At 40.1% G+C, this 72,089-nt stretch overlaps 2 protein-coding genes and 2 non-coding genes across 4 annotated transcripts in view; 3 read left to right on the top strand and 1 right to left on the bottom strand.

The window, feature by feature from the left end:
• Positions 1 to 16,068: 16,068 nt before the first annotated feature.
• On the bottom strand, positions 16,069 to 53,058 carry USP12 (ubiquitin specific peptidase 12). The gene is made up of 9 exons (XM_040543925.1): positions 52,748 to 53,058; positions 41,621 to 41,701; positions 35,205 to 35,418; positions 31,919 to 32,145; positions 26,987 to 27,063; positions 26,692 to 26,775; positions 22,954 to 23,151; positions 20,837 to 20,915; positions 16,069 to 18,744 (listed from the first exon to the last, which is right to left on the bottom strand). Exons 1-9 carry the CDS (start codon positions 52,793 to 52,795, stop codon positions 18,643 to 18,645), a joined length of 1,110 nt encoding a protein of 369 aa, XP_040399859.1. The 5' UTR covers positions 52,796 to 53,058; the 3' UTR covers positions 16,069 to 18,642.
• Positions 53,059 to 68,223: 15,165 nt separating this feature from the next.
• RPL21 (ribosomal protein L21) overlaps positions 68,224 to 72,089 on the top strand; it is a 4,784-nt gene continuing 918 nt past the window's right edge. The window contains exons 1-5 of the mRNA XM_040543923.1: positions 68,224 to 68,378; positions 69,438 to 69,516; positions 70,114 to 70,175; positions 71,114 to 71,226; positions 71,874 to 72,024. Coding sequence (XP_040399857.1) covers positions 69,450 to 69,516; positions 70,114 to 70,175; positions 71,114 to 71,226; positions 71,874 to 72,024 — 393 coding nt within the window. The 5' untranslated portion in view covers positions 68,224 to 68,378; positions 69,438 to 69,449. The remainder of the gene's footprint in view (positions 68,379 to 69,437; positions 69,517 to 70,113; positions 70,176 to 71,113; positions 71,227 to 71,873; positions 72,025 to 72,089) is intronic.
• LOC121064229 lies at positions 70,827 to 70,902 on the top strand. Its single transcript, XR_005816428.1, has one exon. It is a non-coding gene; the product is annotated as a small nucleolar RNA SNORD102 (small nucleolar RNA).
• LOC121064244 lies at positions 71,286 to 71,418 on the top strand. The gene has a single exon (XR_005816442.1). It is a non-coding gene; the product is annotated as a small nucleolar RNA SNORA27 (small nucleolar RNA).

Genomic DNA, 72,089 nt, shown 5'->3' with positions numbered 1-72,089 from the left:
GTGGGCACTCCCTGCCACAGCACCAGACCTCTCGTTCTTTAATTAATCTCTCTCATCATATACCTGAAATAAGGACATTCATGTGAAGTGGAAATAACTCACGGGAAGGTCCCATGAGTGCCCAAGGAGTTGCCATCCAGACTCCTGGCATCTGTCCCCACTTCCCTCTCTCCTCCCAGAGGAACAAAGTGCTCTGTGGTGGCACAGGAGAGCAGGGAAAAGGCTCTAGGACACGGACTGCAGGTCCTGCCCTCCCAGCAGGCGGCTGCATCACACAGGCCAGTAGGAAAGGCTGCAGGGAGCAGCTTTTAGCATTCCCGATACAAACTGATCTTCAGAGAGGCTCTGTCATGGGAGAACAGGGCTAGCAGCTGTGTTAAAGGCTATCCGTGTTACCAGTGCTCGCTTGGATCAGCCCAGAGACCTTTTCTTGCCATCGCTGTAGTATTTCCACCTTGAGCAACAGATTTATCCATCTCTATATTCTGGTAATTTGTAGAACATCAGTCAATTAACTGGAAGGTTGGTTAACCACAAGGACCTGAGACATGCTAGGCTGTCGTACCGCTGCCTGCAGAACTTCCCCCCACTTCCCCTGGTGCTTCCCAGCACCCGCTGATCCTCTGCAAGTGTTTGCCAGAGGAATGGGTTACATTTGTCAGAGTTAAAGTGGGGAAAAGTCAGCTCTGCTAACTGCAGCACACAGCCCTCAGCTGCTTGGAGAGCGACGAGGAGCCCCGGTCCCTGCCTCTGCTTTGCAGCACTGGCACCGTCTGTCTGTCTGTCTGTCCGTCCCTCGCTGGTGCTCCTCTGAGTACCTGTGGGACTGGCGTAACCCCATGGATGTTGGTCATGCCAGGAGGGATCCTCAAACACGGCCAGCGAGGATTTATGACTGGAAGTCCAAGTCACTGCTTACTCCAAACAAGCCAGCTGTGGAAGAGTGGCTGAATAATTCATATTAAATGGAAAGATATTCATGGATGCAAAATCCCTTCCGTGGGTTTATCATCAGCTCTAAAAATAAATAACTGCCTCCTGGGGTCTTTTTTTTCCTTTGATTATGGCTGTAATATTTTGGGATGTGCGTACCTACTTTTAGCCTCAGAGCAGGAGGTGCGAGGTAAGGGGCTAGAGGAGCACCTGAAGATGTGCAGGCCATGGCCAAGGTATTGCACGTGGTGCAGATGCTGACTGTTATTTCCACAACACTGTCCACAGCTCAGAGGTAATGTCATATTAATTTATTATAGAATATTTGCTTGTACCAAGGATGTTTCTCAGAGTTACGCACCAGGGGAGCACTGCAGGGCAGATTGGCCACAACCGCCCCTGTCGCTGGTACCAGGGTTAATGTTTTTGTATCGTACCAGGAACAAAAACACCCTGTGGTTAATGAGCCCTGCCCCACCTGTGACCATCCTCCCTGTGCCGAGCTCTAAGGGCCCCTAATGGAAGCTTCTCAGAAAAGACCCAGTGTAAATGCAATGAAGGGCAGTAAATAATCAGCAGAAATAAGTGCTGATGTGTGTTTTAATAGAGCTACTTGATGAGGAGTTTTTTAGAAAATTGTAGATACAAACTTGGATGGAAATAACATGGGATTCAGCCTACAAAAGCACAGTCCTCTCTGGACTGAGGAAAGTGCTGTAATAAAAACCTGAAATATTTGGAGAGTGTGGGAGGGCAGTGACACGAAGGAGACATCCCTGGGACTTGGGGCAAAGTTACTGATGCTTGGCAGGGAGCTGAGTTTTCTATCTTCAGCTCCCAGATACAGTTTTCATTCCCCAGCACCTCATTGAAAATGAAAACTACGGACACTTAAAGAAAAAATATAGTAGAAATGTTAATTTGGGGCTGCTCCCAGCCATGAAGCACAGAGAACCAGGATGCCCTTTGAGACTCCTGCGCCTTGCTCAAGTTTGCTTCAGAAGTCACTGGAGAAACACGGAGGAGTTACACACCTCCTGCCACCCTGACCGTACTTGCTGATCTGGATGCTGTTTGTACAGAAAATGAGCCCTGGCCCAGCTTGCCCAGATAAATCGTGGAGTTTCCTCCTTGGGGATGTTCACAAGCCGCCTGGACATGGTCCTGGGCAAGCTGCTCCAGTGGTCCTGCTTGTGCAGGGGGGTGCGCCAGGTGCCTCCAGAGGTCCCTTTCCAACCCCATCCATCCTGTGGTGCTGTGAAATGTCAGGGGAAGCCACTCACCCCTAGTTATAGGCTTGCAAAGCTGGGTAACATTGCACTTCTCCAGGGCAGGTCTGGCTGCAGCCCTGCAGGGAGCCACGGGCAGGGATGCTGAACAGCCACAGCCCTGCCAGAGCTCCCAGTTGTTCCCACTTGTGACCAAGGACAGCAATGCCAGCTGGCTGGGTTTCCATCATTTACAGTTTCCAAATCTATAACTTGGCACGTTGAGCTCTTCTGGCTTGGAGGACCTTTCCAGCATTTGTGCTTTTGTTCTCAGATGGAATGGAATGGAAATAAAACCTGAATATCAAAAGCTCCTACAAGCTGCTGACATCCATTTTGACCAGCGCAGCAACCACCAAAGCACAACAAAAGGCTGTTACGGCGAGTACCAACATCCGACATCTTCATCCTACCTACAAATTAGAAAGCACGGCGTGCCCGTCTCTGCTTGAATTAATACCAGGCAATTAGCACAGCCCTACAGTAACGCTGCGCAGGCACCAGCTGGAGTGATAAATTACAGCTCTGGAGCTGATTTCCCCAACAAGCCGCGGCGTGCACGCAGCACAGGCTGGGGCTGGAGGCTGTCCAGGCGAGGAAGCGCTGCTGCTGCTGCCATGGGCTGCGGGGAAATAACAAGTGCAATTTTCAGTAACTGTTTATAAAGGGGAGAGTGATATATTTTTGTGTTTCAGTGTAATTGGAATGAGCCCTCTTGACTTTGCCAGGGACTGTTCTTAGATGTGTAACAGCTTAAAATGAATGGGTTTTGCTGTAACTTTTCGGTGATTATAACCAAATGTCACTTTATTTACCCATCAAGGTGGATTTGTCAGGGGAAGAATATCATGCTTGGAATTATCGCTGCAGAGAGCTGTGCTAACAACTGTGCTTGGGTTTTTAGTACCCAATTAGTAGCGTGCTGGAACTGCACCTCCCCTCATTACTTGCTATCACAGACTCATTTCATTCTGAAAAGAATTAGCACAATGTTTATAAAGCCCTTCCTCCACTGAATACCAGTGCATCCGACTGGATCGAGGTTCGGGCCATGCCAGCCCACTCCTGTGTTCCTGCTGGGCAAGGCAAAACAATGAATTGGCAACACACTGCATGGAGCCAGGGACTGGGTGGAAATCACCACCACCACTGAAGGAGGAGAAAACTAAAGGAATTAGAAATAATATCAAATGGGTATCTTCACAAAATAAAAAATGTAGTTTTCATCGCTGCAATGGGGAATGGAACACCAGTTATGAGCTCAACAGTCATGAGTGCCTCCTTTATGCATGTCTAACATCCTCAATGTAGAAAGATTGCTATGATTGCCCTTACACAGCTTATAGGGCTCCAGCTCTCCTTGGCTCATCCTGCATAAGCAGATGATGATAACCTGGTTCACACCACAATTTAAGGATAAACAATTACTCACTGGGAGGTATAAACAGATGAGAGAGGTAAAATTTAAAATTAGAGATTGAGAGAACGATGATACTATTGCCAGCAGACACAGTACATCTGATGCCCCTGAATTTCTTGGCCTTACTTAGGGATCATTTTAAAGGTGAGTTTCAAGGATAATTTTTCTTTGGAAGAAGATAATGATGCATCCTGCTGATGCATTTGGTTTACAAATGACTAATTTTTAAGCAGAGCACTCACAGTATGCGTAAATGGAGATGAAGAAGAAGGTATCATGACTTTGTTTGGGAGATTAAGCTGACGTTGCTGTCCAAGCCAGAATGCAGATAGAGATGAGGGGAAAGGAAAGTCTTGGAGCTACAGCAAGTGAATTTGTGTAGCACAATAATAACAGTGTGGAGGAGAGGGGTTTGCAGGAGTGGCAGCATGCCCTCTGGCAGGCAATGCTGCTCAGGCCCTGCCTGCAGGGTCACCCCACGTTGCCCAGCCCAGCTTGTCTGTGAACCCGTGGCTACCAAAAGTGGGAATCGTGAGTCACAAACCAGAGGCTGGGGCTGGGTTTAGTCTTGAAGCTGTAAGAAGAGCATCCTGCGGCTGAGCCTGGGCAAGTAATTTCTAGCTTGAAAGCTGAGGGAACCAGCCCCAGACCAACACCAGAGGAGAGATAAGAAGAAGAGAGCAGGGTGGTGGGATGAGTTGGGGTTGTCAGGAGTCGAGGCTGAGGAAAAAAGAGGAGCAGAGAGTGGGACCATGTGGGTGAAAAGATCTGTCCTGAGAAGCAGATAGAGTTGGGAGGTGGGTCAGGTCATAAGAAACCAGAGACACACAATTGGGGCCAGAGTTGGGGAGAGTGAGGTGGGGCTGAGACGAGTCAGAGAGGGTAGGAAATGGCTGGTTAAGGCTGACCACTTGTCAGGTAACATGAGAGGTGTGGAGGCTGGAAAGGCAGCAAGAGAAGGGTACCGAGTTCAAATAAGTAGCCTAGTTAGAAACACTAGCAAGAAGCACCTTAAATGAAGTCATGTACCACTTAGAGGTGCCCCACAGCAGAAGCTGGATGAAAATTATAGCTATATGGTACATGAGAGGCCACAAGGAAAGTTAAGTGGGAGACATCCTCCTCCAGCCTGGGGAATCAGAGGGTTATTCCAAGGTCATTTATTTTCTTCAGAAAATCTCTGTGAAGTCCACTTGTGACATCATGTGGCTCACCTCTTTTCATGCCAGACTGTTCCAAAGATAACCATCATATATCTTGCTCTGTTAGCTCCAACGCCTGGTTCTTTTACACAGATCCAAAATTTCCAGTCCTTCTAGGGACTGATAAATGTTGGACACAAGAGAACACCTCTGCCTCTCCCTGTTGGCTTTTATTAAAGCCCAGAAAGCTACAAACAAACCCCAACGCATATTATCAAAGCCAAGTATGCAAAGGGTAGAAATGGTGTCTTAATCCAGCCCCCAATGCATACGCAGTAACATTCATACCCTTAGTCTGAAGCCACTGTAGCATGTGAGCGCCCTAAACAGCCACAGCGGCCTCAAGATAATGACATGGTCTTAAACCTTCATGACTACCCAACAAACAGCCTGGTGGACTAAGGGCTCCACCAGGTGGGATCTCCTGGCACTGAAGATTTCACGTAGCAAAGCTCTGCCGGAGTCCTAAAATCTGGGCACCCCACGAACCTGTCAGATGAGCTGGCAGGCAACTAAATGGACCGTGCTCTTAGCTCTGCAGCTGTTTCACCAGAAATTGGTGAATGACATTCCCACAAAGCATTTCAGCTTTCACAAACCATTGATTTCTGACCACGCTCTCTCCGCTGTAAAATTCCTTCCCGGTTGTAGCTCTGAGGACACAACTGCACAAATAAGGCAGGAGATGTCCCGCTGCAGATGCACCATGCTCCACTAGTGGTTTTTACCATGGCCACTGGGAGGTTGGCTGTCTCTGTTACACTAGGCTCTCATCAGAAGGAGAAAGATCAGATTTGAGAAGCCAAATATCAATATCAATTGGTTGGTAGGTGGCCCACTGCATGCTCAATGAGCTGGAGCTTCTTCAAAACTCCCTCCTGCAATCCCATTGTTTGCCCGTGCAAATGGCTAGATTTAATTTTTGACACTGAAAGAGAATGTCTCGACACAATTAGACCCTCTTCTCTCCAAGCAGCTTGTGTAGCTCTCCAGGCTGCTTTTAAAACCACATACCACTGACACAAACCTAACTAATTCTGCTCACAAAACAGCACTCTAAAACAAACAAAAAAATCCATAATGCGGAATTAGCCATCGGTGAAATTCCAGATGACAATCAACTACTTAGCACATATCCTACGTGGTGTGGCCCTGGCAGGACTGGTTTAACTGCAGTGTTTAAATTCTGCAGCAGAGTGCAATGTCCTCCCTCCCACAGACACCCAGAGCTGTACCCAAGCCCAAGTCCTAGTGTGATCACCTACACTGTCTGCTATGGGTGGCTTGGAAGCAACTGAAGGTAAAGCCCAGGGTGAACTTTCAATTGTCTTTGCTTGAAATTATGACCTTGGTAAACTGTAGTGTTTCAGTTTGTCTTGTTCTTGAATACTGTGGGGTGGCACTAACCTTTGTGTCACAGCCTGTATAAAATTGAGGACACATATTATGCTACAGACTTGGGGCAGAGCAGGGATACGAAGCTGGTGAGGGGCCTGGAGCACAAGTCCTATGGGGAGCAGCTGAGGGAACTGGGGTTGTTTGGTCTGGAGAAGAGGAGGCTCAGGGGAGACCTTATTGCTCTCTGCAACTGCCTGAAAGGAAGGTGTGGGGAGATGGGGGTCGGCCTCTTCTCGCATGTAACTAGTGATAGGACTAGAGGGAATGGCCTCAAGTTGTGCCAGGGGAGGTTCAGGTTGGAAATGAGGAGACATTTCTTCTCAGAAAGAGCAGTCGGGCACTGGGACGGGTTGCCCAGGGAGGTGGTGGAGTCACCGTCCCTGGGGGTGTTCAAGGAAAGGTTGGACGTGGTGCTTGGGGACATGGTTTAGTGGGTGACATTGCTGGTAGGGGGATGGTTGGACCAGATGATCTTGGAGGTCTTGTCCAACCTTAATGATTCTGTGATTCTACAGCGGCCAGTATTCCTCTTTGCTTACTAGTTCTAATCCATCAGAAACACTAGATTTCATTTTTAATCTTGGGGCTCTTTGAATAGAGCACAAGAAAGGCATTAGGAAAGGTCAATATTTACATCTGGCAACCAAAACAATTTATAGAACCAAACCAAACACCAAACCCTCCAGTCAGCCAGCCATTCTGTAGCTCAGAATTGCACTTTATTAAATCAACATCATCATAAATGTTTATTTCAATAATTTTTCAAAGATATATACAGTTTCACAGACTTATATGTATATATATATAAATTATTATCATTTGTAATCTAGTTTATTATATGGGGTTACATGTGTGTGTGTGTGGGGGGGGGGGGGGGGGGCTTTTCTTCTCTAACACCACGTACGTGTACCAAAACAAACAAACAAAAAAGGTCAACTGTATAGCAAAACACAATCAGCACAGTTCTCCAAGTACTATTAATTCAGTTCTGAAGATCTGAATTTCTATACGTAATGAACTAACCATTAGTGAGCTGTGAATGAACTAATCATGCCTATGTTTGGCTGCATTCTTCAACAAAGTTTTAGTTTGAAAAATTGTTCATTTGAATTTATAAAGGAATAAAAAATGTTTTCAAAAGACTATTTAAAGAAGATAGAACTTGTCTCCCACAGTTAGTATGTGAAAGCTCTTGCTGTTGATGTTGATATTTCTGTATGAATAGCATTAATCATCCATAAACACAAATCTGTGCTCACATAGGTTTGAATGCACTGTGTTATTATGGCACACTCGGAACATTTTTTAAGCTTTGACCATTGCTATTATTAGCTCCAGTGATTTTAAGATGACTGGGATTTAATTATGTGAAAACTTCTTTTCAGTTATATGTAACTGTGCATTTTCGTTGCAATCCATGACATGGATCCTCTACCATATGTGAAGCTATTGAAAAATTCTTTTAATAAATCGAGCCAAAATTGTCAAGTCTATGTAAAAAGTTACACTTTCAAATTTGAATGAGGCACCTACATTAAAATGACCTACAACCTTTCCAAAGACACTGAAAGTACGTAGCTCCTTTTCATATATTTTTCTTTTTTCTTCTATTTTTTTTACTGTTAATACAAAAAAAATATGTAGAAGACAAATAGAATTGTAATTCATAGTAACACAATTAGCTCGAGGCACTTGCATTTCAAAAGCTTTTGTTTTTAAATACATAGCCTGCTTGCCGGCATAAAAGTAACAGTCTGAAAACATCCATGCTTAGACACTGCAGAGTTTAAGCATTTCCATGTCTGCATTCAACTTACATTGGCACGAATGTGTCAAAATGTTTTTCAATTCCTTCTCACGCTTTAGGAGAAACATTCAGGAACTGACAAATTTGTAGTAAATAACCCTCAAGGTGGCCATTAGCAAGAGTCAGGATTTACATATAATTATCTAAACATCCACAACAGACCAATCTGCCAAATAAATGGAGTGCCAAATGTGAAAGCTGACTTCTAATCTCCAGATCTCCCGTCCTATAATTAAAAATGTAGCAGCAACAATGGGAAGCCAGCACTGATATAAGTAGACCTAGAACTTTATTCACCAAATTTAGTAATCTATGAGAAGTACTTCATTAAATTATTACTCACATAACTTCAAGCTAGTTTTAAATGAGAAAGAACTTCATCCTCAAAATTCATGCAGACCCTGTTTGCAGAATGAGAAAAATGCTTCATTGCTTCTCATTTCACCGGAAAATGTTATTTGCATTGAATCAGCTTCTCAAGGACAATGCACAGGGAGAGCTGTTGTTTTTTGAGGGTCCGTGTGCTTTTACGGAGCATTGGAAAGGTTTGAAATATTCAAGAGCACAAGCCTTCACTACTCCTTGCTTCTGCAGCTTTTACAGTATACTGTGTTCCATATCAACAAAGGTATTTAAAATCCATAACTCCTATTAAATGTAATGATTAATTGGATTTTTCTAGTCTCTCTGCATGTTGACCCCTGCAATCTTGGCCAGCCCTCGAGGGAACGAAACAGAAAATGCCGTGCTGCTCTTGGCACTTAAGTAAATAGCCACAAAATGTCAGAAAGTCTTTCCTATCCATGCATCGCCAGTGATGGAAATTGGAGTCAGATCATGATTTAATGAAATTATCTCCATGAGCAGATGCTAAATGCCCCTCAGTTAGAAACCACCAAATTGAGCGTGTCACAATAAGGATGACTCGAATATAAAAAACAACAAGGTTATACTTCAGTCCTAAAAGCTGCTGTACCTGTTGCAAACAAGCGGAAGAGCAAGCAACCAGTTTATGTAGCATTTTACCCAGTCTTACTGCTAACGTTGCGAGGATTTTTTTGAGATACAATTTTCATGTGCACTTCGTGTCTGGGCACAATGCCAAACGCAAGTTGTTGCAATGTTAGGCAGGAGTCCTCCACGGAAGATTTTTGACAGCTCTCTGAAACACACATATTTTCTTGAAGGGAAACACCGAAGCAGGACTGGATTATCCAGGACTCCACATTGGTGCTCTCAGTGACTTGAAAAAGGGAAACAAACCCCATTTTTAAAATGAGAAAAAAGGAAGACCTGGAGAACAACAGACGAGTCAGTCTCACCTATGTGACAGGCAAGATCATGGAGCAGATCCTCCTGGAAACTATGTTAAGGGACATGGAAAATAAGGAGGTGGTTGGTGACAGCCAACATGGCTTCGAAAGGCTCCAGGGAGACCTTATAGTGACCTTCCAGTACCTAAAGGGGCCTACAGAAAAGCTGGAGAGGGACTCTTGGTCAGGGGGTGTAATGACAGGACAAAGGGTAACAGCTTTAAACTAAAAGAGGGCAGATTTAGACTGGATATGAGGAAGAAATTCTTCACTCAGAAGGTGGTGAGACCCTGGCACAGGTTGCCCAGAGAAGCTGTGGATGCCCTATCCCTGGAGTTGTTCCAGGCCAGGTTAGAATGGGATGGTCTTTAAGATCCCTTCCAACCCAAATCATTCTATGAGTCTATGACACCAAGCATCCCCAGAAAGCCACATTTCTCATTTTTAAGGGCACGTGGCAGCTGTTTTTTCACATTATTCCCTTCCAGAGTATTTCCAATATTGAAGTTGACATTGCTGTAGTTAAAGACAAATATTTACATGCTGTAACTATTATCACAGGTATGTTCTTTAAGAAAGTTTTCCATTGAATGGCAAGCTGTGTCTTCTGATGTATTTGAATATATCTGATATACAGCACAAACATTAGAAGATGCCATTTTTGGACTTGGAGGTTCATAGTGCAGGCTGATAGGAGGCAGTGTGTTATACAATCAGCCTGCACAGCTTTTCTTTTCTTTTTTCTTTCCTTTTCTTCTTTTCTTTTCTTTTCTTTTCTTTTCTTTTCTTTTCTTTTCTTTTCTTTTCTTTTCTTTTCTTTTTTCTTTTCTTCTTTGCACACCCCCTCCCACTCCTCCCAGTCTAGCAGGATGCTCATTGTTTTCAGATTTCAAGTGTAGGACTTTTTTCGTCTCACTCTAATCCTTATTAATAAGCTTATAATATTCTAGTTAGTTTTACTTTTAAAAGTTACCACATTTAACCCAAAGCAGTGTTTTGCTGCTTTATATTCTTTAACAATTACTGTTACTCACTGAAGCACGAAATTATCATGCACTGTAATTTTTCTAAATGCTGAAGTTCTTTTTTAATATATATCTGGGGAAAGAAAAGATTGTCTTGCACACAATCCCATGATGTAAAAAGACTATAGACAGCTTTGAAACTGTAGTCATTTTTGTCTCAATTCTCCTCAGGCGAATTATGATTTTTTCTGTATGTAATATAAGGAAAGAGGCTAATTGGTGTTTCAATATACGTGTGGAAAACAGCTCATGGTCTTAGGCTGGGGTCCCTACCACTAATGCTTTGCAATTCAGAAAAAAACTTACCAGAATCTTACATCCAAAAACTGAGCGAATATCAAAATTGCGTCTTCAATGTGGTGTTCCTGTTGTCCAAAAAAAAGGGAATGCAGAGGAGCCACAGGCAGTCTCAAAGCCTTGTGTAGACCTAGCAAGTACAGAACTGCTGAATGCAGTTGTTCTCCCAGTATTCACTGTAGACTCTTGGTAGCTGCTCTGGAAATGTCATAGAATCATAGAATTGGGACCTTAAAGACCACCCAGTTCCAACCCCCTGCCATGGGCAGGGACACCTCCCACCAGACCAGGTTGCCCAAAGCCCCATCCAGCCTGGCCTTGAGCACCTCCAAGGATGGGGCATCCACAGCTTCTCTGGGCAACCTGTGCCAGGGCCTCACCACCCACATAGTCAAGATTTTCTTCCTAATATAGTCCAAACCTACTGTCTTTTTGTTTAAAGCCATTCCCCCTTGTCCTGTCACTGTAATCCCTGACAAAGAGTCCCTCTCCAGCTTTCCTGTAGGCCCCTTTAAGTACTGGAAGGCTGCTGTAAGGTGCTGCTCTCCCCAGAGCCTTCTCTTCTCCAAGCTGAACAACCCCAGCTCCCTCAGCCCCTCTTCACAGGAGAGGTGCTCCAGCCCTCTGATCATCCTCATGCACCTTCTCCAGACTCACTCTAACAATCCAGAAGCTGCCCCATGTTAGATAAGGGCCCTGCTGCTGACCAGAGCCAGGCCTATAAGAAATGTTGTTTGTGCCTATGTAAGAGCATATTTAAGAAAGGAAAAAAGAAAACAAAAAAACCCCACCTGCTGCTCAACAGCAGCTGGGAAAGAGAGAGGAGTGAGCACCAGTCCTGCAGCCCCCAAGGTGAGTGCAGCAGGAGGGCAGGAGGTGCTCCAGGCACGCAGCACAAGTTCCCCTGCGGCCTGTGGAGAGGCCCCTGGTGGAGCAGGCTGTCCCCCTGCAGCCCACGGGTCCCACATGGAGCAGATCTCCACGCTGCAGTCCGTGGAGGAGCCCCCGGTGGAGCAGGGGGATGTGGCCTGGAGGAGGCTGCGGCCCATGGAGAGCCCCCGCAGGAGCAGGCCCCGGGCCGGAGCTACAGCCCGTGGAGAGGAGCCCACGCAGGAGCAGGGGGTCTGGGGGGAGCTGCCGCCCGTGGGGGACCCGTGCTGGAGCAGTTTGCTCCTGGGGGATGGATGGACCCCGTGGTACGGAGCCGTGTGGGAGCAGTTCTTGAAGAGCTGCAGCCTGTGGGCAGCCACCGCAGGCTCAGTTCGGGAAGGACGGCATCCCGTGGGAGGGACCCCACGGGGAGCAGGGGCAGAGAGTGACCGTGAGGGAGCAGCGGAGACGAAGCATCAGGGACTGACCACAGGCCCCTTTCCCCATTACCCTGCGCCGCTCAGGGGGAGGAGGTGGAAGAGGTTGGATGGGGGGAAGGCGTTTTTAGTTTCTTTCCTTTGTTTCTCACTTCTCTAGCTTGTTAGTAATAGGCAATTAATCTTACTATCTCCCTACTCTGAGTCTCTTTTGCCCATCACGATAATTGTTGAAGGATCTCCCCATCCTTATCTCAACCCTTGAGCCCTTTTCATCGTATTTTCTCCCGCTTCCCCTCTGAGGAGGGGGAGTGAGAGAGTGGCTGAGGTAGAGCACAGCTGCCCACCCGAGTAAAACCACCACACTGTGTCACCAACAAAGATGTTAAATAGTGCCAGTCACAATACTGATCCCTGAAGAACACCACTCGTTCCTGATCTCCATCTGGACATTGAGCTGTTGACAGCAACAGTCTGAGTGTGGCTATCCAGCCAATTCCTTATCTACCATCCATCAAATCCATTTCTCTCCAATTAAGAGACAAGGATATCACGCAGGACAGTGTCAAATGCTTTGCACAAGTCCAGGTAGATCATATAATGGATGGAGATATCCCTTAGTAAATTTTTTGTCCTATTAGAATACATTGGGATTTCCAAATAGAGTAAGGTATCAAAGAAATCCTGATATCTAGCTCCTAATGGATCTGTCGCTCATTCTGATAGATCCCTGATGTAATATTGCCCTATCACCATACTGAACGCAAGCAATCTCAAAATAATCTGAAGGTATCTTCTGTAAAACAAATCTTTCAGTTTTCAGATGTATTTCATGTTCTGTAACACTGTTAAGGACTGCTTCCATAGTTTTTAAAAATAGGAAGAAAGGGGTACATCATGGTTGTTACATTTGTTCAATCCCATGACTTCAAAAAAGCATTTTTGCTATTGAAGAGGAGAACCTTCACCATAGATACACAGGGATTAGAAGACAAAAAACCTCCGTCTCTTCTCAATGCAAGAAAATCTTAAATATTGATCTAATCTCTGAAATGCTGTTCACTAATTTAGCAGGCATTGCCTACAGCTATGTATCTGCAGTCTTGCTTGACATGAAACATGCAGAGAGGACTGACATAACATTAGGATGATCAGTTTCTAGAAACACAAATAAACATGCACACATGGAAGTATGTAACTGGAGTTGAATGTCAATAGCACAACTCGTAACAGACAATTAAAGCAGCCTTTACAATACAGCAACATTTAGTGAGAGTTGAAATAACGTAATAATCACACTCAGCATCTGATACGTCAGCTTTATGACATGATGACATTCAGACTCTTAACAGCCAACGCTTGACAGCAGTGAGACTTTTAGGCATTCATGGATATTGAATCACTGAATAATATAGCATGCTAGTAAAGTACTTGGAGATCTTCAGATTTTTATTTTTTTTTCTAACTTAAAAACAGTAACAGAAAATACAAAATTGAAAAATACTCCTAGTGAAGAGCTGAAAATGCTTTCTGGATCACTGTTGTAAGATTATACTCCATTCAACTGACACATACACATAAATTGTTTTCTAGAAGAGCACTAAGTAACGTAGTCATATTAACAAATTTGTGTACAATTAAAAAAAATTGAATTTAGACTTAAATAAAAAAATTAACACACACATATAAGCATGACGCTTTAATAAGCAACAAAAGCCTGGAGTATGGCAGGGTGTTTTGGATACACCCTAAATTCTCCCAGCACCTGAGATCTTCATTAAATTTAATATTTTACCTTTTAGGAAATGTTGCTTTTCTATCTAATATTTTAGTAAATAATTGCAAAGTTACTTCTCCATTTTCTCTGTAAGATCTCCACTCTGCATTCTCTCTCTCCTGAATTACATAACCTGTGGAATGCAGATCAAGGACATGACTGACGATCCTTCTGTAATTAAAGCTCCCTAATGCTGCCAACACAAGCTCTATACAAAGAGCTAGGGAGGCAGTACCTCTGCCCTTTTCTGAACCCTTAAAATCTCTTGTGAAGGCAGCAATCACAAGCCGTTAGAGGGAAAGGAAGAATATAATTCATTTGAACCTTTGGGAAGAAACTGGAAGATATCCTTCAGTTCATTTCAAAGCTGGTGATATCTGCAAACAATCCTCCTTATGTATCCAAAACACACTTATACAAGCTCCCCCAAAAGGAACTCAATGACCATAATAGCAGATTTCTGAGTGTTAGCCTGAAAATTAATTCACTAAAAGAGAAAAAAGAAAAGAAAAAGGCAGACAATTTTTCAGATGTTTTTGAACATACGCCAAACAAAGTTTATTTCTGCCTCACCATAATTAAAATTGGAAACAACAGATTTCAGAGATCTCCGTAGTAAAAAGATGAAGCCAGTGTTTGTTTGCATGGTAGTTGACCTGCATAGTTCAGTTATAACAATTGATCAGCAATGCTGCTGCAAAATGAACAGCCCTTGAATACAGATGATGTAGAATATTAATTTTGGCAATAATTGAGTACTTGGAGGCTTGCATGTAAAGAGACAAAAGTATTATACACCTCACATTATACTGTGAGAGGTTAGAGGATTTTTGAAGCCTTACAAGACAGAAACCATAAAATGTGCACACTGTATTATCAAGAGGGAAAACAAAGACTGAATTTCTAAGACATACAATCTTGAGATCGACCCAGACAAACATGGGGGGAGGGAGTGAACAACTCAGACTATAAAGCTGCTCCATGACAGCAAACAAACCACATCTGGATTATTTAAACTTCTGGAAAAATAGTCACATAAACATTTGCAGTGTAACGCTGAAACCCACAGATTTAACCCGTAGTAAGATTTTTCTTGTACAGGAAATCGGAAATTTCTGTGCAAAAAGATAAGAAATAAAGCTAAATTCTGTTAAATGAAGATTGAACATTTCACATAACAAAATTTCTTTTTGAAAGTTGCAAGGGTAATCTTAATGATAAGTCTATACTGATCATCTTAAACCCACAGCTGAGAGACTGGACCAAATAGAACATAAAATTCTTCTCATTTTAATAAGGGAATTACAAAAGTAACCAGAGGCCTCAGAAAAGTAACGAAGTGATAGAAACTTTCATCTTTGTATGCACCAAGGAGGGCATATGCAACAGTGCTTGTGAAAATGCTGAGACAAAGACACGGGGAACAAGCCAGGATGTTCAGTCCAGCCTTAAGCTGCTGCTCCAGAAGGATGCAGATCTTTTGTAGGTCTTGTGTTAGATCTGCCAGTCCTATGCAGATGTCTCAGGGTATGGCAGTAGATCTGAAATGGCATCACATCTCTATGTGCTAACATCTGAATGTCACCTAAACCTGATTTATGATTAACTTCTTACAACAGAGTTCATTTTAATCATTCATACATTAACCTGAACACCTTAAAGTCACGATTTCTATACAGTGAAAGACCATGGATGTGGTGTGGTTGTCACAACTAGGAATATGGCAGGGTATGATCTGTTTGTAAAAAGTACATACATTCATTGCAAACAGCAGCGTATGCTCCAAGTGAAAAATTAACCTGATACCAAATCACACACAGATAATGAAAAGAGATTTTTAATGAAGTAATGCACCTTTTTCTTCTGATGCTAGACTCCAGTTCTTTGGTCAGTCTCTCTCTTATGCTAATACTGTAAGCACTCCTATTTTTCTTTCCGTTTCCCCTCCCACAAAGTGGCAATCGAAGAAATCAATTAGGTAACTTGAATGCATATTTTGTAGCAAGATAAAGATTTTTGGAGGAAATGGAAGTCAAGAAAGAATGGTATTTCAAAACACTCCCTCTTCTCTGCCTCAGAGATCAACAACCGACTTAAAAACTAGTTCTAGAGAAGTAAGTGCACCACCAAAAACATTACTGCCACCAAACCATTTTTTGTAACAACAGACATAGATATAAAATGCACCATATTTAAACACACTTCTCCCTCCATGGCTAAGGACAGTTAACTTAATACAGGAAGCTCCACATACTTTTTAAGTTTGAAAACACTGAAAAGCACAAAAGACAGAAGACTGACCATTGGGGCTCTGCAGAGGATGCAGTACTTACCTTTAGAGAACATACTTTATTTAATAGAAGTTTTTTGCTCCAATATACAAAATAGGGGACTGCAGTCCCAATTAACATTTACATAGTTACACAGCAAATCATTTCCACCATTTACAACAACTGACAACTTTCCCATACTCCCCTCTGTACTACAGCCACGAAATAATCCTGTAATGCTTTACATACCGATCAGTTATATTTTGTACTTCCCTGCCTCTTTTCTTTTCTTTTTTTTTTTTATGAAGTTGCAGTTTCTGATAATAGTTTAATTGAGAACTTCCGATTATTTCAGCTGCACTAAAAGTAAAATGAAATATATAATTTGGAATACTATCTCAAAAACCCTATACAAAATGAAAGTCAGCGCCTTATAAAAATATGTGGCAGGAGTAAAACCAGTGAATAAAATGAAAATGTTTTGAATTTTGTTAGGGTATAAAGTATTTAGCAACTAGTCTCAGATTTTGACTACACAAAAAAAAAAAAAAGAAAAAGAACGAAAAAATTGTCCATTAGCAAAAAGTAACATGACAGTTCTTTTACAATACTGTACCTTTAGTATGCAAAGGACTTCATCCTTCTAACATGCACCATTAACCAACCGGCTCACTCCTTAACCCTTTTCCCACTGAAAGCTGAAAAAAGGTGTTAAAATTACTTGAATCCCTTAAGAAAAATCCAATCATACTTTCTGCATCTCCCACAATATTTAAGCTTTACTTTACAATGCTGGTAGTTTAATCATGATACATAATTTTATACAAAAGAATTCTAGCCAAACCAGGGCTTTAGAAACTTTGCATTTTACAAAAGCAATTTGTTACAGCATGACAGTTGCTAAATAGCCCAATTTATTTAGTGACCCTGTTAAAGATTTGTTCAACTGAGCGAATAGGTGAAGTCATTTCCTGAGCTAAAAGATACAGGTAAGTAAATAGTCAGTTATAGCAGCAGACAGGAGACATTCTTTTCAAAAGTTGTAACAGTATCAATAAAATAACCTTAGAAAACTACAATAATGTAAAAATCACTAGCTGAAGAGGGGTGACAAGGACATCCAAGACCTGATTGCCATCATCTGGAATGCATATCCCCTGACTTTCCAGAAATTACATTCAGCTACTGTCAGACAAAGTACTGTTAAATGGAAGAATGTCAGATCACAGTAGTTCACATTTATTACAGATCAGGTGTTTTGTCAAGAGTTAGTTCTTAATGCTGTTTCATAAACCCAAAGCAAGGTAAAACAGTTGGTTTCAGTGAAAAACCCTACGCTTCATTCTACTTTTAAAGGAATGCAGTACCTTCAGTCTCACTAAAATTTAATCTTGTTTCTTTTTATTACTTAGAAAAATTTATACTTGAGACCTTGAGTGGTTTTTGAGACAGTCACCCATGTTATTGGTAACATAAGTGGATCTGTTTTTAAGAAAGGGTATGAAATTCTGAAAACAGTTTATTTTGATCCAAATAATTCTAATTTGCTTAGAGTACAAGCCATTAATAAATGATTAAAGAACTATAAAGACTGGTATACCACCACTGCACCAACATTTTCTTTTGATATGCATTCTTAAAAGTCTTCTGTGTAATATTTGTTCACTTTTTTCCCCCATTAATGGAAAGATGGTATTCTAGTTTAATTAAATAAAGTACCTCACTTAGATACCAGTTCTTCCAGAAGGAAATCTCTCTCCTATGTTACTAATTTTTTAAGACATTGTAGACAGTGTTTTTAGAATTTATGTTGGCTCTTCTTTAACATTTTAACATAGTTTTAATTCAAATTAATATATAAAATTCTCAATACTTGTTAGAATAAAGGACAGTCAGTACACAAGATCCTAAGTTACAATAATTTATAAATAAAAATAAACTATTACAAACCAAACCTTTCCCCATACGGAGATTAAAAGCCATAATCTTGACTGATTGTTCCCGATCATACATTATAAATAACGTAAGCTTCTTCAGAGAAGCAAAACATACTTGCCTCCCTGACACCAGTTTATATCTTCAGTTAAACTACTACCATCAAGAAGGCAATTGGGCCCAGATATATCTTCTTGCTTACATGTTAACCCTCCCAGCCTCATTCTTTCAAACTTAAGCACAGGAAACTAAGTTCACAAAGAGTCCTTTACTTTTTATATGTGAAGTCTGTATAAAATACAGATTTCTAATGCTCCTATTGCACCAATCTGGCAGTGCAGTTAGAACCTGATTCAAATTCCACTGAAGTCCATGTAAGGTTCTCCAGTGACCTTAATGGGCTTTGAATTAGGACCACAGAAACAGCATTACCTAATGGAAAGCTCCTGCAAGACTGGTTGGTATCTCTTTTTTGCTTACGGGATGCAGTGGAGACGTGTAGTCAGCATGATACCTGAGCAAATAAAATGGTAATGATATGAAGGTTTTAAAAATCCCAAACTCTTTGCTTAGTTGTGTGCAAACTGTGCTACCACCCCTGGAGCTTCCTGCTTTTCTTTTCTTCAGTGCTTGCTCCATTCCAAGATAGAGATGTGAGGCATAACAATCTCTCTTCGCTACAGTTCCCCCTCAATCCCGAGACTGATAGAAGAGGATGTAACCAGACTCAGAGTTCTTTGAGATGTCTGATGTCAACCCGTAGAATTCTTCAATAGCTTGTGCATCAATTTTCTGTATGTAAAAATCCAAAATTTTGAAGTATGAATACCTTGCATAACATATACATCACATTATGTTCCACTCTAAAATATGTTCTCAAATAAAAATATCTTTCACGTACTACATATAATAATGAAAGCCCAATAATTCTTAAATTTGTTATGTTTCCAGTCTGTCGTCAACTGCACAGATGGCAGTGGATACATATGTTTATGTATATATGTGCGTGCAATTTTAAGGATTAAGTGAACCTATGAGCGTAACCCAAGGTGCACTGTTTGTGCAAATTTCACACAGAAAAGCTTTAAAGATAACAATATCCCACTAAGATTTTAAATTCACAATGAAGAACATAATTTCTAACTCTAAGCAAACCTCATCATTTCTAACTCTAAGCAGTATAAGCCAGTCAACTGCAAATGAGAATAATGAGAAAGCAAAGAATGAAGGCTAACTTTTTCTTAATTTTTCATACAAATTTTGTCTGTGATCCTGCCAGCCTGGAAAGCCTCCCATAGCCAAGATTTCTGGGGAAAGACTTAAAGTGTCTGCCAAAACCAGACATTTTTGAAATGAGTAAAGTCTGTTTTTCTTGTCATCACTTTTTATACAAAAGAAATTGAAATTAAAAGCAAGCTCTCGTGCTATATTTTAAACCAAGGATAATTAGGCTACAAACAACAAAAGGTGGAAAGATGAACTTTCCTTCACTTAGGCAGACATTATTTAATCGCATTCCCACTATTTGAAATGAAACCTCTCTCAGGAAGGAACAAGTCATTCCAACTTGACTAACCATGGGCCTAAAAGGCAATGAGATGTTTTAGATGTGAGAACGAGAAGATTATTTCCTTCCTCTTTAGAAGAGCTAAGAGGAAAAAAATACATTACTGCCAGGTGTTACTGCTTTGGAATTGGAGAGATTGTCCCTGATGTTTGTGAAATGATATGAGATCTACCACAGTGGCCTCTCTTTTCCTTGGAGGAAAGTGAACTTTTGACCTATTGAGACATTTCAATTTACAGTGTATCTTGATAAAGCATAGAGGCAATCCTTTTACTTTCCCAGCAACCCTGCATATTTCCATGTCTGTCATTTCCTGTGTGAAAAACGATGCATAATGTGGCTTGGAGATAAGAATCCTTAATACCCTTGACTTGTCCTGCCAATTAACACAGTAAGTCCAATACCTGTCTCACTCATTTTACTTCTTTTTAATTATACAGTACTTGTATAATGTAAGAAAAAATGTAAACTATTCATTGTACTGGCTTAATTAAATCTAATAAAGGACGTGGACAGCACAATCATACTTCTGTTCATGCATAAGCATAAACAAGGGGAGAAAAAGGAAGATGACAGAACAAGCAAAAAACCTGTAACAGTACAAAATATAGACATGAGCAGTTTCTGCTTTTTTTCTCAATGAAGAATAAAAGATAACTGATGAAACAGTTGACAAAGTGAAAACTGGTGAAGGGATTTTTTTTGTTTGTTTGTTTGTTTGAATAACAAGAATTCCTGGAAGCATGGCTAATATTAGCAAGAATACCATAAGCAAAAGACTCCTGTTTCAGGGACTAACTTTTAAATTTTATGCTGAAACTTGGGAACCCCCAGTTTGTCTACTTTGACACTTGTTGCAGCTTTTTCTGAAACAATCCAGGACATTCTATAAAACAGATGACAAGACTGATCCATTCCAATAATTTATAACCTCTTAGAAAATATGCACAAATACATTCCTCCAAGAAATTATTTACTCTCAGAGAAGAACTGCAATAAAACCAATTTATCTGCACCTTTATTTGCCATATACTCTGGCCACAGGAACAGCTTACTAAACAAAGGTGAAAGACAATGGCCATAAACAAAGAAGCTTCTTTTCAGAATTATACAAAACGAAATGCAATTAAAATTATTGCACAGTCAAATTGTAAGCTGCAGCTCTGTGCTCACTGTTATTGATCATTTAGATTGGGATTGAATAACTCTTCTCGTTAGCGTATCAGTATTTTTACTTTAAGTAATCATGCACACAACAAGGGCTGCAAGTGCTCTGGTTGGTATGAGAAAAAAGTCCAGAGTATACACAAAGCTTACCTCAACAATATCATCATCAAAAAGCAACCAAAAATCATGACTTTTCACTATTGCAATATAATGTCCTCTGTTAGGGCCACTGTAAAATACAATCAAAAAAAAAAGAACACAAACTGTAACACATGTATGTACAAACGTATTTCATTAAAGTGTTTTTTTCTTGTAGAAAAGCAGTATTTAACGGTAATTGAAATGGGTACCAACACAATTTCTGTTTGGATGTTTCTTTTCCTCTTTTTCTTCCACTTAAATCATCTTCATAACAATGTCTCACTTATCTCTACTTAATGCTGTGCTAAAAAAAAAAAGGATTATATATAAACTGAGAAATAAGCAGCACAGGCATGAAAATATAAATGAAAGGAAATAAAAGAGAGACAGGGAAGTGAAATCAAGAAATTATTCTGATGCTTCATAAGGACAGGATAGATCCCACAGCAGTTCTGATCTTCATAAAGAAGAACATGTAGAGCTGCTGTTCATCTACAGGCTCAATCAGGAATCTCTTCATTTGCTTGACTGCAAACAAAAACTGAATTAAACTGACAATTTAGAAGTTTAAAGAATCCTTACAGCAAGGAAAGGTCTCCCGTTTAAACTAAAGCAGTTCTAATGCACAGCTCTTCAGTTTGTGGCAGACAAGAAATTTCTCCACAACCATGACAGGAATGAAACCTGTAAAAGTGTCTTACTAATTAATCAGATTTCAGGTAAGAAAATGATACACATTCCAAACTAGCTGAACCTTAAAACTGAAAGCAGACAACTACCTAAAGTAGTTCTGGAACTGCCTTAACCTGCTAATGACACTCATACAATTTTTGTGTTTGTATCAGGGACGGAAGGCTACCATCTATGAGGGATGTTTGCGTACCAAATTATACAACCCAAAGTAAAACACAACTAACCTGACATGGCTCTGAGAATGGGTAAGTTTCCAAGATTGAGCATATGTAGGGCTGTACTGTTAGAGTGATACTCCCTGCTACTCTGCACTCTGGGACCCAAAATTGGACATGGAATTCCAGACACCACTTGGTTAATGCAACAGAGAGACTGATAAACTGGTGCAAGGCCAGCAGCAGGCTACTCCATTTGTCAGAGAACTACAGCACCAGGTGGGGTAAGAGAGACAATCGTCACAAAGCGTGAAAAGGGAAATTCTGATGTGATATAAAGGGGAAAGAAAGTACAGTGAGAACGCTGATGGACTGAAACAAATTGCCCAAAGAGGCAGTAAAAATCCCCATTCCTAGTCATAAAACTGAACCGGGTACAGCCCTGAGCAACCTAATCAAATGTCAAAGTTAGCCCTGCTTTAACCTTTAGGTAGTTGACCTCACAGTGTAAATTATTCTATGATTCCAGATGTTAAATCATCATTTTCCACTTCGACGCTTTTATTTAGTCAACAAGCAGTTTGTACAGCAGCCCTAATTTAAAGACTTGAAACCATAAGAACATCTATGTAAAACAGCAAAATCAAGTTTTCTTCTATCTGGGGGCGTTTTAGGAAAGGCTGGATGTGGTGCTTAGGGACATGGTTTAGTGGGTGACATTGGTAGTAGGGGTATGGTTGAACCAGATGATCTTGGAGGTCTTTTCCAACCTTAATGATTCTATGATTCAAATACAAGTCTAACAGTCACATTCTGAAAGCAAGGAAATAATCAACAAAACTCACACCATATGAGTATATTTCAGAAAATGTTGATAAAGTCTGTGGGAAACACACAAAACCCTGAAGAAAACCCTTTATAAAGCAGCATCTGTTCTAAAATGCTTTCTCTCCTCCATTTTTTAAAATGATCCTATGATCCTTAAATGTTATTGCTTATATGACATGGGGTATTTTTTTTATTATATTTTTTTTTCCTTTTGACATAGTCTCATACAAATACTCCTATGAAACATACTGCTACCACTTTCCACAATGAGCTGTCATGGCAACAAGGCCATATATTACCAGGATTGGTAGCATTTCTTCACAATGCTTTCCTTGCTAAGAAACTTTTAAGAGATCTCTAAATGCTATTAGTTATGTGATACTGGGTGTTTTGTTTTTGTAAACGCAGTTAAGCTTACACAAAAATCGCTTACATAAAATATATTATTACCTTCCACAATGAACTACCACAGCAACAAGGTCATACATTCTGTCAGGATTGGTGGCATCTCCTGAGGTGTTAAATAAACGAAGCTCTAAAGGAAAAACTACTCTATAAGAGAGTTTTGTGTATCGATGCAGCTGATCCATGTATTTAAATCTCTTCAAATGGAGAGCTAGAATCATAGGTAGCTTTTTTACTTTCATCCTGAAAACAAACAAACAAAAAAAAAACAGTATTTCCAATACTGAGCCAAATCATTCAGCTGACATTGACAAACATGAAACGTATATACTGAAGTCTTTAAAAAAATTACATGCATTAAAAAGATGCTAAAATCGTCAGTCACCTAAATAATACAGAACTTGTCCTGTGTTGCTAAAGCAAAGGTGGTCTTAGCAATTGAGAGAATTGTAAATTTATTTAGAATAGTAGCTAAATGAAGACGCATGAACAACCCATATAATAATTTAGACATAAAGGCCTGTATTAGGTTTATGTGGCGAGGTTTTGGTAGTGGGAGGGATGCACAGGTGGCCTCTGTGAGGAGCCCAGGAGCTGCCCCACGTTAGATAGGAGCCAGCTCCAGCCAGCTCCAAAAGGAACCTGCTGCTGGTCACAGCTAAGCCAATAAGTGATGTTGTTTGCGCCTCTGGGTGAGCAGATGGAAGAAAGGGAAAAATCTGCTGTGCTACAGCAGCTGGGTGAGGGGTGAGAGCTGAGAGAGAAGCAGCCCTGCAGCCCCCAAGGTGAGTGCAGCAGGAGGGCAGGAGGTGCTCCAGGCACGCAGCACAAGTTCCCCTGCGGCCTGTGGAGAGGCCCCTGGTGGAGCAGGCTGTCCCCCTGCAGCCCACGGGTCCCACATGGAGCAGATCTCCACGCTGCAGTCCGTGGAGGAGCCCCCGGTGGAGCAGGGGGATGTGGCCTGGAGGAGGCTGTGGCCCATGGAGAGCCCCTGCAGGAGCAGGCCCCGGGCTGGAGCTGCAGCCCGTGGAGAGGAGCCCACGCAGGAGCAGGGGGTCTGGGGGGAGCTGCCGCCCGTGGGGGACCCGTGCTGGAGCAGTTTGCTCCTGGGGGATGGGCCCCGTGGTACGGAGCCGTGTGGGAGCAGTTCTTGAAGAGCTGCAGCCTGTGGGCAGCCACCGCAGGCTCAGTTCGGGAAGGACGGCATCCCGTGGGAGGGACCCCACGGGGAGCAGGGGCAGGGAGGGACCGTGAGGGAGCTGCGGAGACGAAGCGTCAGGGACTGACCGCAGCCCCCATTCCCTGTTCCCCTGCACCACTCAGGGGGAGGAGGTGGAAGAGAGTGGATGGGGGGGAAGGTGTTTTTAGTTTGCTTTTAGTTCTCACTGCTCTAGTCTGCCAGTGATAGGCAATAAATAATATTAATCTCCCTTACTATTTTGCCTGTGACAGTAATTGGTGAGTGATCTCCCTGTTCTTACTCAGTCCACGAAACTCTCCATTGTATTTTCTCTCCCTGTCCTTTTGAAAAGGGGGAATCAGAGACTGGCATGGTGGCACTTAGCTACCTACCAGTATCAAACCACCACACGGCCATGTAGCACAGAATTCAGTTTTAAGACATACTTCCCTAGAGCTTTCCTGAGTTCCCAAATGCAAATCCTACACCCCACTTGGTATACATTGGAGGTGTCGCAACAAAGTTGTTCCAGAGGTCCTGTGTCAGTTGAACTTCCCATTAAACTGGCCACGTCAAACAAGAATTTTAAAACAGGCAATACGACTTTGTCACATTTGTATTACTCCACATTTTCATATCAAGCCATTCATTTAACATTGCCAAGGGATCCAAACAGAACACTGTTATTCGGCTTACCTTATGCTGCCAAAATAAGATAATGCTATGCTGTAAGTGCAATGATTTTGCGTACATGTTGCAGCTTCACTTTACTGAAGTCAAAGTCGGGATGTGATAACCTAGTTTTACTGAGGACTCACTGGCCCCCTTCCCTAGTTTGAGGTATTGAGATCTCAATTCAGTGCTTACAAATCCTCATCAGGCAAACACAGCTGGCCTGGCAACAAACAGAAACTTCCACCCTCTGGGAGATAAATTTGCCCACAAAATAAAATAAATTTGCCACAAAAACAGCTACCAAGTTAGAGCGCAGTGCTTCTTGGCACAGCTTATTACCTTAGATTAGCACTGTGCAGAATCTGTCAGACTGCCTTTAGCCCTGAAAGGTTGCTCAAAAGTCTTAACAATACAGCCCAATGAAGGCTTCAGGTGTGTCTACTAAGACCGTATTTTCGGAATGTCAGTAAATATGTTTGTACAACATAATCCTTTTCCAAAAGATAAGGGACTGGGGACAAAATCCTTGAAAACACACCTGTTTCTTTTCTCATTAAACTCAGACTTGATAGTATCTGAAAAACCATGCTAGACTCAAGTTTTCTCTTTGGCCTGCAAGGGAACTAGGAAATGAAAAATGCTGGAGAAGGGGTGGAAGATGACAGGAGCAGCTATTTTTCTGGACAGTTACTTTTTAATATATTACTGAGATATGGATATAATTTCTGCTCCACTTATTTTTTTTCAAAATGGAAGTCCTCTTTTAAAAATGCAGTTGTGTTTGACAATAGGAGCTCTTTCACTGGCAAAAAAATCACTTTTTCTAGTTGAACAGACACTAACATGGATAAACTTTATGATATAGAGAAGGAAGAAAATTATGACTGCAGTGAAACTGACCTTAAGGGCCACATGAAGAGTAAAATATAAACAATAAAAGCTGTGTTTTGCCAATATATCAGTGCCTACAGTACAGGCTTATGTCAACACATCTTATTATTGGTCAGGGATCATGTAGCGTCCCACACAGAAAAAAAGCTAAGGCAACAGAAGACAACAGGACAGACCTTGCTTCACAACCCTCTCACACACATCAATTAGTAAGCTTATGCAATGTGTAAAAGCAAACTTGGCATATGAGATACGCCAAAAGCCATGTGTTCAATCTGCGGTAATCCAAATAACCAGAATCAGTGGTATAACCAGTAGAGCATGTCAGTGTTCCCATCCCTGCAACTCATCCATATAAGCAGACAAATACTTTCTTAGGTAATAAATACAGCACTGTACACAACATCAAAGTTTTTTCAAAGGTGTAAACAAGACTAAAAGAAATATTAGACAAGATATGTTTTTACACTAAATAAACTACAGGCTTCCATGGAACTTCAGATGCTTTTCAGGAGCACTGTCATGCAGATGTTTAGCACAACTAATCAAAATCTCAGTTAGCAAAAAGTGTTATTACAAGCATCATTCAGACTGAATCAGTAAAAACAAAGTGCTATCAAACTGTCTCTTACAGCAATCGTAAAAAATATTTAATTATTTAGAGAAAAACAAGTTTAAGAAGTCCCATAAAATCAGTAAATTTTCATTACTACCCAGAATTTTTAACTAATTATTAGTAGTTTATTTTAGCTTGTCTTTTTAACCTATCTTTGGTCTTAAGACCATTATTTTTGTCATTCTTAAAATAAATAATAGGCCTCCCAAAACACTTTACATGGATTCTTGTTACTCATGGAAGTAGCCTCGATGAATTCAAGCACGAGGAATGTAACCAAGTTACTCTTAAGTGGAAGAAGAGTGAGAACAATTAAGAGAGACAGAACTTTCTCCTCATGCCTCAAACACACAGAAAAGGAAATACAAGAGTATTTTCATGAAATACATATGTTTTTTTTCCTTCCCTGAATCTGATGTACCTTTTATGTGCTTCTTGCTTACTGCGACATTCTTCACAATAATATTTGTATTCACTGCACAGAGTTTCTGTATTGCTGAAACCCCTGAATAAAAAAAAAAAATATATAGATACTAGTTTCTTACCTGAAAAATATATATAAACATACATAAATAAACAACAGAAACATTATTTTATTACGTTTACATAAAGTAAAATTTGCTACATAAAATGACTACGAGCTTTTAGTTTTACTTTCTGCTTTCGTAGTTAAAAAAAGACAGACAAAATATGGAAGTTCAGATTTTCGCATCTACCTTAAACAATGAGTGATTGAAGTATTCTGTTCCACATCAACTGAAAGGTCTAAGAAGTCTTCATCTTTGCTGCTTATCTGCAGGAAGAAAAGACAGGCAGATTACAGTTAAAACCTGTTATGCTAATTTACCTCCTTTTCAGCATCATTTTCTATTGACAGAATGCATCACTGCCCTTGTAATAGTTTTCAAAAAATTGCTACAAGTGAAATGTCTTTGCACGTTAGAGATTTGCTAGATCTGTTTCTGATTTTGTTCAGAAAGAGGAAGAAGGAAATGTGTATGTGTCCATGGAAGTATACAGTGCCAGTGATTATGCTGTGATTTTAGCTCAACAATAATTCCAAGTTCCTTCTACACCTCACACTTTTCAAAAGAATATAATCACTGGGATTTTTCTCCTATATAATGCTCTCACCTCTTCTCTTCCCCTATGATTTCCTCTTATTGAAAGATATGTATTTGCCTATCCTAGCATTCCTAATAAAGAGCAGAAATGCTTTGAAGACTCCTTCCGTCTAGATTCATGAGCAACAGATGGCATATTTGTTGGTAAACAAGAGCTTGGGATTCAGTCTGATAGAGGCAGAACTGTGGATAACATCTACACTGCTGCACACACCATGGGAAACGAGCAAGAGGAGCTGGAAACCATGGTGCAATTAGAAAACTATGACCTATGACTATGACTATAATCACGGAAACGTGGTGGGATGAATCACACAAGAGGAACACTGGAATAAAGGTCTACAAGCTCTTCAGAAGAGACTCACAGCAAAGGAGGGGCAGGGGTGTTGCACTCTGTTAGGGAAGAGACTGATTGAAAATCAACCATGTTATTAAAATGTTTAGGAAATAGCAAACTGCAACCTTAACTTTTATCTGCTAGTGTTTGCCCTATGTATCTAGAGATACTTGGTATCACTGGTGAGAAGGTCTACTGCCTTTTATGGCTCCTACATACAAAAGCGAATGCTTTCAGAAAAGGTGCCCAGCTGCAATTTCTTGATTGAAAGCAGCTAGAGCTAAATATTTATCTTTAAAACCTACGAGATTTATGTTCCCTAAGAGAAATTTGAAGCTTTTCTCTGATTATCAAGAGATGAGAAGCACACAGTTCCTAAGGGCAGCAGACATGGAGAATAAAAAGAAAAATACATCTGGTCAAGACAATTATTTCTGAAAATTAATGTAATTGGGCAAATCAAAAGAAAAAAAAACATTTATGAAATTAAGTTAAAACTTTCTGTAAATATCTATGAGAGGACTGGAGAAAGATTTGTCCCACTATTCTGTAGATAATCTTTCCAAGAATAAGTATACATACACAAAAAATATGCCACTGTGCCAGTACATATGTCTACAATAACATTTAAATGCTTAAGTGTAATGTTTAGACTTCCAGAATATATGCAGAAAACTTCCAAGACACTTTTAGGGTGGGAAAAAAAAGCAACCAGCATCTTCAGCACATTGCTCATTTCCCATCTTCAGGGTTGTAATGCAGTTTAGGTGTATGCAGATCAACAGTTCTTCAAAAGATGTCATTGCAAGCCACTTTCAGAATTACCAATTTGAGTTTGGAACACTAAGAACTCTGGTGGAAATCATTGTAGCCTAGGAATTAAGAATGGCTCAGAAAAAAAAATCAGTTATAGAAAACACTCTGCTGCAGTCTTCAGCGAGGACAGCTAGAATTAAGGTGCCATGTGATCAGTGTTATTCAGACATGTAATTAAGATATTTCTTCCTCTCTTGGTCAAATCAAAGAAAATTCCATGAAAGAATGAAAATTTCATAGGTGGCTTTATCACAAGCAGAAGCTGTAAGGGCAGGGAGGCGAGTGAGGAAGAAAAAAGGGATGTATTATAGTTGGTTGAAAAGGAAATAGGTACTGAAATCAGGAGTTTGCAAAAGGAATTTTTCTATTCTTAGTGATAATATTGATATACTGTCTTCAAGAACGTCTCTCAGGTTAGCTGGTCATTGTGCACTTTGGATCATGAGGAACCGTTGTTTTATTGAAAGAATAACTAAATGGATTTTTTCTATCTAGGCTGATAACTTAGAATATGCTATTCTTTAAGATTTTTCATGCAGTTGTGTTTGAACAGTTAATTTATGTGTACAGTTTTACTGAAAAAAAAAATAATCTCACACTCTAACCATGGTCTCTTCTTCTCTACAGATTATATTTACCAATAAACATCACTAAATTCCTTAGACTAAAGTGATCAAATTTTCAAAACTATGTATTGCAATCATCTATAGAATGAAAGAAAACCAACCCCAGCAACACACATTGTCATCACTTGCAGAGTAAAGCCCAGATGTATTCAAAAAGCCTTGTGAGTGCTCCGAACACAATACATGTATCTGAACAATGATGTACTGGCGTGTTCCAACATTCTGATGAAAATGCATGGTACATTGTTCTCACATCATGGACATAATCTCCACTCAGACAGCACATCTGTAGTCTAATGGCCAACGCCACACAGAACACAAAACCCAGATGGCTAACACTCAGGGAATCTGTATTTCTTTCAGTTTGGTATCTTGCTAGCAACGTGAATCGGCTCGTGGACAAAAAAGCTTTTGCAGCTGTAAGCTCCCATGTGTGCTAAGACAGAAACTATTTTTAAATTAAGCTGAAACAAAGGGCACGATTTGTTGTGGGGGAGGGAAGGGAAAGTAGGACATAGTTAAGTCTTCAATGCAACTTCTGTAGAGAGACCACTGAGTTATTCCTTATTGCCTTCCCTCAGTCCAAAGTAGAAGAATTTTATATGTTGGTGAATCATACCAAAACAAGAGCAAGACCACCAGCTGAACTAGAAAACCCTTATCAGTATCAATCTGATGCTTTTGATCCAAGACCATTTCCCCCTTTGTCAATTACATTATTTTATGGTTCACTGATATTCTTTCCTGAAATTTTGAGGGAAACTCTGCAAAACCAATGAACTTTCAGAACATTTTTATCAATTAGCTACAATAAAATTGTAAAATTCACTTAATCATACTTCATATCTCTATCATGGAAGGGGGAATGCATCATGACAGGAAATCACGTTAAAAGAATATAAAGACAACTTACAATATGCTTTGTAACTTATTTAGTTTCTAGTGTAGCTTGACCCAAGACACAAATCTTTGTTAAAGAATCATATCTATGTTTCTTATATTCCACTGTCCATATTTAAACTGAGGATAAACCTTTAAATAGTACGTTAACTTTTTAGATCAAAGAAGGGCTAATGAGACAGTGTGTCCTGGAAAGAAGCTCTATAATCAGGACAATTAAAAATACAATAAAATCTTGCTATACTAGCTTTTAGGAACATCTTAGATGTTTATTCTCACTTGGAAAAAAGATTGTGTTTTATATTTAACAATGCATTAAATTCTACATTTAAATAATAATAAAAAAATCTAAGCTTATTGTCTTATCATTAATAAGCACTAAATCATCCCTTATTGCTGTGTAAGTATGCAAAGTAATGCAATGTAAAGCTTATGTCATCTGCTACATGAGTTATATTCAAGTATTCCTTACATTTTATTTTTCTAAACACAGAAGCACTCTAAATACCAGCAATTTCAATAAACATTAAAGCAATCATATATACTCACTATATTTGAAAATAAGACACTATTCACAGTACTATTACCTATTTAATAAGTGTAAATGTGTTTCTAAGTGCTGATTTTCAGGTCACCGTGTTTTAATCAGAAGCTGATATACTGAGTAGACAGAAGCTGATAAAATAGTTTCCTGATTGTTAGGGGATAGAATACAAAAGCCCTAGTATATAAAAAACAATGTGTATTAGAAAAAAATGGCCTGTGATAGATATTCTTCAAAATTCAACTAGTCAACGAGGCATAGCTGTGAACAGCCATGACATATCCTGTTCAGCAATAACTAACAGATAAATAGAACTGAACAATATCAGTAAAACTCAAAATTGTGATAGGTCTGATAACTAGTAAAATAATGCTGGTAAAGAACATATCAGTATTTTTTAATTGTGTTACGGACCATACCTAAATCAAAATCCTGACAGGTATTATTCACTATGCCACAGTGAGGAAACGTAATGACATTGGTCATTAGACTAAACTCATCTTTCAGGAAGAAAAAAAAACACGACACCATTTAAGAACTAAAAGAAAAGTGACTGACAGTTGCCATGAGGTAATAACTAGGGAGGAGAAATGTACCAGAAAAGAAAAGATTGTCTGTTGAAATCAGCACTTAAATTACTCAAAATATCATGATCTATTGAAGTCTGAAGTTGCATTACATATGACGTTAGTAAACTTTTTTTTTTTGACATCAAAAAGTGGTGGGATTTCTAGAAGACAGAAAAGAATACATGTGAAATATATAGATTTAATCTGACTAATTCCTCCTTTCCAATGTCATGTTGAAATATATGCATTACGTAGTTAAGGAAAATAGGTATGAAGAGCCACACAAAAAATACAGTCATTTAGCTTTTTACTATATCTAAGGCATAAACCATGACAAAATTACCGTAATTTTCAAATTGTGCAGCTTTTTCTCTTTCTCAAGAAGGTAAAATTCAATTACAAGTTTTTCTCTGAAATATATTCTTTCTCTTACTGTAGAACTACTCGCAAAGAAATTTTGGTATAGCTCACTCAAAGAGGGAGTTTATTTATCAGGGTCGAGTAGCAGCAAAATACCTTTGGACAGACATTTAAGAAACGATTACTTTTCCTGCATTTTATGTTCTTTGAGTATCCCGGTCTAATGTCTCAGTGCCAACTGGCATCCACAGTATGCTCATACAAATGTAAAATTTCTAAAGAAAGAAACTGATTTGTTAGTCTGTTGAGATAAATTCTTCATGTTTCAGAACTTTGTTTCACGATTCATTTATTAAGTAAATAAAGACTTACAGTTTCACATGTAAGACATCTGGTTTCGTTTGTTAATGTTCCCTGAAAGATTTCATGAACCCAGGTTGGGTCTGGTGGACTGTTATTTTCATTATCAATGTTGCCATTGGGTAGGCGACCATTTTGCTTCTCTTGTTTTCTTTCTTCTTGCAAGATATCCGCAATTGTATTTAATAGATAGTTTAAGAACTCATGTGCATCCTGCTGCATGTAGTTATCAAAAAGCTCTAAAAGATTAAAAATAATAATAATAAATTGGTTAGTGTTATACTATAAAAAAGATTTTAAAAACGCAAATTTCAAAATCAGTCTTTGTTTCGGGTCTTGAATCATTTCACAGTAAACACTAAAATCAGTACTTCACATATTAAGCCAAAAATGCAGCAGGGGATGGAGAGAAACTCAGTTTACATTCACATAAATATCTCAGCTGATCAGAGTTACCAAAAAAGTGAACCATTCTGCAAGAAAACTAGGGCACTATTCTGCTAACTAAACATTGGTGTACGTATAGTGCCACCTGAAATTTTATAGATTTTAACGGTTTGGATCTCCTACAGGGGCTAAGCTATTTTAGACAAGCTTAGGTCGATGTGTTGAATAATACAGGGCATCTCAAATGCCATTAGATGTTGATATTTTCACAAAGAACTCGGAACTTACGATAGGAAATATTTCATTGTTTATATGTTCTATCAAGGAAGAACATGTACAATAACTGTTCAAAACATTCCTTTACTGATTTTCACTTTTAGGGTTTTAAGTCCACCATTGCTCTGTCATAAGTGCTTTGTTGTCAGAAATAGCAATGAAAATAAGATTAAAATGTCAGTATCTCAAGTTCTTAAACAACATTGTTTTTTGCAGATCTCTTTAAGGCAGTATTTGTAGGAGCCATGTCACATTAGCCTGATTATCTAACCAAGGCAAGAACAAACAAGCTTTTTATTAGGACTCCAAGTAATAAACAGATCTATCTTTTAGGATCTGAAATATTGCTTCTAGAGATTGGTATATGTAGCAACTTTATTACTGGCAGACTTGTTGGACAGATAAAAACAGTCACTGTGTTTTGCAGTTCACCTTGGTTTGTGAACATTTCTAAGCATAACAATCATAGAATCAATTCAGTTGATGGGAAACAGTTTCACTGGCACATACTTGCAATGTATAGCAATGCTACAGATTAAACTCTCTTACAAGTCTATTATCCTGTTCACGTTCAGACTGGTACCACTGTGAAAACAATTTATTGTAGCCCCTTGAAATACCACATTGAGACATCCTCTCCTACAAATCCTCACTCATGGGACTAAGAAAACCTAAAGGGCATTGAACCACATTTATTAACAGTTACTTCTCTCTTTCTGACCAGGAGTTCTTCAAAGGAAATTTTCCTGTCAATTTAACAACCATGCTATATCATTGGCTAATATCATACCTGTTTGGTTTTTTTTTAGCACTCACATCAGTTAACTATAAATTGCAATTTGCTTTTGATAACACTAAGAGACTGGCCTTCACGAGAGGAATAGTTCTCAGGACTGGAAAGATGAATGAAAAATATCCTCAGTGATGAATAAGTTTTGAAATGAATACAGGGACTACATCAAAGCTTTACTGTTATTCACTATCATTCACATTGATGCCATCCAGGAGTAAACTTCAAACACACAAAAAAATCCTGAGTTATTAGGAAAGTAGGGAGAATACGATGCTGATCTGTATCACTTGGTTAAATAGTGCAATAGGGCAGCCAAGAATATGAATCAAGTAGCCTATTTAATGAACTCCTACACTATTTTTGAGAAGAAAAAGTTCTACTGTGAATCTAACCACCTACAAGATCTTTATTTAATCAAGTAAGTCAAGGCAGAACAACAGCTGCAAGTCTCTTGAGGTAAAACACTCCAGAGGTTCCTCACCATGTTACATCACAGATCTCTTGGGGATATCTGCCCAGCCAGTAAATTAACAAGAACAACATTGTTCATTTTATGATTAGAAGAAATTTAAGTAAACGTAACAGTATACCTTCAGCTGACTTCAAGCCAGTTGCTGCTTCACAGACAGTTAAGCTTTAAGGTCATTAATATATGTATGTTGGATCCAGGCTTAGTAAACAAAGATTGAATAGCAGCATTGTAGTGTAGAATACATGAAGTTTATGTTCTCAGTCATCTCCCTGGTACAGCTGGATACTGACTGGAACAGAGTTTTGATTGGTGTTGCATACTTACCTGATTCTTTCTTAATCCTACTCTTCTCTAAAGCTCAAATTTGTGTACCTTTACAATAAGCATGTAATAGTATATACAAAGTCCATGAAATCATTGGTCAACAATTTAGCCATTTAATTCTGTAGAAAAGGTGAGAGCTTCATCATTAAGGGACTCAAAAAGCCAACAAGATCTGAATTTTCACATTTTCTCTCTGAAGATCTTTCAATTCCTTCTCCTGTGTAGAATTTCAGTGTCATGACATAATTAAGCATTTAAAATAACATCTTCTATAAAGAACATAATGGTTCCCGTGTTTTGCTTTCTGCTTTACATTTGAACCATTCTTCTCATTTGTCATAGTCAGTCAACGTTTATTAACTAACTAATGAAATAATAATGAATAATTTCTGTAAATGCATAAAAACACTTAACTCAAGTACACTTACTGAAGAACTTAAGGATAGTTTTCTATTCTGCTTAGGTAAGACATTTCTTTCTTCAGGTAAGAAACAAGAAATGCTAAAAATCTCTGGCAATGTCTTAAAATTTGGGATGTCTATTACATCAAACAAATCAGATAAAAAACACTGATTTTAAAATGCACTAAGTCTTTAGAACGCAAGTCAAGCTAAGTATTGTATAAATGCTAACTGAATATAAAAAAATCACTGGATTTTAAGCTAGATTCTTGCAGGGATGTCTCAATGTCTGCTCCATACATCCGATTTGGCATTCAGTTCTACATTCAAAGAGTAATGATCTTTTAAACACAAAATAAAAGCTTTGCAGTGAATTTGGATTATAAAATTACAACTCTTAGGCAATATTAGCAAGCAAGTTCAGAAGCAGCCTCTGACAATACATTCACTTCTATACAAAGAGAAAGAGATGAGGATTCTCTCAAAACAGATCCAGGGTTACACCCTCATTCTAGGGTCACCTCGTCTTTACCCTACAGCACCAAGAACACTTTTCATCCCTAATAAATATGTAGGTATTCCACTATTTCAACTTCAGAACCAAATCATACTTGCTATTACACAAGAAAAAGAAAAAAAAGTTACCATTTTCTTTTCGTAATCTTGTTATAAATTTCTTGGGAGGTATAACTCCAACTTTTTTCTTCTGGGTGGCTATACTGTGGAAGAGATCAGCTAAGCATGTAAGGAGATTCTCTTTTTTTCTTGGTTGACTCTTATATGCTAAGACTTTGTCTCGAAATGGGCGACAGAAATAAAGTGCCTGAAGAACTGAATTGCAGTAGCATGTATTCCCAAACTATAAAAGAAGAGAGACATTTATTAGCTTGCATTGTATTACTACAGAGAGGTAAAATTAAATCCAAAGTATGAGAAAATTCATAAGCATGGCAAATTTTATGTAAGTCATTTCTTCTTGACTTTAAGATGTTAAAGCATATTTCTGTTGTGCAAAGGATTAACAAGGACACTAAGTAAACGCAAAAAAAATGTAAATTTGAACAATGCTATATCATTTTGTCCTACCTGTAAATTTAATTAGTTAATAATATTTTGCATTAACTTGGGTCAAAACGTGCAACAAATACCACCAATTTCACAGCTCCCAAAACATGGCCAAGTAAAAGTATCTATCTATTGCATCTATCCATCTAGCCACAACAGCGAGGAAAAGGCACAGCATGACCTTGTACTGTGAAGAAACTCAGCTGTAAATTAAGAGAGCTGTTCAGACACTTCAGAAATTGGATTCTCCAAATCTTATTATTTGTGATCAATGTCAGAAATAACTGCTTTAACCTGTTTCTGTATTTTCAATTCTCATTTTAAGGTGACAGGATTGGCATTCCAGTTTTCTTCGAACACTGAAACACGGCTTGTTAAGGATCTGAAGCTATGTCACAGGTGGTAAGTTTCAAATGGAGATTAGAAGGAAAAGGACACACAATTTGGACCTGGGCAGTCTGAAAGAGGCAGGCCACTGAATTGAAGTGGGGTAAGCAGAGTCAGCTCGAAGAGCATCCATAACTCCCTTTGTGCCAAGATGCTCTCTACGTTCCTCTTCCCTAAATTCCTTCCAGCTCATAGGCACTGCTTCCTTTGAGTCTTCCACTCACTGACACTGTCGCCAGCTCACCCAAACATGACAAACCTCCCCGTCACCTCTGTGAAGGCATCATGAATTGTCAGTGGTGAAAGCTGCTCTCATTTTATGCTGCCCTCCTGCAGCGAAGCCCATTATCTAACACTGAAAGTGTCAGAAAATTCTTTATAAAGCCCTCAGCAAGCAATCCAACCTTTCAGCTGCAGTCACTCAACCTGCAAATTGAAGCACATACCTACTAGGCACAGCCTGTAAAATGTGAAAATAACGTTTTTATGCTTTATATAAAAATATTAGCATATACGGGTACCAAATTATATTGCGATGGGGAGACTGTTACACAGCAAACACAGTCCATTTAGAGGTATTAAGAGCAGCTTCTATCAACAGAGAAAAAGCACTAAAAGCTTTTACATCTTAGGAGTAATGGGGAAGTAACTGTTTTCTGCCCTCTACCAATTGAGACAATGACAAACAAGAGCACTATGCAATTTAATCAGAAAGCTGGCACGGAAATTGTTTTTTGTTTCGTTTTGCTTTTAAAATAATGAAATATGGCTTCCTAAATACCCAAGATTCACTCAAAGAATGAGAAGTGTATTTTTTTTAAAAAGACATGAAGAAGTCTTAAGATCTCCATATTAAAAAGTGAGCAAAATAACACCCATTAATTTTACTTTTTAAACCAGGGAGAATATATTAGCTATACTAGCTTCTCTGAGGCCCAAATCTGCACTCAAACAGGTTAATGAATTTAAGAGGAAAAGAGGGCTTTTTTCCTTATAGGAAACAGATGAAATCATGCCTTAGTTTATGTCAAATCATTTAATATTATAAGCTAGCTATTTATGACTTTATAATTAGAAATAACAATATACAGAAGTTTTAAATGTTCCAGTTAAAAGTTCCAGTTAAATCAAATGGAAGAAGTGTTAAAAACCTCTACACCAGATGTCAAAAGATGAAAAGGTAATAAATTAGAAATTTCATAACATTCCCATTTTAAGAAGGAATGCTTTGATTACAAATTAATTACAATGACAAGCATGCAGTGAGAGGCAACCAAAATATGAAGCAACAGAGAACACTGAACAAAATTCCGGAGATTAAATGCAATATGAATGTATGTTAACCTACACGTCTATGGATTGGAACTAAAAGCAGGCAGATCAATTTCATACGGTTTTCTCCAGCTGAATTCAGAAAGACAGCAGGCAATAGAAGATAGTTTGAAAACAACAATTTTATTAGATCATGTTTATTTTTTATGTAAAGAATCAATCTCCATAGCTTCAAAACCTGATATATATCTTTTTTAAATACAAGCTTCCAATAGGGAAATGGGGAAAAGGCGGGGAGGTTTCTCTACTAAGTAAATAGGAAACTTTGTTAAGCAAACAAATGCTGTTCTTACCATCACTATTACCTTACTTCCCATCTTCAACTCCAACACAAAAACACACCTCTAACTTCAAAAACAGCCAAGACCTTTCTGCAGTCCTCTCATCCTCCCATCACTGGCTGAACAATGTCAGTCTGGGCCTTTTCAACCCCTAGATTACACATCACTTTCTAATTCTCCTCCTTCCATACTCAGCTCTCCTGCTAACCTGGTCAACTGACACCTCCCTTCCCTCCTCACTTTCCAGCTAACAAAAGCCAGTTGCCTCAGATGCACAATACTTGTACAGAGCAATGCTTGCACAGCTTTTTACAATGAGAAGTTTGTAACCGTAAGCTGTATGCCTTGTAGTGATACTGTAAGCACTCCAGCACCACTCTGAAATAGGAAAATGCACAGCACTGAACACCCATCCAGCTATTCAAAACAAGACGGGTATTTCGCTTGGTTTATTCAAAATAGAGCTGTAGGAAAACAAATGCCTTTGTAGCTTGCATCAGAGTAACAGTAGGAAAATGTAAGAAAATACAACGATGGTATTTCTTATCTTAAACTTTCAGCTTGTACCGGACATTGAAACTCCTCCGTCTGTCTCTTCAGGGAAACTTAACAGAGGCTACATACAGGGGAGTTAACTGAGATTTTCAACTGGCTTATAACTTGCCTCCTTGTTTCTGTGACGACCATCTTAAGATGTACATACTTAAGAAAGGCTACTTTCACAGCCTATCTCAATCTCACTTCATGGTCCTGTTCTCCTTTCCTTTGACAGCTGCACAATCTTTGCTGTTACCCCTTCGGCTTACTCAGCTGACAAAGGAGCAACATGCTGGCTGCACTGGGACAAGTGCTGTCCACAGGTCAAGGGAGGTGATCTTTCCCTTTATTCAGCAGCAGTGAATCCACACCTGGAGTGCTGTGCCTAGTTCTGGGTCCCCCAGTACAGGAGAGACACAGAGTTACTGGAGACAGTCCAACATAGGGCCATGAAGATGGAGAAGGGGCTGGAGCATCTCTGCTGTGAGCAGAGGCTGGGAGAGCTGGGGCTGCTCAGCCTGGAGAAGAGGAGGCTCAGGGGGATCTCATCCATGTCCCTAAATCCCTGACAGGAGGGTACAGAGAGGATGGAGGCTCCCTCTGAGCCCCAGGCAGCACTTCTGTGCTGGGCGGGTGACGGAGCGCTGGCACAGGCTGCCCAAAGAGGCTGTGGGGTCTCCTCCTTGGGGATCTCCAAACGCCGCCTGGACGTGCTCCTGGGTCATAGTGTTCCTGCTTAAACAGGGAGTTGGACCAGGTGACCTCCAGAGGTCCCTTCCAACCTCAACCCTTCTGTGATTTTATGGAAGCTGAAATGTTTCAGCAGTATGACAAAGGTTGGACAGAGTTGGAGAAAGGAATGAGACAGGACTGCAAATCAGCAGTTTGCCTGATGAAGCCTGGCATTATCCTAAAAAAAAAAAAAAAAAAAAAAGGAAGAAAAAAAACCAGCAACATGAGCTAGATTTGCATATGGAATGGTGAGACTACAGCTTTGGTAAATACCATAATACATATACCGCATTAACGTTTAGCTGATATATTTGAGCCATGTCTACACAGGCAATCTATACTTGCTGAATCTCGTACGTAAAATCCCGCATCAGGCAAGAAAGCTTTCTCTGACCTGCTATTAAGTGTCATCCCTATAAGTTCAGTCTCTCCAGATCACATTAGGAATGCTAACTTTATTTTTCTTTGTACTTAGCATTTGGCTCTACACAAAGTGAGAAGGAATCGGCAGCAAGTCTGAAATGCACTATGGTTTGACCCCAATAGGGCAATCAGATTTAACTGAATAAAGTGCTCATGTCAGGCATTTTTAGAGGAGTTGCTACCTCTGACAGATAGTTCACAAAGATCTTCAGTTTAGTGGATGCAAATGGCAGTACTTCATGCTACTAACATTTTGATCTTACCACATATCTAAAATATTTCCTGCTGATTTAGTGAATGGTATTGTTCTTTCAGCTGTAGGCTGAATTTTCCATGTAGAGCTTTCACTTACAGAATCAAACACCCCATCAACCACCTGGTCTTCCACATGTTTAAAGTGGAAATATGTTAGCACCATATACTTACCCAGTTTAACATCTGAATTTAGATGGTTAGAGAACTGAAATTTCTAATATGTGATCTGCAGGTTGATCTCACATTAGTTTATTGACTACTTGGGTCATTTTAAGAGGAGTTAATATAGACACATAACCAAAGTGGAAGACAAAGGCTTAAGCTAAGCCATTGTTCCCCTCCAAAAAAAATAGACTAATACTTTTACACTTTATTTTAAGACATGGCCAAGACAGCATAAGCCCTTTGCATACTACCATAGATCATGGGACAAACTTTTAGAAGTGCTGTACTCCTGAGAGAAAGGGTGGGTGGTATCTAAGATATCTGTTTAAGATTACTAAGAGGACATCGCAAGATTTCAATTATTTCTTTTTTACCTCTTTTACTCTCTCTAGATGCATTTCTACAGTAAAAACAGGGCATACATTCCAATCTGAAAAGGGACAGTGAGGCAGCATTCATATCAACCAGTACTGTAGGTATAAATTAAGGTTAAAGAGATTTTGTATATAGAAAACAGTGCAACAATGTTCAATCCATTGTGTAATATGAGAAGAGAGACATAATAAATCCTCCCTGGACTGAGATAAGAAATTAGAAAAACAGACTTGAGAAAAGGAACAGCTTTGGAGGAAAGTCTAAGCTCAGCTATAGAACTAACAGAATCATAAAACAGTTCAGGTTGGAAGGGACCTCTGGAGGTAACCTGGTCCAATCCCCTGCTCAAGCAGGGACACCCGCCCAGCACAGAAGTGCTGCCTGGGGCTCAGAGGGAGCCTCCTGGGTGCCCGGCTGTGCCCATGGCCTCCTGTCCTGGCACTGGGCACCGCTGAGCAGAGCCTGGCTCCGTCCTCTCTGCACCCTCCCTTCAGGGATTTAGGGACACGGATGAGATCCCCCTGAGCCTCCTCTTCTCCAGGCTGAGCAAAATCTTATGAGGAACAGTGTACCCCCTACAATAAGTATTAACAGCTAAACTCCTCTGTTTCATCTTTTCATAAAAAATAAAAATAAAACGCAATGCATCATTTTGAAGAAAATTCAACTTCCACAGGAAAGGAATAAATTACTAATTTAAGTCATGGCAGTTAAGCTGCATCTAAGGCAGCTTATCAGTAAGAACACTTAATGACTGCCCAGTGGATGCTGGGATTTTAGACTCCTAAACCATGTCAGTGCTAAGAACCTAGAGGTAGAGACACGTGCTGTAGTAGCAGGACAGCACTACAAGTAATTAGTTTCACTACAAAAAGGAAGATGCTAGCTCATGTAAAATCCACCTGGTTTTAGTACGTACTTTCCAAAACCCCCAAAATAAAACCATTAATAATTTACTTCAGACAGAACCATGCAACTTCTAACAAGATATACTTTTCATGGGTAACACCAGAAATTAAATTTTAAATTATTCCTGAAAACTAATAAATGAATTGAACAATTCAGTGTGTTTTTCCACACTTGCTTTCCCCTTTGGGCTCAGTATTTTTTTTAACATCTCAATAAAAATAGCAGATGTGAAAGCTTGATACCTTCAACAGCTTCACAGATTTTTTCTTTTACTGTATTTATTCTCTTAGATTGGCAAATTACCAACTATGTGCTATATACTCTAAACAGATTTTTTAATACTTCTACATTGTAATTGCAAGTGGTTTAAAAATTACCTTACAATAAGTAAAATGAAATAAAATATTAAGTAACTAGCCCAATTTCAACTATTATTTCAGTAACACATTTCAACAAATACAATAATTAAAATACGTTTCAGTGTGTATATTCAATGGCTGTATCTTTCAGTGTTTTAATTATTGACTCAGTCACAGTCTTGCAATTTAACAAATCCAGTCACAGCATTTCAAAGCAATCGAGTTATGAACTGAAACTTACATTAACCAAACCAAAATAGTGTTCATTAACTGGAAATTGTTCCGGACCAATCTCTTTCTCCAAAGCTGAGGCATTGGCGCCCTAGAAAAATCAAAAGCAGAAAAACATTAGTGTTGCAACTATGTACACAGGGAGTTCATCGGGTTGAGAAAAAAAATCTAGCGAGTTTTTTTCGCAAGGATAAATGACTAGGATCTGAAAATTGTAAAATGAACAACTACAGCCATGAGTGGCAGCTCATACACATCAGAGACATCAAAAACACAGTCACAATTATGAGTCTGACCACAGCACACATCTGGGGAAAAGAGCCATTGTTCAAGCTATGTTCTGTATCGTGCACAGACATTAGTTATGCATTTCACATTATATTTCAATCCTGATTCTCACATATGCATACTAGACAATTAGCTGAAAGGTTTTTATCCCTAGGCAATCACTGATTTACTTCAATTTACCTGTGTGCACACACATGAGATTACTGGTCACAGCTGTAGACCTTGCTACACCAAACCTGCATCTTCAGATGACAGATTGTAAAACTTAGATTTTACTGAATTTACATATGCTGAAGCAATCCCTCTAATCAGGAGAGAGGAAGACAAAAATAAATCAGAGACTAAATACAGAGAATGAATGAAACACCTTCCTGCTTGTACCCCAGAGGGGTAGAAGAAATGGAGTTTGTGATCCAGCTCAACAATCATACATGGCAAATTAAGAAAACATGTTTAATTAGTCTGTTTCCTAATCCAAATACAAGCTTATAGGCAGGATAACAGTACTCATGCATGCAGGAAAATCAGTCCTTTGAGTTCTCTGTTGATTTGTACTCTCAGGATGTATATATTGGCCACAAAATCATTTCACTCTGATCTTAAAAGCAGACAGGTCACCCAGCAAGAAGCTGTGCCACAATATAATATTCACATGCTTATGATAAAGAACCTAACACCCTTTCACCACCAGAAATTTATTTCTACATAATCCAAAACGCCCTAGATAATGTGTTTCCAAATACACTCTGTTCAAAAACATCTCAAAGTAAGTTACATCATTTTTGTGTATTTTTATGGAGTTACACTGTTGGTGTGCTATATTTATTTGTTTCAGAGTGTAGCTTCTCTAATAACAATCACTTTAATATAATATTACAAAGTAGATGATAAAAGGCCAAATGGTTCTCCCCTCAACAAGCATAATTCTCATACTCAAGCAATGTATCTCACACAAAGTTAAGAAATGCAGATGTTCATAGGAAGCAAACAGACTGGACGATTCCACTTAAAATGAAAAATATAAAATGTTTAAATTGCTTTGTTAAATACTTTGACTTTTGTAAAATTAAAAGACAGCACAGTACAGCTAGCTTTGGTGTGCATTAGAAATGCTGCAGACTTTGCCCAACAAATCTGTTGGTTTTGATCCTAAAAGAGAAGTCAGAGAAAGTAACTGTGGTTACTCTGTGGTTCCAGCTGATGGCTGTAGACTAAACTGGTGCAATAAACAGTGGATTTCAAAGGAAGGAGATTTTTAATTTTATTTATTTATTTATTTAGAGATAGAAAAACCTCTGCTCTGGAAAATTCAGAGAATAAATAACTTACTTTCTAGAGGTCTCACTCTGAATGCTTTTAGTGAAAAGCAAATATATCTAACCCTTTGTTGCATAAAACATTGACATATATATACACCCTCTATTAAACTAACACATAAGCATGGATATTCCAGTCTAAAGTGAAGCCTAAGTGAATCTAAAATAGCACATACTATAAAGTAAGGAATCTTAAAAACAGATGCAACTCCTTCCCAACTAGTTCTTTTTGTTTGTTTGTTTTTACACAAAATATGTAGCAAATGGCCCTGGACATAACAACAATAAAACTGAATCAAAATCACAAACTGCATTAAAAATAGAAGTTAGGATTTCACAACTGTTCTCAAATGGTGATGTTGATGATACGGAAAAGTTGTATAAACCTTCATCTAAGATTAAAGTGCTTCATGGCTTCTGAATATTTGGTGTTACAGTATTATTGAAATACACCCACGAGTTCTGGCAAGGTGGATATTATTTACAAATAAATAGGAAAAAAAAGGGAAGGCCTTTTTATCCTATTGTTAAAATCTCTATTTCATTAAAAATAAATTCAAGGCGTTTACGAAATTCTTTCTCTTTTCAAAGCTAGGGTGGAGTAGCTACTTGATTCTATCTTTGGAAGGGAGAATATTACGATATAAACTTTGATGTTTCTGTTTCATACAGACCTGACCACTGTATTTAGATTTCTAGCACAATAAAGATCCTGACTCGTCAGTAAGTAAAACGTGCTAAGATAGGCCTATACTAACAGTACAGTTTTCTGATTATTCAAGGCTGTTTCATTCGAGGCTTAGACGTTCACATAGCTTCAGAGCATGACATTACTTTTGTTTGAATGCGGTTGATTATGAATGTTTTATCAGTACAAACCAGCATGGATGTTTGATACCAATATAAAAACCCACAAGCTACTCAGACTTCCTTCTACACCCCTCTTTTTGTCTGTCGTAAGATGTCGTAAGATGTCATTCCTCCCCACACAGTAAGTGTGCTGGCTGCAGACGGGGAGGACATAGCATGCAGCAGCATGAAAGAGCGTGCTGAAATGCATACTCACATCTGGCACGTAAGAGCTATTTTAAAACCTAACTATCCCTCACTCTGAGAGGTTTCCCATTTAACGTTACAGTACACATTATCAGTCCCTGCTGATAATATATCAAATACAGATCACAGAATGGCTTGGGTTGGAAGGGACCCTAAAGCCCACCCAGCTCCAAACCCTGCCATGGGCAGGGACACCTCCCACTGGACCAGGTTGCCCAAAGCCCCATGCAGCCTGGCCTTGAGCACCTCCAGGGATGGGGCATCCACAGCTTCTTTGGGAATGTAGCGGAGAAGCACTGTGACACCACCAAATATTATGGTGTCGCATGATCTTTTAGACAAAAGGTCAGCAGTGGTTTAAAGCAGAAGTGGAGTCATATGTTTTTACATCAGCCATGAGAGATTTACTGGATCTAGACTTGGGAGATTTCAGTCTATGATGTATGACGCAGAGTATAAAAGTTTTTCCTCTGCCACCTAACTGGGATATGGGAAGATCCCAAAATGATTCTCTACTTTTCGGGGCTCACTGAACAACCCATACAACTAGTGCTAGAAGAGTGTAGTATCTTTAATTAAGCACAATTAATTCTCCTGATTTTCACGTTTTACAGATACAGGTTCTCTAAAAGTTCTAAAATGGACAAAAAAAAAATCCATGACATTGAGCATTTCAACAAGAAAGAAAAAAAAATCTAAAGTGCAGATATGAGTTCCCTTTCTTTTCCTCTTTGTTAAAAAAAAACCAAACAAAAAAACACTTGCTAAAGCAATAATATTGCTAACTATTTCCACTTTTATCATTGCCTTCCCTCACTGCCCCAGAGGTCACACTTCTGTGGTACCACAAGTAGTGGGTCTCAGAAGTACTAATTCTAACAGCTAACATATGGATAAGCTTACAGCAGCAGATCTGTAAAGCACATCAGTGGGTGTTTATGATCTGACATACACACAATTTGAGTTTCAGATGTTTTTTGCCAGATTGGTTTTAGACTGGCTCTGTGACTGAACACTCAGCTGTGGCTTAACTACGCTGCTTGATTTAGTTTCCACCAAAAGGAATTTAATTTGTGCACAGTAAGATGACTTCAAGATGTAAACCAAAGTATGGTAAAGTTCAGATGCCTGGAGGAATCAGTTCAGAAGTGCACACTGAAACACCAATGTGAAGGCACTCAGCACTTGCCTAAAGAAAAAAGAAAAAAAAAGCTACCCTGCATTGAAGTACTGTCTACAAACATGTCAGTGAGCAGGCAAACATTACCAGTTTTCATGTGTCCTACCTTGTTGTTATCACCCAGCCTAGTAGACAACTCTTCTCTTACAAAGATTGACTCACAACCAGCCTAATGTGCTTTGAAGATTATACTGGTGTTAGCCTTACGGGAGGGAGGGGGGATGCCCTTTCCAGACTAAACATCAGTTGATAACATGGTGGGTCATCTTCTCAGTAGTTTGCTGTAATAGTTTTATTCTGTAACTTTACTGAGTTGTAAGTTTCCTGAGTAAAACCAATGATTGAACTTTTAAACGAAACTTCTTATCTCAAAACTTACATTTGTTGTCAAAGTTCTGAAGATGTCTTTCTCCCTTCATTCATGCTCTATGCTAGATCATTCCCTGCAATGCTCTCCACCTTCCCCAAGAGGCAAGGAACAACAAAGAAAAAAGGTGACTGACATAACTAACCACATTACACAGGTGTATATATAAGCCGAAATTTTCCAGCACGACTTAGCTATAGGTAAGTGAAAGAGAAGAAAAACACAAACCAGAACTTTATTCTTCCTAGTGACTGAAAGGCATTACAAGTAAGAAATTCAGTAACCAGGAATAACAACGTTTTCCTCAACAAGAATATAACATACAAGTATAAAATTAATTTACTTACAATTTGTAAAAATAAATTTCAGTATATAAACACTCATTCGACAGTGCTTTCATTTCCCCCCCCATATATTAGAAGATGTTTCCTTGTCTGTGCCACTATTGCAGGTGTACAGAATTTCCCAGCCTAAACTAATTAATGCATGGCGACTGATGGAATCTTCTATGGAAGAAGAAATACAAAATGCTACTCTTCAAGTCATATTTTACTAGCATATGTAAACTCACACTTTTCCATGTATTTATATAAGTTAGGACAAAAAGCAAAATGGAAACACATTTCTTACAATATTGTTTCTGGCCCAGGAAGAAGTGAAATATGCTGAGTGGGCTTCAGTAATGCTTGTTGTTAATTTATTTGCAGAAGAACATGCTCTAGCAATACACGACTTGATAATCTAATCTGGATAGCTTCAGTTCGTGCTTTTAAAATACTTACAGTTTTGGTTTTTTCCTTGCCTAATTGATTCGAGACATAGTCCTACGTACTCTAATCATACTCAATAGTATTAACTCAATAGTCTAATTGAGCCCATGGTAAAACTTCCCTGCACAGGCAAGGAAGATGATTGCACAGCACAAAATTACCTTCACTTCCCATTCGTTACGTCTACCACACCTGTCTTTTTGAGCCTCACTGAGCACACGCAACACATTTTCCTTCACAGCAGGCAGACAGACAGACAGACAGTCATACTTCCTTCTGTTTTGAACACTTAAGTCAAACCTAAGTTACTCCCATATATGAAGCTGAGACTCAAAGAATTAGGGCTCTGGGCTCGGCTCTTTCATGGAATGAATCTTCACAAAGATGCAATTCTTCCCAGGTTGCTGCCACATTTAAATATGGATTTTGACTGTTACCCTCAAAGCAGAAGGAAAGCATATCACAACAAATTAAACACTGCCAACGCAGTATGCCGTATTTATCTTGTATAATTCCAGAAAATTCCCGAGATAATGCTGTTTATGATATCTGGTGATTTTGCTTCAGGTTCCTCTGATCAGATGGATTTTTGCTAGTATCAATACAACACCTCTTATGACACTTACTAAGCAGGATCCTGAAAGGCCAACACTATTACCTTCATAGACTTCTAGTTAAAGGTTGAATTATACTAATGGACAAGACAGGAAGTCCGTGAGATGTATTTAAAAGAGGATCTGATGGTGCCCTTAGAAACCTTTCACCGCCTAAATAACCAGGTAATTAAAAGCATTATCCCCATGTTAAAGCAAAACAAAACAAAAAACAACCAACCAGAAAACAAACAAACAAAAAACCCCTAATCACCCAAAAGAGGGGAAAAAATACAGTAACACATTTGCTCAAATGAACTGCACACTACAGTGTGTTTCAAACACTCTTTTAATCCACAAAAAATCCTGTTTAATAAAAAAATTGTTGCTTTCATAATTTCCTATTTTCATGTACTTATTAAAAATCTTGAGTTTACAAAAAATGGTAAAAAAAAAAAAATAATGTTTTCCAGTTCTGGAATATTTATGTTAATACACCACTTCAACGTATTTATGCTAATACATCATTTATGTTAATAACTCATTCTGGTTATACACTACAAAAGTTATCTAGGGTTGTTTTTTTGTTGTTTTGTTTTTTAAAGATCAGATAGATTTTATTTGAAGTATGTCCTTTGTTAAAAGCATTTTTATTTATGAAACTTCCTAAACTAGGAAAACAAAAGTTACTCCAATACAGGCCTTTCATCTTCCTCGTTCCTTCAACAAATTTGAAAGAGAAAAACAAAGAATGTCAATTCATGGGCAGTAAGCCTTTTACAACATTTTAACAGAATCATTCCTACAAGGCTTAATGCAAATTAAGACATTCATTAAGTCTTAATTGTTGTTTTGCTAGTTTAAAAAGTAACAAAGACTACTTAAAAGACCAATCTGAATAATCAAGCTTTATGTAGTAATGGGATCAGTTGGTCCCACTGACACAGATAAAAATTCTCCCTGTTGGACAGACGAGAGTCCAAGTTTGTATTTTATCGTTTCTGCATGCTTAGAATGTGCAAAATGAATGTATGTTTGCATACAAGTAAAAAGACAAAGAAACATTTATATAATTGAAATTATCCAACTACGTAATACGCAAACTAAGTAATCCTCTGTGCTGGGACAAATACTGCTTTATAACTACACAACTTCAGTACTTTTTTCTTCATGTCTCGTATTTGACATTTGTTTTCTATGTATTTAGAGTCAAATTTGTCTAAATTAATTGGCGTATTAAGCAGTGCCATAAACCCAGTATTTTAAAGAGCAGATGTGTAGACTTCTCTTTTATTGCTGTACAATAATGTTACATCTGCAAGAATGATGATGACAAATGCCACAACCACAGCTTGACTCTTAGTGTCATATTCATCATGAAAAGCTCTCCCAATTAGAAATCCAACCGATGAGTGAACCTCCCTGCAGCAGTTTAAGCTCTTAACCTAACTGTCTAACACACACTTCTCCAAAACTGAACGTGCCCTGCAACAAAACCCGTGCCTGAGCGCTCCAGCCCGCCGATGAGGCGGGTCCAGGCCACAGTGCCAGAGAGCAGCGGAGCGGCTGGGAGGCAGCACATGTTCTTCATGTTGTTTCTTGCCAGCCCTGCTACATAAGCAGGTCAAACAGCCAGATAAGGAACGCCACGGCGCTGCTAATTCCTCTGTGCTACTTTACTTTAGCCCTCTCACCTTCTGCTTTCCTTCCTATCACCTCCTCTCTTTGAAGCTTCCTTCCTTGCTGCTACTTGCTTCTTCCAGCATGAGTGCCCCTCACGCTTTTCTGTGGAATCTGTTAAACTGATTATCAATTACCATTGAAGTATTATATATTATAATTTGTGCTTCAGCGGAGATGGTGCAGACCGAAGGAACAGGAGTGAGTACGGGACAGCCATTTCTAGCTGCCTGCAAACTGTGGCAAACATCAATTTACATTAAGTAAGGATTTCACAATCAGGCTTGAAAAACCTATTGTAAACAAATAGCTTCTTGAGCAGTAATGAAGCCTGTGTATGTACACCTACCTCAGAGTTAACTATAAGCTGCAATTAAGTGTTTTATAAAGCCTCTGAACCATGACATCTGAGGTAAGGCTGCACCACGGCCTTCCCTCAGCAGGGCGCTGACAGGGGCTGTTCCCCTAAGCAGCCTTTCCCCACATGCGTGTACGAACTCAAATATCTCTGAGACATCTTCTCCCTTGTCAAATGGGACTGAAACGGGCAACAGGTGGGATAAGAAGGCAGGCAGGAAAAGGACAACAGCCAGGCATTCAGTGAGATCCCACAAGTCTTACTACTTTCAAAAACGAACCTAAAAACAAAAATTTGGACTGTAAGACATGTGCATACTCCTCATGCAGAACACACTATGACATTATAAAAGCCAGATTTACTACAAAGTATGTGTTTGATGTCAGTTTGGGGGTCTGAATTAATTGAAGACATTCAATGGCCAAGCACACTGACCCTGTATATAAAATGTTAAACTAGCAGACAGAGAAGGATCGTTTAGACAAATACCTGAAACATTAAGCAAAATATTTTCATGTCTAGCACTACAGTTTACAGATTAGCATAGTTTGTAAATTTCATTAAGCTTTTTCAGGTCATGCTAACATAATCAACCAGTTTCTAGAAGAAACACCGAAAAACAAGTACTGCTACTCTCCTAACTTTCTTCTCTATGTCTGAGACCGCCAGCGTTTAAACTACAAAGGTAACTTCTGTCCTCTCCTTACTTCAGCCACTAGAAGGCTTGATACCTTTCACCCCATGGTAAGTGCCTGCTGGACTCTAGACAGCAAAAGCAGAAGTCAGAAGGACTAGATTGAACCTTTACTTTATGGTGAGGATAGCTCGGGGCACATCTTGCTGCAGTTAACATGGGTTATTTTACCACTTCCCAGAAATGCATTAAAAACCCGGTATCATTCAGTCAGGTAAGACTTTGATTGAAGTTCAATGTGGGGATGAGGGTAAAAGGCCAGCTTCTACTTCTACTGCAGAGACATCAAAAACAACAACAAAGCCCACCTTATAACCTCATCCATTTTGCAACAAAAACAGTGACTAAACCACTCAAGAGCAAAGGTGTTTTTCAGTGCTCTTCCACAATCTCCAGCCATGTAATTAAGACTTATTACAACACGAGAGTTGTGATACAGAGAGAAGTCCAAAGACCCAAAAGGGGTAGAACAGTAGAAAACAGTACTACGGGAAGAGCTCTGGCATAATTGATATGAACACTGGAGTATAGATAACAAACTAATGAAGAAAAAAAAGTCCCCTTTGTAGACAGAATGTGCTCCTGCAAGATCATCTCTGGAGGCACTGTGGCTAACAGAGTAAAAATCCTGGACATTATCACTCTTCACTGTATCCACACAACCTGCCAGTGCTGGAAAACCTGGTTTATTACTTTCCAGTGTTCAGAGCTTGAACAACAAGGATAAAGTGCATTAAATATTAGTGAGTGAGCAGAAGTTAAACTAATTTGGATACAAAAAAAAAAGAAGCCATAAAACGTGGGACTGAGATGGAAGAGCTTCTTCAACATTGCTCCAGACTGCAGGTGTACGTATGTGTTAGGCTTGTGTAAGCACCAACTGTCTCTTGGCAAAAATTACCTGTTACTGGTTTTGTACTATCCAAATACAAGACGGGAAGCAACAACCTGAGAATTCTTTTAAGAGGCATGGGCAAAAGGTAGGGAAACCTTGTGAGAATTTTCATAAAGCTGCTGAGAGCATATCAGATGGTGGGTTGACACTAAGAAGAATTGCCAGGGGAAAAAAAAAATTATTACTCAGCATTTATATTCCTTTTTGGTTTTGAAAAATTAATGCTTAAGCACGATTACTATATGACTGAAAATTAAAGGAGTCATTCCGGACAACTCCAAAGTAAATATCAACTGCTTCTTCCCACTATCTTTACTGAAATATTTATAAGCACAATCCTATATAAATTAGTGCCAAACTTTTACATCCTATTCTAGCTATCCCGAGTCTCACAGTACTATTAAAGCTTAAGCATCAGAAAGGCATAGGAAAAATCTTATGCCCAGAGTTTATCCACCTCTGTGCACATGATTACGACAGGACACAGAATATCTAATTGACATCAGAACTTCAGCTTCACGGGTACAGACACTTTAGTTAATCCTAAAATTCTTAGTTGAAAGACTTGTTTAGGTATTGACCTGCATGCCAGTGAGATGTCATTTCTAATAACCACGGATACAGAATAACCCGCAACTAGCTGCTAGGCCGATCCAGACCTACAACTTTCACACTGTGATAAGCAGAGAAGTGGCATCCCATACTGGACCTAAATCAGGGGACCAGCACTGAGCCTATGCTGACACAACAGCCAGTGGTCAACCGTAGGTAAAAATGAGTTAGCTACAACTGCAGTACAACCAGATTGTCCTAGCTCAAGGATCACTTTGGCTCCTCAACAGTCTTAACCTGCTTCACGTAAACGTAACTGCTTCAGAGAATGAAAACTCCTGGTCCTACATTTGGTCCTAAGAAGATCTTGGTGGACAGCTCATGAGCTCAGGAAGTCTGGCCCTCCGAGTCCAAATGAAAAGAAGTGATCTCCCATGTCGCAAAGAACATTACTCCATCTGATCAGCAACCACCTGAGCAACCCCACCCCACAGGCTTATGGCCACTCATTCCAAATTCTCAGAGGCCAACTCCGAATTGCCTGTTGGAGATATTAAAGACTCTTTGCCGTAAGATGTATGAAAATCATAAATCAGTTTCCAGTTATGCATGCATCAGCATTTCCCACTGCTTGACATTACGATACATTATAATCCCAATTCAGCAAATTAACAAATGGGATGACAGAGTGCGTTTTTCCCCTTAGCCATCTCTTCCCCTGTGGAAACAGATTTGGGAACAAGGATTTTGATTTGTCCATGGAAGAGCTAGAAAAGAGCACGGTGCATGATAAACCCTTACGTGCCAACACATCTCTCCCATGACTTGTAGTGACTTCTACTGACTCAGGGATGTTTCCTTCCCTAAATTCAGCATTCCCTCATCGGTCAACCTACTGAGCTCCCCACCCCTCATTACAAAGAAACTCCAGGAGAGCCTCACCACCTCTGCGTGGCTGCTTCTATCAAAAGAGCTATGAAGAAGCAAGCCTGCTATCGGGACCCAGACCAATGCCCCAGTGACACCTAACGTGTGGGATGCCGCCACTCCTCCAGGTACCCAGCGCAGCACCCGCCTGCCAACAGCCTCTCTCGGCCCCATAGCATTATCAAAGTGCTCTGAGAGATGGGGACCGCCACCGAGGGGACCAGCAGAAGGAGGGCACCCTCAGCACTCCCGCCTGTCACAAAGCCACCCGAGGCAGCGTCCTGAGACTCCCCCATCCCAGCTTTCGCTTGCTGTGGGGGGACAAGCTGCTCCCCAAAAGCAGCCCAACCCCAAACCCAGCCCCAATCCCAACCCCAACCCCAGCCCCAATCCCAATCCCAATCCCAATCCTAGCCCCAGCCCCAGCCCCAATCCCAATCCCAGTTCTCCCCCCGGCTCACCATGGTACAGATGGAGGCGATCTTGGAGACTGTCATTAGGATTTCCATCCGCCCAGCGCCATCTTCCGCCCAATCACAGCGCCGAGCCGAGCCGGGCCGGGCCGGGCCGGGCAAAGGGAAGAAGAGGAGGAGGAGGAAGAGGAGGAGGAGGAGGATGAAGGCTGCGGGGGGCGGGCAGCCCGCGCCCCCCCCGCCAGCCGCGGGGACGCGCGGGGACGCGCACGGCCCCAACGGCCCCAACGGCCCCAACGGCGGCCGAGGGCGCGCGGCTCCCGGCGGGCGCCGCACACGCACGCGCGCACGCTCGCTCGCGCGGCCCCGCCCCGCCCCGCCGGCTCGCCGGCCACGCCCCCCGCCTTGGCCACGCCCCCTCCCGGGAGCTGCCGGGCACGCATGCGCAGAGGGGAGAAAAAGGCGGCGTGGAGCCCAGCGCCTCACCCGGGGCCGTCGCCCGCCAAGATGGCGGCGGTGGGCTTGGGGTGGGTGTGAGGGCTCTTGGCGGCTGCTCGCAGCGCTCCAGGCGCTACATTTCTTGGTGTTTCAACCCGTTTTTTATTTTATTTTTTTGTCTGTGCCCATAGGTTTCAATTCTACGGGTTGCTGGGTGCAATTCTACGGGTTGCTCTGCTGTATGGGGAGGTTTCTGTGGAGCTATGTCGCCTTTCCACCCACTGGGTTTGGTTTTCTTTTTTTTTTTTTTTTTTTTTTTTTTTTTTTTTTTTTTTTTTTTTTTTTTTTTTTTTTTTTTTTTTTTTTTTTTTTTTTTTTTTTTTTTTTTTTTTTTTTTTTTTTTTTTTTTGTTTGTTTTTTGGGTTTTGTGTGTTTTTTTTTGGTTTTTGGTGGTCAAGTCTACAGCCACATTCTGCATCAGTGAGGCTCCGTTTCATTTTATCAGCTGAATTGGCTCTTATTTGCTGAGGAACAGGCTCGGCATGGGGAGGAAACAGGGAGGAAGAGAACTGAGGGGAGTGAGGACGAGCGAGCAGCTTCTTTAGTGCGGGTGCTGACCTGCTTCCACAGAAAGAAGCAGTTACCTTGCAGCCTGGGGAGGTGGGGAGAATGGAATTAGGCATAAATTCCAGCTAAGCAGCAAAAGCAAATTAAAAGTTGAGCTAAGAAAACTCATCTCTCCTATCAACTGTATCACTCTAATGCCAGGGTAACTTTGGAGTGACTTCTGGCTTCCAAGCAGCAGTTGTTTGCCAGAGCCATTACTAAAGGGTCCCTCATGGGAAGAGGGATGTGGAGGGTCAAGCACATAGGACAGATATTTGAAATCTTCTCTTTCCTTTTTCTTAATCAGCCTCTAGAGTAACAGCTCTTTGCTTTCACCGAATCTGGGATTTCACCATCCCAGCCTCAGACATCTCCAAAATCAAGTTGACCTGTAGAACAGACATTTATATCAACTGCTTAAGGTGTTTGCTTGGGAACGAGATGAATCATCTTCTACATGTGCCTGTTTGTCTGAGGACTACAATGGAAATCTGGATGACTAGTCCAAGATGTTCATATCTGCATTAAGGAGGCCTAAAATTAGCTATGTCTCACCCTGTCTTTTTTCACATATGGGAAACATATAGCAGATTGGGATGCATTATTATTAATGATAAATGCCTAGTAGGGCCTAGATCATTAAGACATCACTGAAAAAAAAAAAAGATAATTTAAATTTATAGCTATTAAAATATATCTGTGATTCCATGGTCTTCAGAAGTAAACATTTTGTAGCAACTAAATTAATGGAAATAAAGATTAAGTTTTCCTTCATGTGAAACATAAATATGTCTTTCAAAAGGCTTATATCTGAGCTATTTATCGCAACCTGAGGTATCCTCAAGCATTTCTTTTATATAATAGACATGGTCCAGAAGTGTGTATTTCATAAGTACAGTATTTGAGAAAATGAATACCTCTTGGATGACTACATTCAGAAACTGTTGCCACAGAAACAATGGGGGAGGACAGCATCAAGGGAATGAGAAATAGAAACAAAAGAAGTGGATTGGCCACCCATGAGCAAAAAGACCAAGAGAGGATATTTGATCAGCTAGACACATCAAGCCATCAGATATCCAGCAATTCATATATTGAAATACGAAGCTGCAAGATCCATATGTAATAAGACTTTTTACAGTATTAGGCATGCTACAAGAGATTATCCTGTGTAACCCGGAGAGGACAAAGTGTTCAAAAAATGACACAAGGACTGTATGACAGGATGCTGTCTCCCCAAAGCAAAAGTGCAAAATACGATTGCACTATTGCAGAATTCTACAAGTTTATCCGGGAGATAATTCAGTTTGCAACCAATTAAGTGGCATTGAGTGGAACTGTACAGGCCATAGAGAACTGAATACAGAAACACTTTCATTGCCCATTAAAATGTGAGGAAATGATTGGACGTTAACGCTTAGTTGTCACAATTGGAATTTAAAGTTAAATATTCCATTATTTTGACTGGTTTAGGTAGGATAGACCTAGGATTGTGTGTGTGCGCGCATACTTGAGGAGAAAGAGCTTTGAGAAGAGCTACAGAGTTGCTGTCGTGCATGTAGATCAGGATGGTAACTAACCCTGTCTGAGAGAAGGTATCAGCCATATCTTGTATCCTTGGGGAGAGACAAGATCCACCTGACAAAGTAAGACAAGGGCATCTTTGCCAACCGGCCAGCCAGCCTGGACAGGAGAACTTTCAGCTGGGGACAACAGGGGAGGGAGGCTATGATGCACAGGGAAGAGAAGGAACAGGGGTCACGGGTGGTAAGAAAATGGTGCGGCATGGTGGGAATAAGAGAGACCTCAGGGATGATGAAACAGGGTGTGAGAGGCCACCCATCTCAGGGGTATGTGTACAAACGCCTACAGCCTGGGAAACCAGAGCTCTGCAGGGGTGATGTGGTGGGAGTGTGGTACAAATTACCTCATTAGGCAAATTACGCCTTCTTTAAAGGATTTGAGGAAGTCTCTGATCACAGACCCTGGGTTTTTGGGGGATTTCAGCCTACCTGACATCTGCTACAAGCACAACACATCACAGTGCAAGCACTCATGATTTCTGAAGGGCGTCAGGGATGATTTATTGATAGTGGATGGGCCAACCACAGGTGGATCTGCCACTTTAGCAAGGAAGAACCAGGGGATGTGGCAATCAGTGGCTTGGTGATAAAAGCCTTGGCCAGGAGTGGTGTTCATGATCCTGAGGAAGGAGAGCAACAGATTGCAGACCCTGCGCTTTAGGAGAACAGACTTCAGGTTATTCAGGAAACTGGAAGGTGGCATCCACTGAGCAGCAGCTCTGAAGGGTGAAATTTCTCAGGAGAGCACAAGAATACTGAGGAAAACAGATAGATGTATTAGGATTTTCAGCTATGGGAAAGCAAAACTGATGTGCTCTGAGGAAAAGGAGTGGCTAAATGGAAAATTAAGTTAAAGTTGGGGTTATCGTAAGATCTGTATTGCTTGGTAAATTCATTCCATTCAGATGTAGGCACAAGTAGAGTTACTCAAAAATACAGTGAACAGGTCACGCCTGCAGAGATGAGCTGTGTTATGGAGAGCTGTGACTGAATTCACAGGGGCCAAGCCAGCAAAAATCAGTTTCTAGTCTAATGTTACAGTATAGATAAATAGTGGAATCTTTGGCTATATAACCAGGGATGTGGCAAGCAGCAAGAGAAGTTGTTTTGTCTCTGCATGTGGCATTGGTGAGATTTTTGTGGTAACACTGCACCAGCATCTGGTGTCCTTGTTGTCAAAAGAATGCTGAGAGGTTGTTTGAGGCCGGAGAAAATTCTTTATGTGGAGAGACTTAAAGGACATGATCTGCCTGCGTTATCAAAAAGAAGACTGGGAGGTGACCACAGAGATCTTTAATCTTGCACAGTAAGAGGCATAACAAGAAAAAAAAAATCTATAAATTGAAATCAAACAAATTAGAATTAGAAATTACACACTTTTTTTAACAGTGGTGGATGACATTAATGGTTGGGATATGCTGCTGAGAGAAATGCTGCTTTCAGTATCTCCTAAGAGTTTCAGCTAAAGAATAGGTGCTTTTCTCACAGAAATGTATTAGTTGAACAGATAGAATTAGTTCCCTGCCCTTAAAGTCTCTCATACTACATGGTGGTTGTTGTTATTATATAATATTTGAATTACCATGACACCTGGAGACACAACTCAGAGGCCAGAGCCCTTTGCCTCATCAGTCCCTCTATAAGACATGGAGAGAAAATCTGTTCAATCCTCTGAAGAGTTTACAATCCAAAAATAGAGAGGTACCAAGAGACACAGAGAAGCAAAGAGAAAACATGACAGGTACAAACTGCTTCTGCTCACCCCATGCCTCTCCGTGTTTCATAATTTCATGGTTTGGCAGGAGCCCAGCTTACTCTAGGGTGTGTGTGTGTAGGTTGGCTTGAAAAATTGAAGAGTAGGCATGGTATACAGGTATGTTTGTTCCCGTATCGTCTATCTGCAACTGCAGGTGGTTTTGCCGAGTCTGGGGCACGTCAGGTTTTTATTCATGTTGGCTGACAACAGGATTGGTCCCATGAATCTGCTCACCCTGTCTGCTAACCAGTCAAACCACCGAGCAGTCAGACTATTGCTGCAGTGTCTTAATGCAGACGTGTTGTGTCTGTTGTCAGACCAGTGTGTAGTATGCTTACAAGATCATAACCTAATAGGACCATAGGATAATTCAGGTTGGAAGGGACCTCTGGAGGTCTCTCGTCCAACCTCCTGCCCACAGCAGTCAGCTTTGAGGTCAGAAGAGGCTGCTTTGTGTGTAAACTTCTTTACTTGTTCTGGAAGCTTAATTTTAGATCCAGACATGATAGCACGGGGTTCTAGTCCTTGCAAAAAGACCATCTGACTTCACTGTCTGGATTTTTACTGACACACAACCCAGTGAAGGTCATCCGCCATCCTCGTGGTAGACTAACCAGCCCTGCTCTGGAAATACACCTTACCTTGTGGGCAACAGGTGTTACAGGATTTGTGCTACGAGGTAGTAGAGTGAGACATGAAAGAATTTTTCCTCAACTTGTATGTCACAAGTCCAAGAAAACCTGAAGCTGAATGCAAATTATACAGAACTGGCATCTTAACCCATTATGTGAGTGAAATTGGATCCTTGTTGGGAACAGCAGAGACAAACAGGAAATATATTTTAAAAGCCATATCAAATTATCTTTTATTCACCAACAGAAAGTTAAATATCTAGATTAGTAGATTAATCTTTGTAAACTATGTTGTTGGTACATTTTCAGAAATAAAATACTTTTCAGAGCAGCTGAATATGCTCTGTGGGAGCTGTGACAGAGGGGTGATGGTTGGCTAAGTGAATATGGGAGGATCCAGGCAAATAGTTAAAACAGGTGAGGTGATACATTTTATTCATAGTTTCAAAAGAATTAATTCAATCTTAGTTATAATCACAAACAAGGTATTAATAAATTATCACAGAAAACTGTACAAACTATGGAAAATTATGAAAACTATACTTGCACTAAAGACAAATATTATTTTGTTCCTTACCACTTTTCATCAGTAAATCCCAGAATATTTTACAAAGAGGTATGAGAAGTAATCATTATTGGACCAATTTTGTAAACAGAAAAAACTGGTGAAGGAGAGTTCTCTGGCAAAGTAAAACTGGCTCACAGTGATTTATACCTTATGATAATTTCAGAAGATCGAAGCTTTCCTCAATCAGTGTGGCTTTGTTTTTAAGCAGAGAGTAATATTTGTTTCTTGCAGAGTTCACAGGTGAAGATACTTGGGTGCTTGCATTTTTTACAGCTCAGCTGATACTGGGCACCTTGCCATATATATAGCTGGCAAACAATTAACCTTTTATTACACAAAGGATTACCAGCATCCAAAAAGTTAAAAGTATAAAAGAGAAAATAAAATACACTACTAAACTGAATACAAATTTCTACCAACAGAAGCTAAAATACACATTAGTAAGAGAGGTGTCCAACAAAAATGTAAAATAAAAGAATTTATTCGTGCTGAAATTAACAGTAGATTTGTAAAATGTTATCACGCTTTGATTCTCCAGAATCCTAAAAGAAGGTGGAATTCTGCCTGAGAGTAATGCAGTCCATTTATACAATGATAATGTTTTTGAAAGATGTCATCATATTCTGCAAGAGAAATGTGTATAGTTCAGGTCTCCATGATCTCAATATGAAAGTACGCGAGCTAGGGATGGAAACAGCAACCGTGTGCTTTTTGACATTGTTCTGAACATCTGCAGAGGCCTCTGCAGAATTCTTTGGAGAAATAGGGCCACAAGTATATCTAGAAATAAGGCTGTTTAATATTGTATCAAAAAACTTTCTATTATGGAATTAAAAAAAAAATTTAAATGGATTTGATCCTTGACACAGGCACCAGGGGAACCATTGCTATCAACTCACTTCAGTTTCTCCATAGAATGAAAACCTCAGAAGTCAGTGACAGTTCCTAAGTGCGCTAAAACTAATTTGGAAAATCCATTGCCAGAGGTGAGAAGTACAGGATGCCTCTGTGTGCTCCCTACCAGAGCACCAAGCAAAGCTTCCCACTGCAGTCAGCAAGACAGTATTTTTGTGATCTTTGCAGCATTTCTCCAAAAGCGAGATTAGCTGTCATGTACTAACAACATTGACGCACAATATGACAACAGGCAGCCTCCAGGTAAGGAGTCTTTGTATAATTTCAGCCTCCCCCACTAATCGGTTCTCTACAGCACCGAGATATAAAGGAAGCTGGGGAGGAATATGTAAAACAGCATGCATATGGCAGACAGCTACGTAGTGGAAAAAATGATCTGTAAGAAGTGGAAAAAATACTCAATATGGCTTTGTGGAGATAATAAAATTGCTAAAGAACATTTACTGTTAATAGCCTGTGTTTTTCATGACACTAATGGGTGGTTCATTATTTTTGTTTTAATTGAAACATATGTCACAGTTAGCAATATTTTGTGCTTCCACTGATCTGAAGCTATTGTTCAAGTGCGTGTTGCAATCAGTTCTCAAACAATGCTCTCTTTGTCAGCAATACAGAAGTAGAATGATTTTGATTTTGTCTCTTGGAAGATTTATACCCTGGAAAACCCATAGTTCCCCTCTGTACTTGCAGATGGTCAGTTAAATACTCCCATCTGGTTATACTTATAATTACTTTTCTCTACAAACTGAAAACAGGAACGTACACAGGTTATTGCACGTGCAGCAGAACTAATAAAGCTCAATTTCATATGGGTTTGTGCCCTGTGTCTTTACACTGCAGTAACCCAGGCATCACCTCTTTGTCCCAAATGACCTCATTGCCTCCTTCCATTTCCCCTGTGCTTTCAGTTCCTCTTCTCCCCCTGCAGCACTTCTTCTTGCCATTTGACCTCTATTTCCTTGGCCTTTTTTTGTCCCTTCTCCTGCGCTGTCCCTCTCCCATGGATAAGCTGTGGCTGCCTTAGAGGGGCACAGATGCTATTTAGCTCACATTACTATTTTACTTATTCCATTTAGGACTCCATAGTTTTCACAAATATTAATTAATTGATCCCTAACAGTAACCCTGCTCCATAAATATGTGCTATGATTCTCATTTTACATATGGGAAAGTTGGTCAAGGTTATCCTTGGTTGGTCACAGCCTGGTCAAGTTTATCCTTTGCTAATTCCCAGTTTCACTTCTCCTTGACTCGCCATTATTTTGTTCCTTTTTGGCTGTACATATTTGTTCAGAGCAGCTGCTGTTGTCTCATTGACAGGGGTTGTCAGAGTGTAGCTAACTCTCATTATGTTATCACAAGCCTTGTGATAATTTGATAGCTCCCTTCCAACGCCAGTTCCTGGGGTCAGGAGATGAAGATTACTTGAGAAAATCACCTTTTGCTTCTTACAGCAAGTTTCTAGCTCAGTAAGCTAGAAAACTGAAAGATACGAGAGCAGAACACTGAACATGTTCAAAACAGGGTGAAAATAAAAGCACGTGTTGGTTTTTTTTTTAATGCAACTATTTTAAAGCAGCTATATCTTGTGATACCGTGGAATCGACTTCAGGTTAATGATTTAGAAAACTGTTCTATGTAAGACTGCAAATGCTAAGGACCATTTCACATTTTGGAAGGGAGGCTGGTCTGCAAAAAGCAAATCACTCAGTGAAGGCTGAAGCTTGTTGAGCACAAATTCCAACTCTGCTGAAGTCCTAGGAAAGAGTATATAATTGGAATTATAAACACATGTGAAGCGCCTTCATGCAGAGAACAGCATGCTTTTTACTCCTGTGGTTTCTGTACTTCATTCTTTTTTTCTTTCAGGAAGAGGTTATGAAGACAGAACAGGATTTTCTTTTAGCATCTGGAAGATACGTACAAGTGCAGTAACACAATGATGTTTGCTGAAAGACTGTTGCAATCTGCTCAGTACTTGAGTTTGCAATAACTCTGGTTACTTCATGCATTATTAAAAAAGTGCATTTTGCAGCACTGTTAAAATCATGTACAACTTTGTCTGTATGCACTCATACAGCAAAGCAAATTTTATTTGGTAGAGTTTGAAGATAAAATTAAATTTGTGTTTACTGGAACTCAGCTACGGCTAAGTAGAAAACATTCCTTTTCTTGAAACAAAACTACCAATATTTTATAAAGCCCTTTCCTTTCAGCGAGACTCTTTGCCATTTCATAAGCAAAAACAATTATGTTAATGGCTCTGATTAGAACAATTAAAGAGAAATAAAAATGGCTACCTCAGATGCCAGTATACCAATGTAATTTCGTAGAGTACTTATGAAATAGAGAATGATTCCACCAACATTTTTACTTTACTGATGTAGAGAAGTCGGAATCACAAACTAACACAGTCTCCGGTACCTATGAAGGTCTTAAGTTCAATCCTCTGCTAAGATCTGCTCCAGCTCAGTTTGCTAAAAACCATGTCCAGTCGAGTTTTAAATAGCCCCAAGGATGTAAATTCCACCATCTCTCTGAGCAACCTGGTTAAGTTTTTGACCATCTTTACATTAGAAATGTTTTCATTACTTTGAACTGGGATTTTCCCATGTTCTAACTTGTGTCCATTGCCTCTTGCCCTTCTGTTGTGCACCCCTGAAGAGTCTCGGGCACCATCTTCTCTACACGCTCCCACCAGACAGTGGAAAACAGAGATAAAATCCCCCCTTTGCCTCCTCCTCCGCTGGCTGACAAACCCAGCTCTCTCAGCTTCTTCTCTTATGTACTTCAGCCCCATGAACATCTCAGTGGCTCTTTGCTGGGCTTGCTCTGGCATGTCTACGTTGTGTTCTGGGGAGCCCAGAACTGACAACATTACTCCAGATGTGCTCTAACAAGTGCCAAAACGGCAAGAAATAAATCCTTGCCATACTGGCCAACCTCTTGTTAATAGTGCCCTGGATGTAGTTGCAGCAAGGGCACATTGCTATTGTCCACAAGGAACTTTTAAAAATGCTTTTTAAAACTGGGAGTGATGTTTCCCGTTTTCCAGTCACCAGGGACTTCACCTGACTGCCAGGACTCTTCAACTATGATGGAGAGAGGCTTGGCAGCTCCATCAGCCAATTCCCTCAGGACCCAGGGATGCACGGCATCAGGCCCAATAGACTTGTACCTGTTAAGTTACATCAGGTGGTCTTGAACCTGCTCTTCGCTTGCAGCGGGAGGCATTTTTCTCCCCCAGCCACTGGAGGGAGGTTCAGGGACTTGAGAGACGTGGGAAGCCTGACTGGCAGTGAAGACTGAGGTAAAGAACCTGCTGAGTACCTCAGCCTTCCCCATGTCTGTCATTATCGATTCTCCCTTCTTGTCTGTCAGAGGGGGTGAACATAATAATGCTTCATGTCAGGCATTAAATTTCAGCAGCAAAGCTCATATTCAGATCTATGTAAAGCTGAATCTCTTTGCCCTCCAAATGTTAGTTTGCCTTGAAAAAGTAATTGGCATGGCCAACCTGGCATATAGCTCAGGCTGAGCTTCTGTTAAAACTATACTTTATAGTGAATAAAATAGTCACGTGCTAGAAATCAGATAAGCAAAAGGTAAACTAAGTCTGGCCCACGCCAGCCTGCAATTTTTCCTAGTGTACTTGTTTTGGCCAATCTATTTTAAAGTGATTAATGGTCAATTCTGTCCATACCTGTTTATTCGTTATAGACAAAAATTCTTTAAAGACACCATGAGTTTTGTCTGAGAAAAATCATCACTACTTAAGAACTGACTTTGTGCCACCAAAATCACCAAGAGGACTGCGATTGCATGAGGGTTAGATTAAAAAAGGGTCCCCTAGCTCCCAGCTAGCAAGTTAAGGACAATCACTGAAACATTTATTGCCAGGAAAAAAATCAACCCCCTGACCTTTGTATTTCATGAATTGTGATCATATTCCTTAATAAGAAGAAATGTGTCAGAACTAATCAGCGTACTATAAATAAGGTCACTGGGACTGTTGTGTACAGTTCTGATCACTGATACACAAGAGCAATGTGTAGAAACAGGAGCAAATGCATAGAGCTTGCTGTGTGTTTGGAAGCTCCAAGAGCCTGGATTATGAGGCTTAGTAAAACAAAGGTGTAAAGTGGATATCATTCTTCTGTGTAAATAATTACAGAAAAAGAAACAAGGCAAACATCGTTGATCTTCCAGCTAAAAGTACACGAAAGTTCAGCTGTAAACAAATGAACAGAAAATAACAGTATGATCCTAATAAACACCAAGCCCCTTACTTCTTAAACTGTAGTCCGTAACTCACCAGAAGATAGGGAAGGGCTTACGGGGGACTGTGAAAAATGAGATTTAAATATATATATATTATATATATATGTTATCAAAACAGGATGCCAACAAAAATCCCCACATTATGCAGGTTTGCTGCTCACAGCAGCTCAGTTCCTCTACAACAGAGGAGTTAAACGGATCTGTAATTATCAGCTCTGCTAGCCAATGAGTGGCTAATCACCTTTACTCAAAAAAAAATTATGTATATAGCAAATCTGATGCTAACAATATGAGGAGTTGTTTGTTCCAGGTTAGATGGGTTGGACTCAGAGGAGGTTACACAGAGACAGGTGACCTCAAAAAGTAGTAGCACTTACAAGAAGTCTGAGGAAAAAAAAAGCATTAATGAAACCAGTTTCCTGAGAAGCCACTCCATTAGTGAGGGAGGAAAAGGACGCTAATTGCTTTTAAAATGATGTTTCATAAATGTGAAGTTTGATAAATGGATTATATTGTTTGGTACCCGTGAGAAGCTGGTCTCAGTTACACGACAGGCTCCTTGTATGTTCCTAATGATTCCTAATGGCCAATAATGCAGTACTCACATATACAAGTAGAATGTCATGTTATTCAAATAAGCAGCTGAATGACAGAATTTGTTCAGTATTTCAGATTTTATGTGGCAATCAAGAGATAATGGTGGAAAAAGGCCATTTGTTTGGCTTCAGTATCAGTCTAGCTGTATCTAGTAACACTTTGGATTAGCAATTAATGTACAAATAACAGCAGCATACAGAAAACTTTAACCGATGTGTGACCTGCTGACCCCATCATAATTTTTGTTCTGCATATTTTTTTTGCCTTACCAGTGTTCCAGAGGTGCACTGTCGCTATTCTGCATTTCTCTCTCCATGAAATGCTTTACTGGTGATGCAGCTCAATTATTGCACCTGCACTGGCACTTATGCAATTCCACAGTGAGCCCACTGAAGGAGTTTGTAGTCATCTTCTTGCAAAGTGATTGGTTGCTCTGACAGAAATTTTATTCACTTAAAGCTCCGACTGTTAATATTTACAGAGTTGGTTTTGTGGATGAGGAGTTGGACCAACTACCAGAAATAAACAGGCTGGTAGAACCAGAATCATTGAGAGGCTAGAGACCCGTGAAAGGGGACAGAAGTATGACTTTGCAAAGTAAGAGGATCATTTTGGAAAGAGCAAACAGTGGAACAACAGGATCAACTTCAGAGTTGACTTATAACTTCGGACAGTAACTTTTTGATCAATGGCACAGGGTAAATGCAGTACTCTATGGATGGGAGCCTGCTATGGGGTAACCAATCAACTTCATAATCTTGTTTTAAACTTTCCCATTTAGATTCTTGGTTTTGCAGTGTTATCACGAGAGGAACTGCAGATTTCAATCCTCTTTATTTGACACCTAATCTCAGTTATTTCTGTTAAAATTTTGCTCCAGTCATAATCAGCTTTTTTTGTTGTTGTTGTTTTTTCCCCACATAATGAACGTGTTATGTGAGACACAGGGGAAAACCTACACCCTACTAAAGGGGAATGTATTTCTTTTCACCTCAAAGCAATTTACAAACTCTCATTAATTTAAATTCCTTTCACGCCCCTGTTGGATAACCTAACATAAATGGAATGTCACACTCCATATCTTTGTGTATATCATTTGGTCCTCTGAGCTTAAGAACAAGACAGATCCCACTGCGCATTAGAAATTCAGTGAAGAATTCCTGACAACCCCATGTGCAGAATCATCACAGCTCATTTATTCTTTATAGAGAGCTGTTGTCCAGACAGATGCTGCAGGGAAGTGTCAGAAACAAAATGGGACTCTCCCAAAGAATATAACAGAATCCTGACTATGGGAACTCAATGACTGGAAATGTTTTTCTGGTATGTTTTCAACTGTGAAAAACAAAGTGATGTTTATCTAGTCCCCATTCCTCTGACTTCTAATGGGCCCTGCTTTTCAACACGCTTTCCCTAGCAACTTTCAGATTTGTTCCACCTTCATGCCAGAAAGACTAGGATGGAAATTGGGTCTACCACAGCGTAGAAATATTTCCAAAGTACATAACAGGTGGAGCACCAGCCTGGCACTGGGGTTTTAGATCTTCATGGGATTTTAGATCTTCATGCTAAGCTGCGTGTTGCTATTCATGTTCACTCCAATCTTGAGGGTGCTGTGTAACAGGCTTCTTTCTATATCGTGTAGGAGAAACTGGAATCAGAATCCTACAATTGCAGTTTGAACAAGGAAGGGCAGTTTAGTCTGAGTTTTTGACGGGATGAGGCAGGGCAGTAAGGGGAGCATCTGCAGTCTGGAATAGAGATCTTTATCTCCCCTATATCTGCTTGCCTGCTAGCTCTGGATTCCAGACCAGAACTCACCAAGCATCTTGTGCAGCTTTATTTGCTGGAGACAGCCATCATTATTATTTATTATTTTGTGAGGAGCTTATAAATGCTCTGCAGTCTGAGTGCTCAGTAGGCAACAGCTTTGTGAAACTGCGTGTAGAGTGTTGGTAGATAGGATGGACTTCTGGATCAGACCCAGAAAGCATGGCCAGTACATGACTCTATGGTAACAAATTCTGAAACCACAGTGGTTTCTTTGAAATATTGAGTTAAAGAAGGATCCTGGGAATGTGTTCATCGAGATGAATTTTACAAATGAGAACATCATTGAAATTTCAAATAAACCTATTGTGCAATTTATGCAGAGAAAAAAAAAAGTAGCAAATCCTGAATGTCTTACTTGGCCCCAAATAAGGCAGAGTTCAATTAAGTTCACAGTTAGTGCTCCCTTATGAATTATACTTACCTGCTCTGTATGTTGAAATAAGTTTCAACATGTGGATTTTCTTCCCCATTCTTTCCTGCTTGATGTGGAGAAAAAAATTATCCTTTATGTAAATCATTGCCAAGAGTAGAGAGTTCAGCTCACTGAAAATATCTATCTTCCTTTATTTAATAGTATTTTTTAGGATTCGGCTTCCTGTCTTCACTTTGCTTGATGTCCCTCCTGAAATCTCTGTCTCTCTTGCCAATGTGCTTCTCCACTTAAGAGCTGTTCAGGCTCATAACTACCTTCAAGCTTGGAAAAGATCCATAGCACCTAGGCTGAATGTATATTAAACAATACAGATTTCCACTGCATAGATATCAGGTGTTGTGAATTCTAGGTTTGTTGTGGTACAGAACTGGAATACAATTTTTTCTAAATATAACAATATAAGAGATTTTGTGTATAGACAGGGTCTTTATCTGTCAAAACACGTCAGCCAGCTAGTTTTGCAGGCAGAACCTGATAGCACATTTAATCCTCCAAATCCGTTCTTACGATCCATAAATATTAAACTAGCTTTAACATGATGATAGAAAGGACTTAGGCCTAAGCCTTGCAAGACAACATTAGAGTAACTGTGAAGTTAGTCAGAGGATCAAGTATGTTTTTATATATTGCTTTAAGTAATCATCCCTCCCCTAAATTAAATAAGTGCTTCTTTCATTTGAAACAAGAATTCCTGCAGTAGGGCAAACTTCTAGCTGAGACAAGTTTTGAACTGTCCCTGCGTGTTTAGACCAAGGGAGGGAGGCGCTCTTTTTGACTCACTCCTGCCTACAACCCGCTTCCCATTGCAATTCCTGTCTGCTCCGATGTTGAGGATGCACAAACACAATGAGTCACGCTGTCAGCTCGGGAAGCTGCTCACCAGCCTGCTTCATTTTCAGGCACCGCACAGCTGATGCAACCTGTGGCCGTACAAAAGGCTCTTTATTCGGGATCTGCGCATTATCTCTGTGAAAACATCCACCACAAAAATCGGACGTTATAGCATTTAATAACAATAATATGTACATACAAACAAACCTGAGCAGCCTCTTTACTTCTGATGGCTGCTGAATCCTGGTTTGCTTCTCCCACTGGGTCTTCTTACCCAGGACCTCAATTCTGGCACCTGTGACTGGCATACAGTAGCAGAAGGCTCACAGTGCTGGAAACTAAAGCAAAACACTTTAACGTCGTGAAACACCTTTTTGACTACTATACTTCAAATTAACAAACGTTATTTGTTAATAAGTTATACTTCAAGCTAACAAAAGTGTGAGAAACACTCTGTAGCCAATAACATAAGCTCGGGCAAGGATCTCACTAAAGTAGTAATTTATTCACGATTGCAATGGTGGGCATCCCACAAGCAGGAGTGCACCTACTAGTTCCATAACACAGTTTATACACTTTTTTTCTCGAGGACCGGGACCCTCCCCTGTTTCCCCATTGACTGGGTAATCCAGGTTCACAATCTATCCGGTACTTCACAGACAATACATGGCTTTCAGTTGCCGGCCTGTTATAAGTCAAATTTCTTTTGACTTTTATACTCTTTGAGGTGGTAATGTTTCTTACACAGTGATTTCCGCCGAATTGCTCTAAGAATTCTGGTTGTCTGCATTTTACAAGGTCGCCTGCTAAGCTTTCTTATCACTGCAAGCATACCTCAATACCACATTCCTTCCCTCTAAACAATGCAACTCTGCAAAAACAACATTTTTATTCCCACAAAAGTCCTACCCAGGGCGCGCCGAGCCCCCCCCACCCTCCCCATTTACCCCACGACTCCCCGCACCGCCATTTCCTTCAGCCCCCTCCCGCCCCCGTTTACCTCAGGCCCCCCCCGCCGCCATTTTCCTCCCTCAGGCGGGCGGGCGGCCATTCTCCCGCCTGTCTCTTTCCGCCAGGCGCGCCGCGGGCAGCCCCGCCGAGGCCCCGCAGTTAAGCGCGGCCGCGGCGCCGCCCCTTTCCTTTCGGGCCGCGCCGCCATTTTGTGGGCACACGGGGTGCCGCGCCGAGCCCCCCATCGTCCCTCAGGTGTCTCCGGGGGGGCGGCCGGGGCGCTCCGGTAGCGGGGTGGGGGGCTGTGGGCACGGCCTCGGTGGGGTTGGGGGGTGAGGGGGGGAGTGGAGAGGCTGTGGGCTGCAGGCTGCGGCGTGGGGTGGCGGCTGGAAAGCTGGGCCGCACCGCACCGGGAGGCTGCTGAGGGAGGGAAAGAAGGAAGGAATAAAAGGAAGGAGGGTTTGAGGTAGTTCCCCAGCGTAGGTCTTGTAGCAGGGTCCAGAAGGACGTGGGGTTCGCTAACGTGGCTGGCAGCATGGGGCTGCTGAGTGCGTGGTGAGAAGGGTCGTGGCTGAGGGGCGTCTGTGGTAAGAGGCTTGAGTTCATGTTAGAAAGCATTATTGCAGTCAGAACAGAAATATCAGACCGTGGTCAGTTATACCACATGTAATAGTGATACTCTTAAGAGTAGTTATCTGATAATTTTGGTAGTAGAGGTCTTGTTTTTTTGGCAAGCCCTGTGAGGAGAGGCTGAGTAAACTGGACTTTGGCACTCAGAGGCAAGAAGCAGTTTTGGGAGACACTTAACAGGAGCTGTTATCGAGAAGATGGGTCCTGGTGCCTAATTAGGGACATGTGACAGGAGAGATGTCTGTCATAAGTCCAAAAGAGAGAAGTTCTAACTAAATACAATGAAAGGGTTTTTTTGTCATGAGGTCAGTCAGGCCTCCAAACAGGCTGCACAGGGAGGCTGTTCAGCATCCTGCCTCCATCCTTGGAGGGTTTCAACACCTGATCAGGCAAAGCCCCGAGTGACTTGGTCCTCTCATAGCAGGCATTGCTTTGAGGAGAAAGAAGGTGGAGCTGGTGATTTGGTAACATCCTATGTAACCTCAGTTATCTGATGGCTCTATATAAATATTGTATTTGTTTCTTGTCAGTGTCTAATAACATTGCTTGGTCCTACCCAGCAGTTCGGAAATGGTGTCATTCTGAAGGCTTAAAGGATTCCTTTTTCTGAAATTCCTGAAAATATCGTTAGTCATTTTTTTTAGTGAACCAGTAGTTCTGAACAGTCTTCATTCATTTTTACAGTAATCAGCCAAAATGACGAACACAAAGGGAAAGAGGAGGGGAACACGTTATATGTTCTCAAGGCCGTTTCGCAAACATGGTAAGTACATTGTACGGTGAGAACAAGTTACTGTCCTGTTGGATGTCAGCAGTCCCTAGGTAGTGTATGGGTACACCAGCTTGCATGAAAGGATATCTGGCAACTTAGGTCAAAATCCACAGAAAGATACACAAGTAAACTTGCAAGTCTTAGAGGTTATTTATTAGTCTTCTGAGTGCTTGACAATGGTAACAATACTATTTCTGTCAGCGCTTGAAAGTGAAGAAGGTACATCAAAAGTCGTACTTAGTTAAAATGTATGGTTTGTTGCCTTTTAGTGATGAGAAGTGATAGCAGCTGTATTCACAGTGACATAGTAAATAGTTGGAATGCTTTTTCAGCTTCTGCATTAGGAATGAGATTAAAGCTGTAGTTTTCTTCGGTTTGTTTTTTCTATATTTTGGAGTGTGAAGAGGTAATTACTGCTTTAAAAATGTTTGATTTATGTTTTTTTTTTCAAGTTAATTTTGAACTTGAGTTTTTAAGTCAAATTTTATGAAATGCATGGTCTGTTTCTACTCTGCTCCCTCCCCACCTTTTTTTGTGTATGTGTGAAATTGTGAGCTTCATGGGGTCCGTATTTGTATCTCTCAACAGGAGTTGTTCCTCTGGCTACCTATATGCGCATCTACAAGAAGGGCGATATAGTTGATATCAAGGTACTTTCTACAATGCAGTATAATTAAAAACAAAACAAACACAAAAAAACTGAAGTAGTGTTATCACTTTCCATTTCCATTTTTTGTGGTAGTCTTTCTGTTATTCATGTCGTATGTGTCAACACAAGTAGCGGCTTCTTTTGGAGCAGTACTGGAATGACAATGCTATTGAGCCAATATTAATGCTTCAATGTCATGTACTTTGTATTTGCGATACATATTAGGCTGTGCTCTGTTACTGTGTGCTCAGCTGAAAAAAGTGAGTGAAATATGCAATATCTAATACTTGGGTTGCTGCATGGTGCCTGCTAGCTCGCAGGAACCCCACCTGTCATTCTAGTAGATACTGGTTTGCCTGATTTGCACCTGCTGTTTGGAAGAGCTATAGTTCATGCTGCATGGCTTATGCAGCATCATTTTCCATTAATAGTTATTTTCTAGGACTTGTCATTAAAAATGAGCCATACTTGAAGCATGAAACTATTAAATTTGAACGTTTCACTAAGATCTCCTACTCTGTTGAATCCTTTAATTTCAATTTGAAATGCTGAGTTTTCATAACTCACAGAGGTTGAAGTGTAATTTTTTATTTTTTTTTAAAACTCCTGGAGAACTGTAGCATTCAGGAATTATCACTTCTTGACATTCTGGAGCTTGATGATGATTGTCCCCTGTGATTGCTTGCTAAAAACAAAGTGATCGAATCATTTCACCGACGCTGAAAGCAACAGAATAGTCATAAAAGAATTTGGTAGTCTTCAGATACAAAATGTGTGGCTAGAAATTCTAAGGTATGAACAAAATAGGAGTGTTTTTAAATCAATCTTGAGTAATGTGATATTTGTGCTTTAATTAACTTCTGAATGGAAAGCCCTTGACATTGCTTGAATGTTTTTAAGGTAAAGTTTAGGCTTCATTCTCATTTTACCTCTTAACAGGGTATGGGTACTGTTCAACAAGGTATGCCCCACAAGTGTTACCATGGCAAGACTGGAAGGGTATATAATGTTACGCAGCACGCTGTGGGCGTTATTGTTAACAAGAAGGTTAAGTAAGTAATGAAGTTCTGAGCATCTAAACTTTGTGTTGGGGGAAGTTGATCTGTAATGGCACCCTCCTTTCACTTTGCCAGTTAGACATTTTTTTGTCTTGATTGGTCATTCAAGGCGGGTAAAGTGTATCTCCTTTTAAAACCCAAGCAAATGATGGTCATTTGACTTGGATCCTGTCAGAGGAAACAGTTCTTTATTCTTCTGAGCAGCACTTAGTGACGTTACCTAATGGGGATTATCAGCTGACTTTCACATTTATATTGAAGGCTTTTTAAAATACTATTTTGCAGCTGTATTCGTCTTTTTGTACAATTTAGTCAGAAAAAGATACTACTTTTTTCTGAAATTAGACTGAAGTACAGTGGTAATAGTTACTTGTCTGTATGCTACAAGGTTAAGGTTGAAATAATTTGTTCTCCTGCAATTTAATTCTAAATTGTCAGCATATTGTTATATATTAATAAGCTTTCAGTTACGTAAATTAACTCTGATTTGCATCTGCAGCAATGTATTCTGAGTGATTGCCACTTAAAGAAAACTGATCTGTAATTGAGCTTATGGAGTTACTTAAGGAAATGCCGTAACGCTGGCCTTGAAATGGCCTTTTTGCAAGTGCAGTAGATTAAAACCTGATTTCTTTTCTTAGGGGTAAGATTCTTGCCAAGAGAATTAATGTGCGTATTGAGCATATTAAACATTCCAAGAGCAGAGACAGCTTTCTGCAGCGTGTGAAGGAGAATGAGAAGAAGAAAAAGGAAGCAAAAGAAAAAGGCATTTGGGTTCAACTGAAACGCCAGGTAGTATTTTTCTTGTAGTTGATGCATTGTTGATTCAGTTGGGGGGGGGGGGGGGTAAACCACCT

This window comes from Cygnus olor, chromosome 1, assembly GCF_009769625.2.
Source record: "Cygnus olor isolate bCygOlo1 chromosome 1, bCygOlo1.pri.v2, whole genome shotgun sequence".
Lineage (NCBI taxonomy): Eukaryota > Metazoa > Chordata > Aves > Anseriformes > Anatidae > Cygnus > Cygnus olor.
The sequence above is the reverse complement of the archived record's forward strand: the minus strand, read 5'-3'. Positions and strand labels throughout refer to the sequence as shown.

What these genes read in the sequence shown, in the direction of transcription:
- USP12 (XM_040543925.1), bottom strand. Translation starts at nt 52,795, where the DNA reads ATGGAAATCCTAATGACAGTCTCCAAGATCGCCTCCATCTGTACCATG. An exon ending in ACTATTTTGGTTTGGTTAAT is followed by an intron (nt 35,419 to 41,620) that starts GTAAGTTTCAGT and finishes CTTCTTTTATAG; the next exon opens with TTTGGGAATACATGCTACTG. An exon ending in AAGATTACGAAAAGAAAATG is followed by an intron (nt 32,146 to 35,204) that starts GTAACTTTTTTT and finishes TTAATCTTTTAG; the next exon opens with AGCTTTTTGATAACTACATG.